Genomic DNA, 72,089 nt, shown 5'->3' on the forward strand with positions numbered 1-72,089 from the left:
CCTTTCACTTTGTCAGAATCTCTTTGGTCACCAATCCATTTCATCCAGATTTTAGTATGAGTTCTTGATTAACTTGATATATGCATTAATATCAGAATTCAGAGTAATCACTCGGGCTCTGCTGCAATTATACCATATTATTTGACATGGGGATGTTCGATTTTTCTTAAGTTTGCCATTGTTCATAATGTTGAAGTTGAGCCTTGCAGTGTAGACCATAATGGCCCTCATGCACGTGCCTGATCTTTGTCAGTTTGTTTCTTATCAGTTTCTTGCCTTAATGTTTTCCTCGTGCAAGGAAAGCATGCCTGCCTGCACTCAGCTTGTGTAATACAAAAGATAAAATGATGTTTAGCTTGCATTTGAGTTTTCATATATTGATTGCAACAAAGTTTGAAGTGTTAATGAATCAATAGCCTTCTTACTAACGCCTGTAATTTAGAACGGTAGTTAATATGACTTTAAGGATAAGAAAAAGATCAATTGAGATTAATTGAAGTGTTTAGGAGTGGTGGAGGGAGAGAAAAGTATTTTAAAATAAAATAATATTTATGTAATTAAATAATATTAAAATAATAATAAAATAATATTATTTTATTAGAAGTCAAATTAGTAGGGTCAAAAGCTGATATGGAAGTAGATTGAGGTAAAGTTAGACGTTTTGGAACCCAAAAGGCAAGTAAAAATTTTAAAATAAAATAATATTAAAATATTACTATTATATTCGTGATTGAAATTAGTTATGAAAGAGAACTATATGGCTAATTTAAGTGAGGGATTTGGTGACATGCGTGTGATGCGTATCTTAAGGCATGCACATCAAATAATGAAACATGGTGGATTATATATTATATCTTATATATAATATTATATTTTATCATCTTAGGGTATATGTTGTAAAACCCGATCCTATAAATACATGTCATGATATACATGCACTGAGTAGCATGTTATTATGCTAGGAAATCACCTAAGAATAGACGAAACTCGGTATCGTACCTAACGGTACACTTGAGTTGATTTAACCTTGAACTAGTTCAAATAGGAATCGTAGGATGAAATTTAATATTTTATAGTCAAGGAATGACTAAAAATGATTGTTCGGAGTTCGAGGGTTTATTAGGGGTAAAATTGAAAATTTTGATGTTCAAAGGTAAAATCGTCATTTTGCCACCTAAGATAATAATTTGATAATGGAGTGAAATTTTTGATAAAGATTAACTATTTGGAGTATAATTTAATGATAGGAAGTGAAAAAGTTTAATTCTGGTGATTTCTGGAGTGTAAGGGCAAAATCGTAATTTTACCATCCGCGGACAAAATTTGAGATTTTGAGAGAATTTAGATCAAATTTGACAAATTGGAGAATGATATGAGTATAAGGGATGAAAAATATGTCTATGGGCAATTTTTCAGTTTTTTGGACAAAAATGTAATTTTTCACTTGTACGGGGGTAAAAGTGTAAATTTTAAAAATTACTCCACCGAGACTTTGGATATGTGGGACAAGTGTATGGTGAAAATTTGGAAACAAATGGATGAAATTTTAAAAATGGGCCAATGGGAAAGTGACACGTGATATTTTTTTAATGATATAATATTATTTTAATGAAAAGTTAGCCCATTTAAACCCCATTTTAAGTGCTGGCTGGCCATAAGGGAGAACAAGAGAGAAAATAGAGAGGAAAGGAAGAAAAAAAGAAAAAATCAAAGAGAAACAAGAAAATTCAAAGGGGAATTTACGTTTTTCGCCAGTTTACGTGTCTAATGGTAAGATTTTTCAACTTTAACTTGAATTCTACCTTTCTTATGCCTTTGTTTTCATTTAGCATGCTTGAGGAGAGAGACCTAAAAGTGACATCAAGGGCTGGACGAAATTCTAGGGGAGAGATTTTGAAATTTTTAGGTTTTGATTTTTAGTTAAATTGGTAGTTTTAGATAGTTAAATGTGTTTAGAAATTAAATTGGGCAAGAAAGCATTAAATTTTCGCAATACCCACCCTTGGCCGAATTTGCAATGAGTTACAATGATTATGATCTGATTTTTATTCTAAGAGAAAAGAAGAGAAAATGATGAAAAATGGTTAAATGTGATAGAAAAACAAAGTAGAAAATTTACCGAGTTAATGTCCCATTTTTGGTCGAATTTTTCAAGGAAGAGAGTGAGCTGATTTTGGTGATTTTAGAGGAATATTGGCTGATAATTAATGGTTAGAAAGGTTGGAGAGAAAATGGGACAATTTAGAGCTAAAATGGAGCGCGTTAGCAATTTATCGGGTAAAGTGTCAAAAATATGTTAATACCGCGTTTAAGCCGTTTTAGGCTATTGCATTTCATACCATGCATTAGTATAGGATTTAAGTCAATTATATAGTGATTTAGCATCAATGTGGTGAATTGGGTAAATTTTACAATGTGTCTAGGAGGAGAGCCTTCCGGTAAAGGCAAGGAAGTCATACCCGACCAACAGTGATCGGGGCACCTAGGAAGCATTTCATCTGTACAAACGGTGAGTAAACCTATTATTATTGTAAATTATCTAGAGTTTATTTTTAAATGCTCTTTATGTATTTTATGAAATGAAAATGAGATTAAAACGGGATTTTTGATGTTTTAGAAATAAATGTGACAAATAAAAATATATTGTGTTTATTATGAAATTGAGTAATTGGAGGCTACCAATGGTCTTGAAAAATATATTTTCTTATGAATGGCTTATGATATATGAGTATATGTGGCTATAGTTTATAATTGCATTGGGAATAGAATGTAAGCTGTCTTTTACTATGCAGGCTGGATAAATAAATAAAAGCCACGTTATACTGTCAAAATTTTATTAAAATTGGTGGGTTTAGTCACTGCAGTGACGGGTTTTCGTGGACTGCCTATTAGAGGGGCACGATAAACCCGGTTACATAATTACTTCAGTTGTAGAAGCGAGGAGGGTAACTCCGGGGGTAGTATTAGAGCTCACTTCACATCGAACCCCCATGTGAATGTGTAACTCGGCCAACGCTAAGGAACGACTTGTTTTCAAAACTAGAATGTGTTTAACACGTAAATATCTTAACAACCTTGGTGGACTCGGTTAGATGCCTCGGCCAAGGTATCCCCGAGGACTAGATTTTGGCTTGAGCCATGTTTTTAGTAAAGGTTATAAGCCTTGAAAACTGTTTTGGTAAATTACAAATGTTTTATGGTTTAAGAAAGAAATTGAAAACCTTATGAAATGGTTTGTGATTTGTTGTTTAAACTTGCCTTCATTTTTCTCGCCTTTAGATATTTATGATAATGTCTGTTTACTCATTGGGATTGCAAAATCTCACCCACCTCATTTCCAAACATTTCAGGCCTGTGGTAGCTTGTAGATACCTTATTTTGTCGAGGATTCCAGTTGACATCTCTATCTCACAGACAGTAGGTTACTATCACCAACACTTGGTGTAGTTGTGGGCCACTTGTCATTGTAATTATTATTGTACATTATAACTTTGTAAATTATAGTATGTATGAATTTATTTTGTTCTCACGCTACAAAAATTATTTATGTATAGTTCTATAAAAAATGTTTTATAAGAAAATGAAATATATTATCAAATATTTTTATTTAGTCTAGTTAGCCAACTTTTCACTCTAAATGGATGATTTAGATTACAAAAATTTATTTGAAATCGACAGTGGATATTTTCTACCATACGTTGTATTTTTATCAGGTTTCAAAATTTTTTGGTAAAAATGACCAAAATACCCCTATGTGGCGAAAATTTTATTTTGATTGTTTTCAATCTAAAATAGTTTATATTTTCTTAAAACTCGATATTTAACAACAACTGCTCAAAGGAAAGGCAAGAAACTGATTCGTTAGCCTTGCGGGGTTTCGATTGGCATTCCGGATAATGAGTGTCAATCGGGATGTCTCGGTAGTTGTCAAAATTTTAAGTTTTCGTAAATCTGAGTATTTTTAGACCATTGTGGACCTGGCCTCAGTGTCAAAGAGTAAAAAGATTGCCCAAAGGATTGGAGAAGAATAAGTTAACTTGCTAAGGGCATTTTCGTAATTTAAGTGGAGTTAGATAAGCTTGAGCTATAAATATCATCTTCCAGCAGCTTCTTCTCACATTTCCAACAGCTTCTTCTTCTTCTTCTTCTTCCTTCTTCCCTCTCATGTTTCTTCTTCTTCCATGGGAGTTCTCTTCAAGCTTCCATAACTCTCTTAAGGTAGCTCCACTTTTTATGCTTTTGTGCACCCTTTCATAGAACCTTTGTGCTCTTTCACTCTCTCACTTTAAAACCCTTGAAAAAAATCTTACTTCCATACTTTCTGTCACTAGCTAGGTGTTTAGAGAGAGAAAGAGAGAGCTTTTATAATAGCTTAGAAAATTATTGGAAAGAATTTCAAGTTTACAAAGCTACCAAGGTTAGTAGTAAATTAGAGTTGGTTTTTAAGTGTTGAGAATGGCTAGTGACTAGACTTGTGAGTGTTTTATAGTTGAGATTAATCATTCATTTTAGAGTGATTAGGATAGTGAAAATAGATAGCTATTTAATGGCAATTGGATGCTAGTTAGGAGATAGCTTTTAGAATTTATAGTTGTATGAATTGAGTTAATTGTGATGCCAATGTGATGATAGGTTCCAACGAAGCCCCACCGCCCCATTTGGACCATTAGAGGAAGTTGGAGTTGAGTAAAGATTTAATGAATACCGGTGAGTGAACTTGCATTTGAAAATTGTTTTGGGAATGTGAATGTATTTGCACAAAACATTTGAATGATTTTATCCAACTTTTCCTTAAAAAATCTACCTAGGGAACAAGCCTTTGGTGAATGTTTCTATCTTGTGAAAGTGTGCCATATAATGGTTCATGTGTTATCACAATATGTTGATATGTATAATATGCATTGGATGTTCTTTTTTTTTATATGATAATGATGACCCAGCTATGTGTGTGTGTGGGTGCACATGAGCTGATGATGACTTAGCTATGTGCGTGTGGGAGTGCACATGAGCTGATGATGACCCAGCTATGTGCGTGTGGGAGTGCACATGAGCTGATGATGACCCAGCTATGTGCGAGTGGGGAGTGCACATGAGCTGATGGTGGTGGGATGGTATACATGATGATGTGTGTATATATATATATAGAAAAATATGTGTGTTATAGAAAGTTCATGAGTCTGGTATATGGTTGTAATACATGTGAATCTTGCATGTTAAACCTTGGGAATTTCCAAGCATGTTCAAGTTGATTTTGTCTTTGCAGCTAAATGGCCTTTCCTTGAGAGAATGAAAATTTGTTGTTGGTGTCTTGTTTCTTTCTGCAACGAAAAACTCTCGGGTTTGGAGGGTTACATTGGCTTGATTCTCGTTGCAGCGAGAATGTATTTTTGCTGCAACGAGAAACTTTCTGTTTTGGCTGCTTGAATCTCGCTGCAGCGAGAAGCTTTCTATCCAGCATGCTACCTTGTTGGTTTTTGCCAGATTTTCCATTTTTTTAACATCATGGTTGAGCATGGACTTCCAACATCAAGGAATTTATTTAATTAAGTTTGAAATGAGAGGGTTTGAGAAACCCTCGGCTAGTTGACAATTTGAGCTACTGCAGCGAGAATGAATTTTCGCTACAGTGAGGACCCGTCGTTTTTCTTGACTTGACTTGCTTGAATACTATTAAAGTTTTCACTCTTCAAATCCTTTGTTGTGCATGGACCTTTTCGTCAAGTGATTAACTCATTAAGGGTTTAATGAGGGGATTTAATAAGAACTAAACTAAATTGCATTGTTTTTGAAAATAAATGCATCATGATTTCTTTAAATTTTCCTTATCGTTTGCTTGGGCTTAGTGGGCTACGTCCATTGGGCCCATGTGTCTGTCATGGCTCGAAAATTGGGTCGTGACTGACTTGGTATCAAAGCCCTAGGTTGTTTAGGTCCTCAGATATCCTTTTGTTGGTCCAACGGAGTATGGGGTCTTTATGTGGAAACTTCGATTGTGAAGTGTGAACCGCGACACATTTTACAACCCAGGGACCGCATAGATTCCCTATCTTAGAAACCATCTTTTTCCTTAGATAGGATTATAATTGCAAATTGTACTTAATAACAGGTGTTTGCTCTTGTCTAAGTAGGAATGCCACCTAAGACAAGAGCTGCCTCAAGACGGATGAGGGAGTAAGATGCTTCTAATGAGATGACAGATAGGCCACAAGCATCCATCGTTAGGGGGCGAGGTAGATGTGGGGGGGCCACTAGGCTGGTGAGGGCTGATGCGCTTGTGAGTAGACGAGAGGAAGGACAGTCTTCAGGTGATGCGGATAGACAACCAACTAGGGGCATCACCATCTACGACTTGGCTGCAGGTCTGCAGGGAGTTAATCGGGTTATAGAGATGATGGCAGCCCGTATGGACGATATATAGAGGATAGTGGAGGGGAGACCTACAGTACAACAATCTCTTAGTTCCCAAAGGCACACCGAACGCCAACATCATGAGGCCAAGAGGGGTCATTTAGAGATTTCTCTTCCTAATTTTCTCAAGCTTAAACCTCCGTCATTTTCAGGGTCTGATGCATCAGAGAAACCCTAGATTTTCTTGGATAAGATGGAGAAAATTTGTAAAGCCTCGAGATGTTCTAGTGTCCAATCAGTCAAGCTGTCACAACCCGGAACCTCCCTCGGGCCCATGACAACCGCCGCGACGTCCCGATTGACACTTATTACCCGGAATGCCAACAAGAAACCCGCAAGGCTTACATATCAGTTTCTTTCCTTTCCTGTGAGCAATCGTTGTTAAACATTCCATTTAAAATAATTACCGGTCGTTTTCGGCTCAAATAAATTCAAAGAATTTTTTTTAAAAGGATTTATAGACAAATATCACTATTCAAAATATTGATTAAAATATAGTATTTTTATATAAAATAATATTTATAGAAACACGTGTAAGAAATCTTTTGTAATGTGTAAGTAAAATAAATTCATACATACAAAAATTTACTAAGTTATAATGTACAATAATGGTTACAATGACAAGTGACCCAAAATACACCCAGTGTTGGTGCTAGAAGCCTACTGTCTGTGTGGTAGAGATGTCAACTGGAATCCTCGACAAAATAGGGTATCTACAAGCTACCACAAACCTGAAATGTTTGGAAAGGAGGTGGGTGAGATTTTGCAATCCCAATGAGTAAACAGACATTATCATAAATATCTAAAGGCGAGTAAAATGGAGGCAAGTTTAAACAACAAATTACGAACCATTTCATAATGTTTTCAATTTATTTCTTAAACCATAAAATATTTGTAATTTACCAAAACAGTTGTTATGACTTATGTCTTTTATTAAAAACAAGGCTCAAGCCAAAACTAATCCTCGGGGATACCTTGGTCGAGACATCTAACCGAGTCCGCCAAGGTTATTATAACATTACATGTGAAACACATTTTTATTTTTAAAACAAGCCGTTCTTTGGCGTTGGTCGAGTTACACATTCACGTGGGGGTTCGACGTGAAGTGAGCTCTAATACTACCCCGGGAGTTACCCTCCTCGCCTCTACTACCGGAGTAACTATATAACCGGGTTTATCGTGCCCCTCTAATAGGCAGTCCATGAAAACCCGTCACTGTAGTGACCAACCCACCAATTTTAATAAAATTTCGATAGTATAATGTGGCTTTTATTTATTTGTCCAGCTTGCATAGTAAAAACAGCTTACATAAATTTCCCAATACACTTACAAAATATAGCCACATATACTCATATCTCATAAGCCATTCATAGGAAAATATATAATTTTCAAAACAGTTAATAGCCTCCAATTACTCAATTTCATAATCAACCCAATATATCTTTATTTGTCACATTTATTTGTAAAACATCAAAAATCCCGTTTTAATCTTGTTTTCATTTCATAAAATACATAAAGAGCATTTAAAAATAAACTCTAGATAATTTACAATAATAATAAGTTTACTCATCATTTGTACAAACTAAAAGCTTTCTAGGTGCCCTGATAACTACTCATCGGGGTATGATTTCCTTGCCATTATCGGAAGGCTCTCCTCCTAGACACATTACAAAAATTTATTGAATTCATCATTGTACCTCATTGCAGATTCAGTCAAGGGTGGGTATTGTGAAAATTTAATGATTTCTTGCCCAATTTAATTTCTAAACACATTTAACTAACTAAAACTATCAATTTAACTAAAAATCAAAACCTAAAAATTTCAATTTCTCTCCCCTAGAATTTCATCCAGCCCTTGATATCACTTTTTGATCTCTCTCCTCAAGCATGCTAAATGGAAATAAAGGCATAGGAAAGGTAGAAATCAAGCTAAAATCGAAAAATCTTACCGTTAGACTCGTAAACGAGCGAAAAACGCGAATTTCCCTTTGAATTTTCTTGTTTCTCTTTGGTTTTTCTTTTTTTCTTCCTTTCCTCTCTATTTCCTCTCTTGTTCTTCCTATGGCCGGCCAGCACTTAAAATGGGGTTTAAATGGGCTGACTTTTCATTAAAATAATATTATTTCATTAAAAAATGCCACGTGTCACTTTCCCATTGGCCCATTTTTAAAATTTCATCCATTTGTTTCCAAATTTTCACCATACACTTGTCCCACATATCCATAGCTTAGATAAAATTCTCAGACTTATCCGAAGTCTCGGTGGAGTAATTTTTAAAATTTACACTTTTGCCCCCGTAAAAGTGAAAAATTACATTTTTGCCCAAAAAATTAAAAAATTGCCCATAGACATATTTTTCATCCCTTATACTCATACCATTCTCCAATTTGTCAAATTTGATCTAAATTCTCTCAAAATCTCAAATTTTATTCGCGGGTGGCAAAATTACGATTTTGCCCGTACACTCCAGAAATCACCAGAATTAAACTTTTTCATTTTCTATCATTAAATTATACTCCAAATAGTTAATCTTGGTCAAAAATTTCACTCCATTATCAAATTATTATCGTAGGTGGCAAAATGACGATTTTACCCCTAAACATCAAAATTTTCAATTTTACCCCTAATGAACCCTTGAACTCCGAACAATCATTTTTAGTCATTCCTGGACTGTAAAATATTAAATTTCATCCTACGATTCCTATTTGAACTAGTTCGAGGTTAAATCAACTCAAGTGTACCGTTAGGTACAATACCGGGTTTCGTCTATTCGTAGGACTTTCCTAGCGTAATAACATGCTACTTAGTGCATTATGTCATGACATGTGTTTATAGGGTCGGGTTTTACACAAGATACCCGCCTTTCGATTAGAGGATGTGGCGCAAGAGTGGTATAATTCCTTATATAGAGGCAGACCAACGGATGCAGCACCATTGACTTGGAGTGAGTTAAGTACAACCTTTTTAGATTGATTTTTATCATTCAGTATACGAAATGCTAGAGCCAGGGAGTTTGAGGCTTTGGTACAGACCTTGAGCATGATGATGTCTGATTATGACATAAAATTCACACAGTTGTCTTGGTATGCGCCTTATTTAGTTTCCACTGAGGAAATGAAGATTCAAAGGTTTATGGATGGGCTAGTGGAGCCATTGTTTAGGGCTATGGCATCCTGAGATTTCAATACCTACTCCACAACAGTGGATTGCACTCAGCGGATTGAGATGAGGACTAGTGAGAGTAGGGCTACAAGGGATAGAGCAAAGAGGCCAAGACAAAGGGCTATCAAGGTCGTAGAGACTTCAATAGTGGTGTTTCGTCTTCTAGCTGTCAGGGCCCACAGAGGAACTCACGATTACCCCAATAAGGGAGTGACTTGACTAGTGCCAGCATTAGATCAGGGCAGAAAACTTTTAGTGGGGGAAAGCAGTAAGACTCTAGGCTGGGAAATCAAGTTATCCGTCGTTGCGATACTTGTGGGGGACGGCATAGGGGAAGATGCCTCCGTGCTATGGGAGCTTGTTTCTTATGTGGTCAACCTGGACATATTAAGAGGAATTGCCCAATGGCTCATCAATCGTAAGGTTCTGCTCGTGGCGCCACCCAGCCAGCTTCTTTCGCTCCTTCAGTAAGTGCCTCATCTGATCGGAAGGTTAGTGAATCAAGAGGGAGAGGTGCTATTACTTCCTCTTAAGGCAGGCTTTTAGGTCTGGACGTCAGAGTTCCGTCGGTAGGGATCAAGCAAGGGTGTTTGCTTTAACACCACTGAAGGCTCAGACATCCAACGCAGTGGTATCAGGTATTCTCTCAGTTTGTAATATGAATGCTCGGGTATTGTTTGATCCTGGTGCTACCCACTCTTTTATTTCTCCATGTTTTGCATCTCGTTTGGGTAAAGATCGTGTTAAGAGAGAAGAACAATTAGTGGTGTCTACTCCTTTAAATGAGGTATTTGTGGCCGAATGGGAATATGAGTCCTGTGTAGTTCGAGTCAAGGACAATGATACTTTGGTGAATTTAGTGGTGTTAGACACCTTAGATTTTGACGTGATCTTGGGGATGGATTGGCTATCACCTTGCCATGCTAGTGTGGACTGTTACCATAAATTGGTTAGATTTGATTTCTCAGATGAGCCACCATTTTGTATTCAGGGGGATAGAAGCAATGCTCCAACCAATTTGATATCGGTCATGTCTACTAGAAGGTTATTACATTAGGGTTGTTCAGGTTACATGTCTACTAGAAGGTATCCCCGAGGACTAGATTTTGGCTTGAGCCATGTTTTTAGTAAAGGTTATAAGCCTTGAAAACTGTTTTGGTAAATTACAAATATTTTATGGTTTAAGAAAGAAATTGAAAACCTTATGAAATGGTTTGTGATTTGTTGTTTAAACTTGCCTTCATTTTTCTCGCCTTTAGATATTTATGATAATGTCTGTTTACTCATTGGGATTGCAAAATCTCACCCACCTCATTTCCAAACATTTCAGGCCTGTGGTAGCTTGTAGATACCTTATTTTGTCGAGGATTCCAGTTGACATCTCTATCTCACAGACAGTAGGTTACTATCACCAACACTTGGTGTAGTTGTGGGCCACTTGTCATTGTAATTATTATTGTACATTATAACTTTGTAAATTATAGTATGTATGAATTTATTTTGTTCTCACGCTACAAAAATTATTTATGTATAGTTCTATAAAAAATGTTTTATAAGAAAATGAAATATATTATCAAATATTTTTATTTAGTCTAGTTAGCCAACTTTTCACTCTAAATGGATGATTTAGATTACAAAAATTTATTTGAAATCGACAGTGGATATTTTCTACCATACGTTGTATTTTTATCAGGTTTCAAAATTTTTTGGTAAAAATGACCAAAATACCCCTATGTGGCGAAAATTTTATTTTGATTGTTTTCAATCTAAAATAGTTTATATTTTCTTAAAACTCGATATTTAACAACAACTGCTCAAAGGAAAGGCAAGAAACTGATTCGTTAGCCTTGCGGGGTTTCGATTGGCATTCCGGATAATGAGTGTCAATTGGGATGTCTCGGTAGTTGTCAAAATTTTAAGTTTTCGTAAATCTGAGTATTTTTAGACCATTGTGGACCTGGCCTCAGTGTCAAAGAGTAAAAAGATTGCCCAAAGGATTGGAGAAGAATAAGTTAACTTGCTAAGGGCATTTTCGTAATTTAAGTGGAGTTAGATAAGCTTGAGCTATAAATATCATCTTCCAGCAGCTTCTTCTCACATTTCCAACAGCTTCTTCTTCTTCTTCTTCTTCCTTCTTCCCTCTCATGTTTCTTCTTCTTCCATGGGAGTTCTCTTCAAGCTTCCATAACTCTCTTAAGGTAGCTCCACTTTTTATGCTTTTGTGCACCCTTTCATAGAACCTTTGTGCTCTTTCACTCTCTCACTTTAAAACCCTTGAAAAAAATCTTACTTCCATACTTTCTGTCACTAGCTAGGTGTTTAGAGAGAGAAAGAGAGAGCTTTTATAATAGCTTAGAAAATTATTGGAAAGAATTTCAAGTTTACAAAGCTACCAAGGTTAGTAGTAAATTAGAGTTGGTTTTTAAGTGTTGAGAATGGCTAGTGACTAGACTTGTGAGTGTTTTATAGTTGAGATTAATCATTCATTTTAGAGTGATTAGGATAGTGAAAATAGATAGCTATTTAATGGCAATTGGATGCTAGTTAGGAGATAGCTTTTAGAATTTATAGTTGTATGAATTGAGTTAATTGTGATGCCAATGTGATGATAGGTTCCAACGAAGCCCCACCGCCCCATTTGGACCATTAGAGGAAGTTGGAGTTGAGTAAAGATTTAATGAATACCGGTGAGTGAACTTGCATTTGAAAATTGTTTTGGGAATGTGAATGTATTTGCACAAAACATTTGAATGATTTTATCCAACTTTTCCTTAAAAAATCTACCTAGGGAACAAGCCTTTGGTGAATGTTTCTATCTTGTGAAAGTGTGCCATATAATGGTTCATGTGTTATCACAATATGTTGATATGTATAATATGCATTGGATGTTCTTTTTTTTTATATGATAATGATGACCCAGCTATGTGTGTGTGTGGGTGCACATGAGCTGATGATGACTTAGCTATGTGCGTGTGGGAGTGCACATGAGCTGATGATGACCCAGCTATGTGCGTGTGGGAGTGCACATGAGCTGATGATGACCCAGCTATGTGCGAGTGGGGAGTGCACATGAGCTGATGGTGGTGGGATGGTATACATGATGATGTGTGTATATATATATATAGAAAAATATGTGTGTTATAGAAAGTTCATGAGTCTGGTATATGGTTGTAATACATGTGAATCTTGCATGTTAAACCTTGGGAATTTCCAAGCATGTTCAAGTTGATTTTGTCTTTGCAGCTAAATGGCCTTTCCTTGAGAGAATGAAAATTTGTTGTTGGTGTCTTGTTTCTTTCTGCAACGAAAAACTCTCGGGTTTGGAGGGTTACATTGGCTTGATTCTCGTTGCAGCGAGAATGTATTTTTGCTGCAACGAGAAACTTTCTGTTTTGGCTGCTTGAATCTCGCTGCAGCGAGAAGCTTTCTATCCAGCATGCTACCTTGTTGGTTTTTGCCAGATTTTCCATTTTTTTAACATCATGGTTGAGCATGGACTTCCAACATCAAGGAATTTATTTAATTAAGTTTGAAATGAGAGGGTTTGAGAAACCCTCGGCTAGTTGACAATTTGAGCTACTGCAGCGAGAATGAATTTTCGCTACAGTGAGGACCCGTAGTTTTTCTTGACTTGACTTGCTTGAATACTATTAAAGTTTTCACTCTTCAAATCCTTTGTTGTGCATGGACCTTTTCGTCAAGTGATTAACTCATTAAGGGTTTAATGAGGGGATTTAATAAGAACTAAACTAAATTGCATTGTTTTTGAAAATAAATGCATCATGATTTCTTTAATTTTCCTTATCGTTTGCTTGGGCTTAGTGGGCTACGTCCATTGGGCCCATGTGTCTGTCATGGCTCGAAAATTGGGTCGTGACTGACTTGGTATCAAAGCCCTAGGTTGTTTAGGTCCTCAGATATCCTTTTGTTGGTCCAACGGAGTATGGGGTCTTTATGTGGAAACTTCGATTGTGAAGTGTGAACCGCGACACATTTTACAACCCAGGGACCGCATAGATTCCCTATCTTAGAAACCATCTTTTTCCTTAGATAGGATTATAATTGCAAATTGTACTTAATAACAGGTGTTTACTCTTGTCTAAGTAGGAATGCCACCTAAGACAAGAGCTGCCTCAAGACGGATGAGGGAGTAAGATGCTTCTAATGAGATGACAGATAGGCCACAAGCATCCATCGTTAGGGGGCGAGGTAGATGTGGGGGGGCCACTAGGCTGGTGAGGGCTGATGCGCTTGTGAGTAGACGAGAGGAAGGACAGTCTTCAGGTGATGCGGATAGACAACCAACTAGGGGCATCACCATCTACGACTTGGCTGCAGGTCTGCAGGGAGTTAATCGGGTTATAGAGATGATGGCAGCCCGTATGGACGATATATAGAGGATAGTGGAGGGGAGACCTACAGTACAACAATCTCTTAGTTCCCAAAGGCACACCGAACGCCAACATCATGAGGCCAAGAGGGGTCATTTAGAGATTTCTCTTCCTAATTTTCTCAAGCTTAAACCTCCGTCATTTTCAGGGTCTGATGCATCAGAGAAACCCTAGATTTTCTTGGATAAGATGGAGAAAATTTGTAAAGCCTCGAGATGTTCTAGTGTCCAATCAGTCAAGCTGTCACAACCCGGAACCTCCCTCGGGCCCATGACAACCGCCGCGACGTCCCGATTGACACTTATTACCCGGAATGCCAACAAGAAACCCGCAAGGCTTACATATCAGTTTCTTTCCTTTCCTGTGAGCAATCGTTGTTAAACATTCCATTTAAAATAATTACCGGTCGTTTTCGGCTCAAATAAATTCAAAGAATTTTTTTTAAAAGGATTTATAGACAAATATCACTATTCAAAATATTGATTAAAATATAGTATTTTTATATAAAATAATATTTATAGAAACACGTGTAAGAAATCTTTTGTAATGTGTAAGTAAAATAAATTCATACATACAAAAATTTACTAAGTTATAATGTACAATAATGGTTACAATGACAAGTGACCCAAAATACACCCAGTGTTGGTACTAGAAGCCTACTGTCTGTGTGGTAGAGATGTCAACTGGAATCCTCGACAAAATAGGGTATCTACAAGCTACCACAAACCTGAAATGTTTGGAAAGGAGGTGGGTGAGATTTTGCAATCCCAATGAGTAAACAGACATTATCATAAATATCTAAAGGCGAGTAAAATGGAGGCAAGTTTAAACAACAAATTACGAACCATTTCATAATGTTTTCAATTTATTTCTTAAACCATAAAATATTTGTAATTTACCAAAACAGTTGTTATGACTTATGTCTTTTATTAAAAACAAGGCTCAAGCCAAAACTAATCCTCGGGGATACCTTGGTCGAGACATCTAACCGAGTCCGCCAAGGTTGTTATAACATTACATGTGAAACACATTTTTATTTTTAAAACAAGCCGTTCTTTGGCGTTGGTCGAGTTACACATTCACGTGGGGGTTCGACGTGAAGTGAGCTCTAATACTACCCCGGGAGTTACCCTCCTCGCCTCTACTACCGGAGTAACTATATAACCGGGTTTATCGTGCCCCTCTAATAGGCAGTCCATGAAAACCCGTCACTGTAGTGACCAACCCACCAATTTTAATAAAATTTCGATAGTATAATGTGGCTTTTATTTATTTGTCCAGCTTGCATAGTAAAAACAGCTTACATAAATTTCCCAATACACTTACCCGTCACTAAGATTGTGCATCGATTACCGACAACTTAATAAGGTAACGGTGAAGAATAAGTACCCCTTTCCCAGAATAGATGATTTATTTGATCAATTACAAGGAGCACAATGTTTCTCTAAGATAGATCTACGATCTGGGTACCATCAGTTGAGGATCCGAAATGAAGATATACCAAAGATGATTTATTTGATCGATTACAAGGAGCACAACTATCCTTTACTTGTTAATTTCCTGGTAGCAATTAAATTCAAAATACTTTTAGTAACATTACAATTCATTCTATCCCACACTTGTTGCCCACATTTAGCTTTGTGCTTTTATATCCCATTCCATCCTCTTTCTTATTTAAACATTAATAATCATAGTAATAACTCAAATCATGCTAAAATCATCATTCTTTCTCAATTAGCCTTTGCATATTCATATGCATATTGACATATTTTTTACTAAAGGAATTCAGATCCTTTACATGCATAATTCTCTATATTACATGTATCGGCAACTTATTATAACATTAAGTGCCCATTTTAACCTTTTCAAGCAACATTCATCAAGTCCATCTTATATTTTCATAGCACTAAACACATATATGGCAGCAACAATCAATCTAATTTCACTCAATTATTTCCAAGCTTACATGGATAATTTGTTTATCTAACTTTCAATGCTTTGTTTCCCAAACTTCCATCCACATTATTCATCCTTATCTCTTTCAAACAACATAGCAAGCAACCTTAACATTTCTAACTAGCTCATGCATTTTTAGATCTTTCCAACAATCATCATTCTTTACAATGTGTCTTTCAAATATTTAATTAACACAACAATAGCCATTTTCTCAAAATCTTCTAACCATACTTAAAGCATTATACATTTTTACCTTTGAGGTTGCTTGAGCTTCGTATGCACTCCAATATTATTCCATGTTTCCATCACCAAGCTACCAACGTTATTCATAAATTATTTTCTTAACAACTTTACCAATCGTGGGCCTTAAAACACAATACCATGCTTACCTTTTCTCTTTCACTTTGAATCCATCATGCATCCAAGAAATTGATGGCCTAAATGTCACTAAATCCTCTCCAATCAAGCTTTTTTTTGCTGCCAAAATACATTTCTTATGGTTACCAACCGATTGTCAAAACATAATCAAACCAAAACCACAATGCTTACCCTTGTTTCTCTTAAAACTTTGGAACCAAGCTTTCCTCTTTCCTCAAGCTCCACAGTTCCTCTCTTGCATGTTGAAGATTCCTTTTTGGCTGATCAAATGCTAAACTTAACTCAATAATGAAAAGCAATGAACCCACGGTTTTTTTGAACCCTCACAAACCCCGAGCCTTCCCCACTTTTTTTCTTTCTTCCTCTATTTTCTTTTCTCCTAGGGTGAAACCTTTCAAGAACCAAGCTCTTTTTCTATTCTCTCACTATGGCTGGTTCTCACAAGCTTTCCAAGGCCAATTCTCACTTCTTTTTTCCCTTTGAAATTTTGCTATTTATTTGGCCACCCACTTAGCCAATCAAATTGCAAGCACACATTTGCCTTTTTGCTCTATTTGGCCACCTTGCCTACCTATAAGATTTCATGCATCCAATTTCCATCTCTTTTAATTGGTTGAATATCTACTTCTATTATCCATCCATTCTATAATCTATATTCATGCATTCTTAATGCATTTCCATTTCATCCACCTTACTTTTCTCTAATGACTTTACATGCATCCTTCCACAATATTTCTCATTTGGCCCCCCATTTAGCCAATAATATTACATGCATATATATTTCCTTTCTTTTAGTCCAAGCCACCAAGTGTCCTCCATGCAAAAATTCTCTATGCTTTCTTTAACTAGTAAAATCACATGCATATTTCATCTTTTGCATTTGTCTCCTTCCTTTTTTATTTGTCACATAGTGGGGGTCTCACATGTTCCCCATTAAGATTACACCTTTATATGCCATCTTTTGCATGTAATAATATTGTCACATGCATATTCCATCCTCCCACATACTATTACATGACTAAATATGTTCATAATCCTATTATGAATTCATTGAGTTTTGACTCAATTTATCTAAGCCAACTTATTAATTTCCTTTTTGATTTATAATCAAAAGAAAAAAATCTCTCAATGATCTTATCATTATGACTTAGTGTTGATTATCATATACGCAAGTTTATACTTAAGGATAAATAATTTAGAACAATTCCAAGATAAAATGAGATGTAATGTAAATATATAAATATATATAAGCTAAGAATCTTATGCTAGCAAAATATAAATCTATATTTCCTAAACAAAAAAAAAAAAATTTAGCCTAAGGCCCAAAACCAAAACATCTCATCTTGGCAATCATGCAATTAAAACATTCAATTTTCTAAAATTATTTATTGTTCCACAATCTAGTCTAGGTCGGCAAGCTTGATCACCATCAATTAAGGTTGTCCCCTACATGATTCTATTCTTCACTGCTCCTTGTCATTAGTTCGTTCAATATGTCATACATATTAAAATCATTAAAAAGAGTAAGGTATCATATACCAAGTAGTGAAAAATAAATTATCATATGATTCCTACCTGATGTGGAAGCTTCCTTTTGTTTATTTTCTCTAATGGATTCAAGATAATCCTTGCAATTGTGCCTTCAATGCCCTAGTTTGCCACAGAAATGGCATTTGTCATTATCCTTGTCCTTCTTCACTCCTCTAGTAGGCTTCATACCTTTCAAAGTTGATGCTTTTTCACCCTTATCTTTCTTAAAATTTTTTTTTATTTTAATTTTTCTTAGAAGAGACAAGATGAATTAGAGGCTTATCCTTCATAATGGTGTTCTCAGCCTGTGTGAGCATATTCAATAAGCCCGAAAGGGTTACCTTAATCTTGTTCATGTTGAAGTGCAACACAAACTGTGAATAGCTCTCTAGTAGTGAAGAAAGTATAAGGTCTATATGCAAATCATGATCCATAACCCAACCCAACTGCTTAAGTCGAGTAATATATCCTATCATCTTAAGCAGATGAGGCCTTATTGGGCTTCCTTCAAACATCTTACATCAGAACAATTCCCTTGAAACGTTGAATCTCTTTATGCGACTTTCCTTATCGAACATTTCTCTAAGGTTTAGGATAATATCCAAGGCATTTATAGCTTCATGTTGCTTTGGAAGATCTAGAGCCATACTAGCCAACATCACACATGTGGCTTGATCAAGATAATCCATATAAACTCTATAGGCCTTATTTTCCTCATTCGTAGCATCATCGCTAGGTTCCTTGGGAACAGGACCATCTAAGGCATAAGCATTTTTCTCTTGTTTCAAGACAATCTTGATATTACGAAACCAGTCTGTAATACCCTGTACTTTGATATGGTGGCTAATAAAATTTATCGGATGCCAATTGAGGTTAATTATAAAGTTTAAAAGTGATAAAAGGTGAAAGGAATACTTTGGAGAAATATATTTCGCGCGTAAAGAAATAACAATAAAATAATAACATTTTTATCAGGGAAGAATTTGCAAAATAAAAAGTGATTTGAAGGTGAATTGAGGCATAATAAGGTATTTTGGGTACTAAGGAGACAAGTGAAAAATTTTGAAATAAAATAATATTAAAATATTAATATTTTATTCGATGCTGAAATTTTTCATGAAGGAGGAGTATATGGTCAATCCAAGTGGGGGAGGAGAAATAAGAAAGAATTTCGAAGAAAAACGACACTCGTGGGACCCACGTGCGTTTATTAGATAATGCACGAGTGGGTAAGTATATATTTAAATATTATGGTGACACCACATTGGAGTACAAACTTTATATTTCGTTTGTACATATGTAAAAGAAGATAATAGAAAGAAATTGGAGTTAAATGAGTGTTGGGAGGACTAAATTAAAAAGGGAAGAAACTTAGAGGGCAAAACAATAATCTTTTATAAAGCTTGGTCAAAGCTTCCAAAAGAAGCTTTGACTCCTTTCTTTTTTTAGCTATAACTGATTCTTATCTTCTCCCAACAAGATATTTTTCTTCTTCTTCTTGAAGCTTCCAATGCCATTTTCATTTCAAGTTCATGAAAATTAAATTTTTACATGTGATTTTCTTTGTTTCTTCTCATTTCCTTTCTTTTCTTACTCCTTTCTTCTCCAAACTTCTTAGGCATCAAACCTGTAGCTTCTAACTCCAATTTCTAACACTTCTACACCCTAGGAGAGAGAAAGAAAAATCTCTCTTTGTTTCCTTTATTTTCTATTTCTACTTCAAGGCTAAAAGGTATATATTTCCAACTTTTGAAAATTTTGAATTTATGGTTATATTTTCAGATTTTATTTCCTAATTTCTTCAAATTATTGTTTTTGAAAATATTAGGTTTTTTGTTGATTTTCATGCCTCCAAGCTCACCACGGTAAAGAATCTTTACATTGGAAAGAGTTGACATGATGGGTTTGAGAATTAGACTAGAAATTTAGGTTAAATGTTAGGTTAAAGGGTAGATTGCTGAATGTAAATTTATTAGAATTATTAGATTTAAATTTATGACTTAATTGAGGTTGTTATAGTTTATTGATAAATATAGGTTTTAATGGTATTTCGGGACTACCTGGATTAGAACCTTGTTGGTGTTAGTTTTGTCAGGTGAGTGAACTTGCATTAAAATGCTTTGGGGTATATGCACATGTGTTTGAATGATTTACTTGAAAAGTTTTAATTGTCTTTTTCTTTAAAATGTATACAGGAACAAGCTCTTGATGAAATTTTTGTGTTGTGAAAATGTGACTGCGATGAGTCCACGTACTCCTTTATTATATTGATATACATATATATGTGTGTTGTGCTTTGATAGGTAATATTGTGTAATAAATATAACCGTGCGTGTGCGAGGAGGGAAAGCACATGCCAGTAACGATGTGGGCGGGAGTGCGTGTGATGATATTGAAGTGTGCGAGTAGGGAGTGCACATAATGATATAGAAATGTGCGAGTAGGGAGTGCACATGATGATATTGCCTTGTGCGTGGGGGGAATGCACATTGGCTGAGTGAGGTGGTGGTATTCGTGTTTATATATGCATATATGCATGTGCAAGAGAAAGTTATGAATATAGTATGTGGTTGTAATGTATGTGGAATCTTGCATGTTGAACCTTGAAATTTTGCTAAGTATTTTCAAATTGAATTGTATTGCAGCAAATGGCCTTTTTTTGTTATGAAAAGAAACTCTTCCTTGGTTGTTCTGATTCTCGCTGGAGCCAGAAACTCTCAACTTTGAGAGGTTGGCCACGGTTTTGTTTCTCACTGCAGCGTGAATCATTCTCGCTGTAGCGAGAAACCTCTTATCAAGCTTGCTACCTTGCTTGGTTTCTGCCATATTTTCTACTTCTTTAACATCACGGTTGATCATGGATTTTCAACATCAAGGGATTAATTAATCAAGTTTGAAATGAGGTGTTTTAACAAGAGCTTAAACTAAATTGCATTGTTTTTTAACTTAAGTGCATCATGATTTCTAAACATTCCTTAACATTGCTTGTTCCTTTCTAATGTTCACTCATTGGGTTTATACTCATGTTTTTAAACTTCATGTTTTAGGTTTTCTGAGTTGAAGGTGACTAGATCTTAGGACGAGGTGCTCCTCCCTATCCACTGCTCTAGTAGGTTTACCGTGACACTAAATGTTGGCAATCGTACCCAGAGTCACTCCGTTGACAATCAAGGTCTAATTATGTGTATATGAATATTGGATGTGAAATACTAAGACTCATTTGTCAAGCTATATATGTATATTATGGTTAATGATGCCACTATGAATACATAATTGGGTTTTCTGAATAGTTTTCAAAGGAATTATATTTGAACATTACAAATTTTGGAGTTTAAAGACATGGATTAATGTACAAGATTATATAAATAGGCTTTCTTGGGCTTAGTGGGCTGAGCCCATTATGCCCTCGTGCCTGTCATGGTCCCAGATTTGGGTTGTGACACAGTCAATGAATTTAGGCCTGTCAACTTATTTGCATCAAGTATGCTTCTAAGTGACAAACTATTCACCATGATGGATTTATATCCTATATAAATCTACATATATGATTATTAGTCATTAATGCAAATTATATATTCATAAAGACAAGGTTTTAGAATCTTATATGATTATTCTCAATATTTTATCAAAACAATAGCCCTCCTTTATTATTTTGAGAAATTTAACCTTTAAACTTTTTATTGAACTAGGACCTTTTTCATCCCACCATGACCTTGAGTGACTCAACAAGCCATAATGAAACTAATTAGGTAGATAACTTAGCTTACCAATTGTATCTTATACAACTCCTAGATCAATTAGGTGACAATTCATTGTTTAAATGTATCATATGCATTTTCTCTAACTATGCCTCTAAATCTATGCGATCATGTGTGACACATTCGAACAACATGGTACTAGTTGAGTAAGACCAACCAACAACTCAAATGTACTTGTGTAAAAGTTTGGCCTTGAGTGACTTAATAAGCCTCCAATTAAAAGAGCATCCTGGTTATTTTGTTATATGGTGGAAGGTAACCATTTAACTCAATATTTTAATGAGGGATTTTATTTATTAATTCATTAATTAAGGTCTCATTGATTTGGCATTGTCGACATGCATAGCATTTATCGCATTTCACATATATCGTATATATATACTAAAAAAAAAAATATCTATCTCATGCCAACTACTAGGATGATTATGGACTTTACTAATTCTAATTTCTTCGAGTCATTAAGGAAATCAGTTGGTCAAATTCCTAAGGGATTTACACAAACATCGTCTTCAAGCTTTGCTTGTAATCTCCTTGAATCTCCATGGCGTTTTTGGATCTCCATCTTCAAATTACAAAATTTTTCTATCTAACCCTAGTTTTACATGTTGATGTAACTAATTACATTTTATAATCAAGAAACGTCAAGTTACATTCAAGGGGAGTTAGGTGAGAAAATAATTTTACAACCTAGAGAAAATAGGGATAAGGTAGAGTGCGCAGACCCTATTTTAAAATAAATACCATGAGAAATAAATTTAACCATCCATGAACTAATCTTCTAAAGTCTAAGTTCATAATTATCCTCATGCTTTATAATCACAATCAAAAGCATAGAAATAAATGCAAACTCGATATCACTTGGTGATCTTATGTGTTATTTGAGAAAAGCATCAATTAATTCACTTAAAGTGCTAGACTCAAATTATTTGGTATTGTTTTATTTCAAATTAGTGTTTAAGAAATTCCCATTTTCAAAACACTTAAGGTAAACATTTTACTCCTTTTGCTTAAATAAAATTCATTGAAATAAAACTTTCCTTTTTAAGACTCTCCATTATAATTCTTTTCATAATTAAAACTCCTTTTAATTTTTGAAATCTCTTTATTTTAGGTAAACTTCCTAAAATATTTCTAAGAGAACATTTTAATTTCTAACATTTAGAACATGGATTAGTTTCCTATATTGCATCTTGTTCAAGTTATCTAAAAGGTGACTTAACAAATTTTGGAAACTTCTAGTCAAACCAAAATTTTAAGGGAAGTTCAATGTTATCATATAACTTTAGGAATTTCTTCTAAAGTAGGAAACTATTTCCTAGGAATTTCACAAATTAAAATACTATCTTTAATTTTAGGAATTTCTTTTAAAGTAGGAAACAATTTCCTATTTTTTATGAATCACTCAAAATTAAAATTCTATCCTTAATTTTAGGAATTGCTTTTAAAGTAGGAAACAATTTCCTATTTTTTTTGAATCACCCAAAATTAAAATAGATGGTATTTAAGTGCTCTTAAAACACTATAAATCATGGGTCAAACTCATGAAAAAGCTGCTGAAAATTTTCAGCAAGTGTGTTTAACAATTAAACACAAAATTCATGAAGAATTAAGCCACCAAAACCGATCATAGCTACCCAAAATTTTCTGCATTGAATCTTTGTTGTTTTGAAACTAGAAAACATGATTTTTATGAACTTTTTTCATACTAAATCAAGTTTAGCTAAAACATGCAGTAATTTAATTTGATAAAGCTAATTTTAACAATTAAAAACTGCTCATAACACTTACCTAATGTTTGTAAAAAAATAATCGACAAATTAGTCCCCAAAACACCTCAAAATTATTCGATTTTAACTTGGCTTCACAAGCCTTTTAATCCATTCTTAATTCTTCAACTAAACATGATTTTAAACCTTTTAAAACATGTTTTAATGAATTAATTACATGCTGTATAGATTTGAATTAAAATAGAAAAACATATTTTAAAGAAAGCCTTTAAAATTGATATATACCAAATCAACACGCAAATCAATTCTATTGATTATCACCAAGAATCAAGCATGCAAATTACATGAAAAACATCAAACAAAGGCTCTGATACCTCTTCTGGGATTCGACCTCATGCTCAAACATGAAAATAATTAAGAAATTAAAAATATAGCTCAGCGAAAAAATAAATTATCATTTAATCAAAGAAACAACCGAATCCTACAAGATCAATATTTGTGTTTTTCATGTAACTTTCAAATTAATTATGAACACCCATAAGTTTAGGAGTTACATACCTTGCTCTAGATATTGAAATCAAGAGCCAATTAAATCAAAATCTTTGCTTCTTCACCTTTAAGATTGTCAAATCTTTAGTCATCCAAGTGTTTGGCCTTTAATAGTAATCAACATAGTGACCGAATATGACCTTCTCAAAGGTAGAATTTTTACTTGTGCTAGCAAGGTTTGTTTCTAAAAAAAAAAGGCCAAAAATTCTTCTTGAATCTTATTTTTGTCAGACAAAGAAAACTATTTTTCTTTTCTTATTTTATGAAACGGTTGAGAAGTAGTTAGAGGCTTAGAGTTTTTGTTTGCTAATATAATATATTTATATAGCCAACCTTAAATACAACAGTTGTATTTAAATTTAATTAAGTCTATGTGAACTTAATTAATTTCTCACTTCATTTTGGTCTATTATAATTAAGTCCAGTTTAATTAATTATCCTTATTTAATCCCAGTCATGTCATTTAATATTTTTGACCCATTAGGCTTTTAACATTTTGGCAATAAATATGAATTCTAATCAAATATCAATTTGATAATTAATTTATATTTATAAATCATGAGTGGCATCTAGCAATACATCATGACCACTCAAATGTTAGAGAGTCAATTAAAGAATTTGACAAAGCCCTTCAATGATAAGCCTCTTAGTGCAATACGGTCCTTTTATTAAATATTTCGAATATGTCATAAAAGCATGACTCAGTGCCTACTTATAACATTTCATGTTAGTTCTCATAATTCATGACTAACCTTATGAATTTAGGAAACTAACTTTCTTCAAATTCATCATGCTTTGGCCAAAGACTTTATACAAGTTAACCAAGAATTGAGAATAATTGAGATACATCCCCTCATATCACTTGAGGTGATGAATCCTTTCTTGACCACTCATTCACCTTTTCATGCTTCATGGCATACCCAAAAACACCTTGTTTAGGCATCTGGTCGCCTCCAAACCTATAATAACCTTCTCTCCTATTGTAACCTACGTTTGAGACTTGCAAGTGAACTTGACAAATTCCGAACAAGCCTTAGTTGAGCTTCTGGATAATTAAAATCAACTGGCAATATTAATACTATTGTTTACTTAAACCAAATAAACAACTGTATTTAAGAAGTAACATCTAGATACCAATAACTAGACTTAATAAACTCCAAAGAAATTTCAACATCACACGTGGTATTCGTTACAAAATCTTAAAGTTTTAGCAAATACATTTTCCATAGACTAATAATTTTTATAAGTCTAACACTTTTACACAGCTTGACCCCTATGTAGCAGAGTGACTCGGAGTGGAAGTCTAAGAGATGCCATTACCTACGTTGTAGCAAGTCTTGATGTGCTAAGCAATATACTTGAGCTGGTTACTTATCTGCAAAAGGAAGATAAGGTGGGTGATGATAATTCTATTTTATAGAATTATTTTATTCTGATTTTGTTATTAAATATTAGCTAAGTCCTTGATTTTCAATTATAATTTTCTTTTTTTTAGTTGTTTTTATAATTAGTTTATTTTTAAGTGAGATATTTTAATTTTATGTTATTCCTTTTAATTTGGTTATTATTTATTAGTTTTTATATTTTTTGTAGGATTAAAAGTGATTGGGCTTAATTTTGGAAAGTAAAGTATTGAAAGACTAAGAATCTGCTTGCATATGCTTCAGTATTTTGGCCATGTCTCAAGATAAAGAACTCAAAATGATGCAATTCTTAGACCATTGAAAAGATAAGAGATAGAGCTACAACTTTCATGCAGATCACTTTGCCCAGTTCTACATTGAAGATAGAGAAAATCGCATCGAAAAATGGCTGGACGTACTGTGCCTGGAATAGAAATTTGTAAAGACTGATAATTGATTTTTGGGCCTCTTATTACACTTTTAAGCCCAATTAAAGCCTAGGTCAACTTAAGGAACTTTAGATTAAGTTTATTAGTATAAATAGGATATGTTTAACAACATTAAAGAAACTTTTGAGAGATTCAAGAAGCTAGAAGTTGAGGCTGAAACTTGGAGATCAAGACGACAATTATTATTTTATTTTCTTCCTTGGCTTTTAATTTTCTTGTTACTTTCAATGGTTGAATTTATTATAATGTTATTTATTTTTGCAATCATGAGTGGCTAATTTTCTTTTTCTTGGATTGCAATTGAACTCACATGTAGTCTAAATTTTTAATTTTTTTCTTACTTATCTTTAATGGGTTTCGAATTGTTTATTCCAATTTGTTCTTAATGCTTTTAATTGCTTGGCCACCAATTAAATTGATCTAGGAACCTAAACAAACTTGGGAAAGGGAGTTTAAAGTAGTCTAAAATTGGGATAGCATATGATCATACTAATTGATTTGCGTATAGGATATGGATATACCTATAGGCCATATGTAGCCAGATTAGAGCCTGAACTTAATGAGTCTATTTTAATTTCAATTCACATAGGAATATAGTGTTTTAGTTAAAATAGATATTTTTATAAGATGAGTCGGAAGACCCTTATAAATAATTGAGGACTCGAAGTTAGCAATTCAACCCATTGAAATAGGTTAAGAAAGAGAGGTAAGATTTAGATGAAGTGTGAGGGATATTGTAATCCTATACTTGTTTGATTTGATTTTTATCTAATTATATTTTTGCTTTGATTTTTCTTTTTATTATAAATTTTGTTTAATTAGTTTTAGTTAATTAATTAATTTTGATTGTTTGGATAAGATTAAATTGTTCTAATTTTTGTACTTAGTAAAGTTTTAGATCAATTCCCTGTGGGATCGATACTCTGCTTGCTAATATACTATCTATTTGATACGTATACTTGTGTAGTAGGATTTTAACTGACAAGTTTTTGGCGCCATTGCTGAGGAATTGTTTCTAGATTTATTACTAATACTAATACCAAGCAATTTAGTCTTACTTCAAATTTTATTTTTCTTGTTTTAATTTTGATAATGTTTTCTTGCAGATATCTTTGGTCATTGTATGCAAAGAAGAGACAACTTGAATCTTGTTCCTTTTGATCCTAAGATAGAAAGAACTTTCAGAAGATGTCGAAGGGAGAATTCGCAAGTTGCAGCTTTAAATTAGACAATGGCCGAGGATAACATTAATAATGGCAATAATGCCATTAATCTGGTTCCTGAAACAAATAGAGCACTACGAGATTATGTTGTTTCTCTGTTGCAAGGTTTGCACCAAAGTATTATGAGATCTTCCATCAATATGAATAATTTTGAAATTAAACTAGCTTACATTCGGATGATCTAGTGTTCGGTCCAGTTCGGTGGGTTACCCAACGATGATTCTAATTCTCATTTGGTAAATTTCCTGGAGATTTGTGATACCTTTAAATACAATGGTGTAATTGACGATGCTATTAGATTGAGACTGTTTCCGTTCTCTATGAGGGATAAAGCAAAAAGCTGGCTTAATTCACTACCTAATGGGTCTATCACTACATGGGAGGACTTATCTCAAAAGTTTCTCGCAAAGTTCTTTTCACCTACAAAGACTACAAAGCTGAGGAACGAAATCACCTCATTCACACAATTTAATGGTGAGTCCTTGTATGAAGCTTGGGGGAGATTTAAAGAACTACTACGAAAATATCCACATCATGGGATTCCTGATTGGTTGCAAGTTCAAACATTCTACAATGGGTTGGCTGGATCAATTAAAACCACAATTGATGTTGCTGTTGGTGGGGCATTGATGAGTAAGAATGCTGCAAATGCTTATAATTTGTTGGAAGAGATGGCTTTAAATAATTATCAATGGCCTTCAAAAAGGTCGAGTTCGAGAAAAGTTATTGGAGCCTATGAAATTGATGCAATTGGCAACTTAGTTGTGCAAATGGTTGCACTGTCTAAGAAGATTGACACATTGGGAGTTCATGTAGTTCAAAATTCATTAGTACTTTATGAGATGTGTGGAGATGGCCATTCATATGATCAATGTCCATGCAATTTTGAATCAGTCCAGTTTTTGGGGAACTTCAATAGACAACAGAATAACCCATACTCCAATACTTATAATCCTGGTTGGAGAAACCACCCCAACTTTTCATGAAACAACAATGCAGGGCCTTTCAACCCTAAACCTATCATGCCTCCTGGTTTTCAACAACAAGTTAGACCACCAGTTCTTGGAAAGAAGTTCCAAGTTGAAGAACTTCTCTTGCAATATATATCACAGAATGATGCTATAATTCAAAGTTTTGGAGCATCCTTAAGAAATCTTGAAACCCAAATGGGACAGCTTGCAAACTTCATGAACAATAGACCCCAATGTGCCTTACCAAGTGATACACAAGTAAATCCCAAAGGTAGGGAACATTGTAATGCAGTTACACTTTGGAGTGGAAAAGAAGTTGGAGGGGTGAATGAAAAATCAATTGAATCTTCAAAGGAGCATGTAGATGATGACAAGGCAATTGTTGAGAAAGAAGTTGAAGTGGAAAAGACAGATAATGGGCAAGCTAAAAATCAAGGGGATTCTCAAGCAACTTATCTTACACCACCATTCCCACAAAGGTTGAAAAAGCAAAAGATTGATAAACAGTTTGAGAAATTCCTCAATGTCTTCAAGAAGGTCCACATAAACATCTCTTTTGCTGAAGCTTTGGAAAACATGCCAAGTTATGTTAAATTCTTAAAAGACATCTTAACTAAGAAGAGGAAACTGGAAGATTTTGAAATAGTGGCACTTACTGAGGAGTGCAGTGTAATAATTCAAAACAAGCTTCCATCAAAACTTAAAGATCCAGGGAGTTTTTCTATACCTTGTACTATTGGTAGATTTAAATTTACTAAAGCTTTATGTGATTTGGGTGCAGGTGTTTCAATCATGCCTTTGTTAATTGCTAAGAATCTAGGACTTAACGAGATACAACCTACCACAGTTTCTTTGCAATTAGCAAATAGAACAATCAGATACGTTGTTGGGATTATTGACGATGTATTGGTTAAAGTTGGGCATCTCTACATTCCGATGGACTTCATTGTGCTTGAGATAGAAGAGGATCTAGAAATTCCTTTAATCTTGGGGCGGCCATTCTTGGCCACTACAAGCGCAATCATTGATGTGAGGGAAGGCAAGATAACTTTCAAACTTGGAGAAGAGGAAGTTGAGTTTAACATTTTCAACGCAAATAAAAATCCTAGCTTTACAAGTTGTTGCTATAGAGTGGAGTTAATTGATGAAGGAAAAGGTGAACCTATTTCTCCACCAACAATTGAGCAAGCACCAATCTTTGAGTTTAAGCCACCACCTCCGCTTGTGAGACCCAAGCAATCAGCAACGGAGCATCCTCCACCATGATTTTATTGTCCTTTTGAGATTGGACAAAAAGTAATGATGCTTTCTAGATCGTACTTCAAGCTTTTTCCATGGAAACGCAAAAAAAGATGGTAGGGTTCTTTCAAAGTAATAAAGGCTTATCCTTGTAGAATAATTGAGATTTATAGTGAGGATACGGGAACAATCATGGTTAATGAGATGAGCCTCAGACCATATTTTAAGGAAGAAGAACTGAAAATGGAGGTGCTTTAGTCAAGCTAGTGACTATAAACGAGCGCTTCTTGGGAGGCAGCCCAAGTTTCTAAACTTTACTTATTTTAGCCTTCCTTTTATTTAATTTTTTTTAGTTTAGTTAGAATTTATTTCTTTTGATTGATTAATTTTTTTTATGTTTCATTTTGCAGATAATTGGTAAAAAAAAAAATCAACGTCGCGACACTCATTTTGAGTGCCACGGCCTTGAGAAGAAGTAAACAAGGCACATGAAACAGAATGTTTCAGCACCATGGTCCTCAAAGGGAGAGCCACATCGCTAGACGAAGCAAAAAAAGTCACTGAAACAGAATGTTTCAGCACCGCGACCCTCAAAGGGAACGTTGTAGTGCTAACAAAGCAAAAATTGGCAGAATGGTTGAGCGCCTCGGCATTGAACCTTGAGAGCCACAGAGCTCAAACCTGAAGCGTAATGCTTCGAGTGAAAAATTTTGCACGTTGTTGCCCTCTGGGTTAGGGCACAACCCTAACCGTTTGAAAACCCTCTCATATTTTTTTTTCTTCTTCATTCATTCTTCTTCTTTTTCAACCACCATCCCCACTCCCATTCTTCCTCCTTCTGCCAATCTCTTGCCTTCTTCTGTTTTCTCTTTTTCACTTTAGCTTTTTGCATTTTCTTTCTACTTGGATTTTGTTTTTATTTTTTTATTTTTCATTTGAAATCCTGCACTCTTAAGGTAAGTACTCCTCCAAACACTTTGTTTTCAATTATTTTGTGTAGAGAAAGGATGAGGTTGGTGTTAATGGAAAATTTTATAATCTTTGCTACTTGAATGATTCCATTGTGCATGTTTGTTAATGGGTTTTTCATACTTCTTCATGATTAATGCTTAGAGTGTCGAAAATTTTGAAGATTAGTGCCAATTTCTTGTTACCCATATAATGGATTCATGGACTTTTTGTTTGCTGCATCTATAATTGATGAATGCTTCGTTGCTGAGAGTAGATGATGGGTGGTGACGATGTGGAGGACATATAGACTGTAGCTTCAGAGTTAGGGGAGTATTCTTATCCTTTTTCTTTTATCACATTGAGGACAATGTTTATTCCAAGTTTGGGGGAGTGGCTTAGAATTTTGTTAGTTAATTTTTTTAGTTAGTTTATTTTAAGATATGTCTTGCATATTTATTTATGTGTTGCATGTTTTATTGTGTTTCAGAAAAAAAAATTGAGATAGTTGTACCTCATTCATGATTGTCCCAATCCTAGGATGATATTCTAATTATCTTTTGATTCTTAGATTTTGGGAAGCAGATAGTTATGATTTAATTTTATGTGATATTCTTGTGTTAGCTTTATTTTAGAATGTGACTTCCAATAATTTGAGCACTATACTCTTTTACGTAGAATTTTTGTGTGATTTAGAGAAATTTTATGTTGATGAAAAAGTATAGTGAAGTCAAGAATTCTAGAATTTGTTTAATTCTCTCTCGAGGCGAAATCTTAGATAACATTTAGGATAGGAAGTGATTTAGGCCATCTTTGGATCGTTTGAGCCTTTTTGAGCCTACCTTGTTATATTTATCCTTAGTCACCCTTTTTGAGCCTAATCTACCTTTTCCTTGTAATTACACAATTATGTTAGCCTTGGCCTTTCTATTTAAATCCAACAATTTGAACCTTTCACCCTCTAAGTATTTTAATTTTTCTAAGGAATGGTTTAAGCTTAAAGATAAATTAAGGGAGAAAAGTGAAAAAAAAAAAGAAAAAAAAAGTGATGGTTGTTAGCAAAATGACCCCTAGTTTATAATTGTAAAAAATAAGTTTGAGGGTTGAAAAAAAAAAGAAAAGAAATAAAATGTGTGGTACAAAGGAAAGTTTATTTCAAGTTTAGGGGTGCTATATAAAAAAAAAGTTTGAGCTCTTTATATGATTTAGATTGATTAAGTGCTTAGGGTTAATTTGAGCCTAAATATATCCTTTATCATACCTTGACCCTAGCCTTACATTACAAGCTTGATAAAGGCCTATTGATCCTTGAATAAGTGTTAATCTACATTAGTGGAGAGAGAGATGAAAAGAAAACTTATGGGATCTTAGTTTTCACTTGAATTGATGCATGAATTTAAGGATTAGCTGTATGTTACCTTAGGTTGGAATTGGAGTTAATTTCTGAGGAAAAATTGAGAAATCATGATTTGGTATTTCTATCTCTCGTTTAAAGATTTTTTATGCTCAGTTTTCTTTTCGTGATTTTCTTTTGCTCGAGGACTAGCAAAATCTTAAGTTTGGGGGTGTGATAATTCTATGTTATAGAATTATTTTATTCTCATTTTGTTATTAAATATTAGCTAAGTCCTCGATTTTCAATTATAATTTTCTTATTTTTAGTTATTTTTTAATTTTTAAGTGAGATATTTTAATTTTATGTTATTCCTTTTAATTTGGTTATTATTTATTAGTTTTTATATTTTTTGTAAGATTAAAAGTGATTGAGCTTAATTTTGAAAAGTAAGGTGTTGAAAGACTCAGAATCTGCTTGCATATGCTTTAGTATTTTGGCCATGTCACGAGTTATAGAACTCAAAATGATCCGATTATTAGACCATTAGAAAGCTAAGAGACAGAGCTACAACTTTCATGAAGAGCACTTTGCCCAGTTCTACATCGAAGATAGAGAAAATTGCATCGGAAAATAACTAGAAGTACTGTGCCGGGAATGGAAATTTGTAAAGACTGATAATTGATTTTTAGGCCTCTTATTACACTTTTAAGCCCAATTAAACCCTAGGTCAACTTAAGGAACTTTAGGTTAAGTTTATTAGCATAAATAGGATATGTTTAACAACATTAGAGAACCAACTTTTGAGAGATTCAAGAAGCTAGAAGTTGAGGCTCAAACTTGGATATCAAGACGGTAATTATTATTTTATTTTCTTCCTTGGCTTTTAATTTTCTTGTTACTTTCAATGGTTGAATTTATTATAATGTTATTTGTTTTTGCAATCATGAGTGGCTAGTTTTCTTTTTCTTGTATTGCAATTGAACTCACATGTAGTCTAAATTTTTAATTTTTTCTTACTTATCTTTAATGGGTTTCAAATTGTTTATTCCAATTTGTTCTTAATGCTTTTAATTGCTTGGCCACTAATTAAATTGATCTAGGAACCTTAACAAACTTGGGAAAGGGAGTGTAGAGTAGACTAAAATTGAGATAGCATATGATCATATTAATTGATTTGCGTATAGGATAGAGATATACTTATAGGCCATATAAGTCAGATTAGAGCCTGAACTTAATGAGTCTGTTTTAATTTCAATTCACATAGGAATATAGTGTTTTGGTTAAAATAGATATTTTTATAAGATGAGTCGGGAGACTCTTATAAATAATTGAGGACTCTAGGTTAGCAATTCAACCCATTGAAATAGGTTAAGAAAGAGAGGTAAGATTTAGATGAAGTGTGAGGGATATTGTAATCCTAGACTTGTTTGATTTGATTTTTACCCAATTACATTTTTGCTTGGATTTTTCTTTTTATTATAAATTTTGTTTAATTAATTTTAGCTAATTAATTAATTTTGATTGTTTGGATAATATTAAATTGTTCTAATTTTAGTACTTAGTGAAGTTTTAGATGAATTCCCTATGGGATCGATACTCTGCTTGCTAATATACTATTTATTTGATACGTATACTTGCGTAGTAGGATTTTAACTGACAAGTTTTTGGCGTCGTTTTCGGGGAATTGTTTCTAGAGTTATTACTAATACTAATACCAAGCAATTTAGTCTTACTTCAAATTTTAGATTGTGTTTTCTTGCAGATATCTTTGGTCATTGTATGCAAAGAAGAGACAACTTGAATCTTGTTCCTTTTGATCCTAAGATAGAAAGAACTTTCAGAAGATGTCGAAGGGAGATTTCGCAAGTTGCAGCTTTAAATCAGACAATGGCTGAGGATAACATTAATAATGGCAATAATGCCATTAATCTGGTTTCTGAAGCAAATAGAGCACTGTTAGATTATGCTGTTCCTCTGTTGCAAGGTTTGCACCAAATCATTATGAGGGGTTTTTAGTAAGAAATTAAATCAATTGCATTGTTTTTGAAACAAGTGCATCATGATTTCCAAGTTCTCTTTATCGATTGCTTGTTCCCTTCTTATGTTCACTCACTGAGTTTTATACTCACGTTTTTAAACTTCATGTTTTCAGATTTAGAGGCAGTTGGGACCTAGATTGAGTTGTCCACGTATGCTTGGCTTTTTGGTAGGTACTATGGCATCTCAGTACTTGTACCTTCACCCACGGTCACTCCGCTGACGGTCAAGAGTCTGTTACCGGTGAACGTGTATATGTAATGTAATCCGCTAGGATCCATGTTATAAGTCAAATATGTATATTTGATTATTGATGCCACTATGAGTTGGCAAACGGGTGACATTATTTTGACATAATAAAATTATAAGTATTGGGTCACTATAAAATATTACTGAAATATTTCTAGTAAAGAATTACAATATGTGGTTTTAGAAATGATGGTTGGGAATGATGATCGAGGTTGCATAAAAAGGCTTGCTTGGGCATAGTGGGCTATGCCCATTGGGCCCATGCATCGGTTATGGCTCAAGATTTGGGCTGTGACAATAATATATAAACCCCTTTAAATTGTATTATTAGTTCAACGATCATTGACCTTTTTGTGAGAAATTAATTGACCTGGTTCATGAGAATTTACTACCAGGCAAACTGGAATCCTTCCACTTAACTATGTTACCTAGTATTTTCCTAGTTAACATGGTTAAGGAGCACCTTCATTAGGTCCACGAAGTTTATTAACATAGTTATCAAAGGCAAGTTAATAGTAAATTCATATTGAGTGTAACAACCATTGTTTCATTCTTTTAAGCTCTTTACTTAGTGAGCCTCTATGGGAGGTCTCACCCTATAATCCACTTAAAAGGCTTTATCTTTTTAGAGACCCAATTCTTCATGATCTAGATTCATGTCCGCTTGTAGGGAGTGACATGTTTCACATGCCAAAGGGCCAACAATGGAGACCTTAGACTCTAAGATTCCTAGCATCCTTTCCCACTCAATTTTTTATACTTAGGGTTTTGATTGACTTTTTGTCGAATTTTTCAGATGCATATTTAGAATATCCTAAGTCAAATTATGGGCTTGGTTATGTTTCCAACTAAACATTTTTAGTATATAACTAAATCCATATTATTATCTTGTCTAGATGCGATTTATTTTCCTATATTCATTATGTATCTCATAGCATAAAAATCTTTTTAAACTAAATACATAATGTATGCATGGCATTCCTTAAGAGAGGTTGGCACCTTAATTCTAGATGACATGATTTCAAACACACAAATAATATCTTTTATTATTCATACAGATACATAATCATAAGACATGTTAATATCCATCCTAGAAAAATTATAAAAAATTACAACTTGTAATTCTCTTCAATCTTGCTTGCTTCCGTTGCTTGGATCACATCCATTTGGTACTCTTTTGAATTTTATAACTATTTAAAAATCTCCAATTTCAATTTTAATTTTAACCCAATTTGAGAAAATAATTTTATTTGTCCAATTAATTAATCTCAGTAATTAATACCAAAATAAAATAATTTTCAATCCAAGGCCAAAATAAATTAATTTTTCAAAAATTGAAAAAATAAATTTTCAAAAATTTTCAAAAATATTTTTGTGAAAAAAAATTATTTATTATTAAAAAAATTGGAGGGGGCTCACCCCAACCTATGAGTTGTCGCCCAATGGCCTAAGGGTGGGTCGCACACCCGTAGCAACCTGCATGGGATATTCCATGCCAGTAGAACACAAGTGTTGTGTGCTATTGAACAACATACGGTAAGGGGCTGCAAGGGGCTATGCTACCCAACAGCATGCCTAAACCTTTTTTTTAATTAAGAAAATGTTTTAATAGCTGAAAAATATTCTTCATAAAACCACAATTGAATGTAAGAAAAACTCTTTTCCTTCAAAAACATTGATATAAGAAAACTTCTTTTTCTTAAAAAATATATTTAGAGTCATAAAAAATAAAGAGAGCAAATATTACCTAGTTTTCCTTGTTTGTTTTGGCTTTCATAGTCTTTCTCCTTGGATGCACCAAATACATCAAGAGATATTAAAATTACATGGCTTTTCCTAGTTACAAAAATCTAAGGAAAAATCAAACAAAATCAAGAAGGAAACATGACAATGACAGGGCACCATTCCTATTACATAGCCAAAAGAAAAATGTTATAAGTAAAATTTTGTAGGACAATTAATGTGGCAAAAACCTTTAATCATACATCGTAACTTACAACCATACATTGATTACATTAAGATAGTTAAATATGTGCAAAGGTGCCTACAATGCATAATAGATATAAGAAACAAAACTTGCAATAATCCTTGCTTTGATATCAATTGTTGGAGTTGGATCTAAGTGGATTGATGTGTTTGTGTAAAGCATAGATTTCAAAAAATTTCTTTTATAAAGGAAGTAAACAATCCAATTATAGAAATAAAAAAAAACATCATTTTTATTGTAAGTAACATAATCATATCCTAAAAAATAAGAATCTATTAAAGTAAGATAAACGTACCTTTTATTTCGAGATTCTTATTTACAGATCCCACCACACCAATGATTGATTTCTCAACGAAATAAGCTTACCACTTATTCTTCAAGAATGCTTTCAACTTGAACTTTGAGTGGATAAGGTGTGGAATGCTAAACTATAAGATGGCAACCGATTTTGTCTCTTTTTTCTTCCTAAAAATTAATGGCTATTTTTCTTTCAAGAAATCAGCCAAAAATGGAAGACAAGAAGAGAGGTGCAATAAAGTTAGGAGGAGGAGAGAAGTGATGACTAAAACTTTTTCAAGAAAGATACAAACCTTTCTTTTTATTCAATCTCTTCTCTTTTTATTAAAACTTTTGCCTCAAAGGTCTAATTAAAATAAAAAAACTTTGAATCATTCTTGACCATCCATTTAGAGTTATGGAAGCATCAAACTTGCTCCATAATTATCAAAATTAAAATAAAAGAATAAATTATTTAATTATTTAATTATCAGTTAGAGCTCTTGATAAAATAAAACTCATTGTTGAATAATAACTCTTGTTTTATTATTATCCATCCTTATTTAAAAAGAATTAATAATAAAAAAAGAGTGCTAGTCAAACATGGTGTCTTTTTTTTATCAACATGGATGTCAAGATTCATTTTGCAAGAATCTTCTTAGCATAATCTTAATTTAAGACAACTCTTGTTTTTAATTAAGACAAAACATGTTATCTTGTCTAAATTGAGACAAACAAGTTTTCTTTTCTAGATTAAGACAAAACATATTTTTCTTGCCTTAAATTAAGACAAGCATGTTTTCTTGTCTAAATTAAGACAAAACATGTTTTCCTGTCTAAATTAAGACAAAACGTGTAAAAGCTGCCATTTTTACACATAATTTAATTAATCAAATAAAACATGCATTCTAACTCAAACAAGTTGAATTCTATTAAACTAAGTGGGAAATATATTTGGAAATAGATATTTCAAGCTCCAATAAACTTATAATTATTCTTAATCTCATTAAGATAATTCAATCTTATCAACCATGAAATCACTCTACCATAGACTCATGGTTGCACTCTTGGATTAACTATAATCACACGAAATGATTCAATTCTTGATATTAATTATTAGTTGTCCAATTACAAACCTTATATTGTGAACCCTCATAACCATCAATGACAAAAGGTGAAATTACTGTTTTACCTTTTATGTCAATTTTTTTCCCTAGTCATAGATTTCATCCAATTAGTGATTCAATACTCTAGATCTAATTTTTGAGTATCAAGATGTGATGAGTAGCTAATTCATCAATCCATTGAGTCTAGATTAATCGCCAATATTCCTAAAATCGCTAAAAGTGATGTTAATGCTATGAACTCCACTATGTGGATATATGTTTTCGGATGTTCACCTCAATTAGAATCCCAACATACGGAGTCTAGATCAATGCTTTATGATGATCATGCTCATGGTCTATCAAAGATTATAAGGAGATTAAACACGAGTCCACTATCCATTATGATTTTGGTTTTACTATAAGCAAATGCATAAGTGGGAGATCAAGATTTCAGTAACGATTAAACTTAAATTTGATTCTCACATGATTCCAGTTCATGTTATAGTGTCATTACTTGAGGTAACCATTTCAATGATTTGAAACTCATCATTCCTTTCAAGTGAATCACATTCGTTTCAATGGAAGTAATGTGGACATTGTAGCCTTAACATAATAAAGTGACCAGCTTTATTATATGTTGTGAACAATTTCTAGATTCAATTAAAATACATGTCTCCTATGTATGACTCTTTATACAAATGTATTTTAATATCTCAATAAAATGTACTTTCATTATAAATATATTAAATGAAATTAAACATGAGAATATACTTGCTTTCCACGACACCATTTTTTTAAATTCTTAAGAATTTACTATAAGCACCAAGACATTGTCAAGCTTGTTGGATATTTAGTGACTAGGCAAGCTTTATTGATGACTCTAAAAGCACATTAGGTTATGTATTCTCATTAGGTAATGGTGTCTTTAGTTGGAATTTTAGGAACAGGATGTTATGGCTCAATCTTTAGTTGAAGCTGGGTATATAGCAACTGCAACAATTACTAATCAAGCCATATGGTTAAGGTAGGTTTTGCTTAATCTCAAGCATCCTCAACTCACACCTATTAAGATTTATGTTGATAATAAATCCACCATAGAAATCACAAAGAATCTTTTATATTATGGTAGAATTAAGCATATTAATGTAAAGTTTCATGTTATCAAAGGTGTTGAGAAAACTGGTGAAATTCATGTGGAATATTGCTATTCTGATCACCAATCAATTGATATATTACCTAAGGCCTTCGCAAGAAAATGTTTGAAGAGTTAAGAATAAAGCTAGAGTCTTCAAAATAAGTCTCAAGGAAGAATGTTGAAGTTGAGACTTGTAGTGAAGACCATGGAAACCCTCATGCACATGCCTAATCTTTGTCATTTTGGTTGTTATCAGTTTCTTGCCTCAATGTTTTTATCAGAGCATGCAGCCAATGCATGCAAGAAAAATGTCTACCTTTTACACTTAGCTTATGTAATACAGAAGAGAAAATTTTATATAGCTTATGTTATAGTTTCATATATTAATTGTAACAAAGTTTGAAGTGTTCATGAATCAGCATGTTGAAGTTGGAATCAATTTTGAGGTTTCAATTGGCACCAAGCGGAATTCAAATTAAAAGAAGAAGACTTATGGCTTACTATATGTGACTTGACAACAAGCCACTTTATTTTATGTTTTGTTCCTTAGTATAGGACTCATGTTACTTTGCAATTAGCTAAATAAGGTACTAAACAACAAACAGAAGACGTTATGTGCCTCATTTCCTTTTTTTTTTGTTTTTATTATTCAGTTGTATTAAATCCTGAAACAATAGCAAAGAAATATCTTTTTCTCTTTACTAGTTCTTCATCTCTCACTACTTGTTTTCTTTGTATTTTTTATATCAAGTTTTTCTTTGTTAAAAACTTTACATGGTATCTATAACGACCCTCTTCTCGATTGTTACCGGAGTATGAGACTTGTGGGAGAACTCGCCAAATCCCAAACAAGTCTTAGTTAAGATTCTTGTTAACTAAATCGGACACTTTAATACGTATATTAAAAGAATAGAATTTCCTTATAACGTTCTGCCTTCTAACGACTATTAAAATTTTGCCGGCTTTTATAAAATATGATCATTTACTTAAACTGAATAATTAGCTTTAATTAAAATCAGCAATTAGATATCGATATCCAAAGCTAACAAATTTCAAAATGCATTCAAACATCACACTTAGAATCTGATACACGGCATCAAGGTTGTTCGGTGATACAATTCTGATAAACTATTTTTTTATATAATCGACCATCCTACACAAACATGACCTTCATGCATCGAAGTGACTCGAAGTGGAAGTCCAAGAGATGCCATTAGCTACGTCGTAACAAGTCAAAATGTACTAAGGCGATACACGTTAGCTGATCATTTATTTGCAAAAAGGGGAATATAAGGGGTTGAGTCTCACAAACTCAATGATCATCTGCTCCATGAGCAGGACGTAGATGGGAAACAAGCCAGAGATAGAAAATTTGAGTATTAAAAACATATGAATATATAAACAATTTAAATTCAAATGGAACACTTGTGCTTTACATATATACCAAAGAATTGTAATGCAAAATAACCATTTCAAGTAATATATTAAAATTCATGCAGTTAAAAGATTTCTACTGTCGAAATCATTTAATGCCCTTTACTCAAAATCAAACTAACATAAGCACACACGTTCCTGTAAAATCAAGCCATGTCAATGCTTATACACAAGCATCCACCACATATTCCCACATCCATGGCAGTCTTGACGATGTCGGTCGACATCGGAGAAATCATGTGGTCGCAACCATGTATATCAACTTGTAGCCTAACCATGTATAACAACCCGTGGCCTTGCCACGTATAATCACAGATCGTGGCCTAGCCAAGTTTAATAGCCCGTCAATGACCTAAAAGTTCTCTAGCTAGTGCTCCTAGCCCCGCTCTGATTCGCTCCGCTGTTTAGTGTCATATCAGCACGAAATTTACTAGATGTTGAAAAAAAAAATGTTGTCAACTCATAAATGTGAATTGTTATTATTTTGAATGGAGTAGATAATAGTTTAATGTTATATATTCGCTTACATACGTGATTATATGTATTTAATGAATCTAGCAAAAGTTTTGAATGAGGCTTGTTCGGGACTTAGTGAAAATTCTGTGAAAGTCTCGGACGTCGATAATGACCAAGGAAAGGGTCGTTACAATATTGGTATCAGAGCCCTAGGTTTAGAAAAGTCCTAATATTTCTTGTGTTGTCAGCGGAGTGTCAGGGGTAGTGTAGAGTCTTATCCATAGTTCATGACTGCAGCATGGATTATGGATAGTAGGCTACACGAACTCCCTAATCTTAGTAAGCCACCTTTATTAAAATTTTTAATAGTTATTTGAGGGGTGTTTGTTATTGTCTAGGTACTGAGATGCAGCTTAGGACGTGAGCCACCTCAAGAGGAATTAGAGGGTTTAATGCCTCAAATGACGCTACGGAGGGACCACGTGCATCTTTCTCTAGAAGCAGTGGGAGAGGTGGACTTAGAGGTCAATCATCAAGCCTCAAAGCAATCAAAGTTTTAGTGAGAGGAGAGCTGGTACCAGTTTTGGGGATACGGGAAGTGATTATCTTGAGGTACCCACTGCTACCTTGGAGGAGATAGCGGCTGGATTGCAATGGTTAAACCAAGAGTTTATAGAGTTTAGGGGACAGGGAGTGTACCAACCAAATGATACAATGGGTTCTAGTTTTAAAGATTTGGATTATCAACCTTATGATGAAATAGATCGGGGGAATGTCATGGTGACACTAGGTGATTTTTTGAAATTGAAACCTCCCTCCTTTTCAAGTGCTAAATCAACAGAGGACCCACAAGTATTTTTAGATAAGATGGACAAAATCTATACTGCATTGGGTTGTTCTAGTCGCAGGGCAGTTGAGTTGATAGGCTTTAGATTGACAAAGGTAGCACAAATATGGTTCGCTACACTCAAGCGCTGTAGACCACTTGGTTTTGCTCCACTTACTTGGGAAGAATTCACACAAGCTTTCATGGACAGATTTCTACCTGAAAGCGTGAGAGATGCTAAGGCACAGGAGTTTGAAACTTTAATGCGGGCGCTTGAGATGATAGTGTCAGATTATGATGTCCAGTTTACTCAGTTGTTGAGGTATGCCCTGTATCTGGTTTAGACTGAAAGGGAGAGGATTAAGAGGTTCATTAAGGGGTTACATAGGCCAATATACAAAATTCTAGTCTCTCAGAGATTTACATCCTATCTTGAGGTAGTTGATGCCGCTAGAAAAATCAAGGCAGGACATACAGAGGTTGGAGTGGAAAGAGAGAGGAGTAAAAGAAATCGAGGTGAAGGATCTTCTAGATACAGAGACCCTAGTAGGGGTAAATATGTTAATATAGCTGCCAACAAGGTCGAAGGAATGGTAACTTACTTAGAGGGTCAACATTCTCTAGTCCATCGAGTTAAAGAAGAAATTTTCAGTTTCGTAGTCCCCCATGTAGTAGTGATTTTAGTGGGATTAATTACAGACGAGCTATGAGCAGTGGGATGACTAATACAAATCCTAGACAAAGTGGTCAGTGGGGTCATTTTTACACTTTTTATGGTCAGATTCATACAGGGTCATGTAACCAGATGACGGCATTCTGCTATGAGTGTGGGGGAATTGGTCATGTGAAGAGGGATTGTCCTACCTATAGACATAACTAGTAGATGGCTCGTGGCTCAATACGACTCAATTTTACTACCGTACTAACTAGAAATGTAAAAAAGGATAAAGGAAAAAGGGTAGCTTTCTCGTCACAAGGTAGATCGGCAAAGCCAACTCAACAAGGGGCTTTTGGAGGGGGACAAGCTAGAGTGTTTGCTTTGACACCACAGGATGCTCATGTCTCGAATGCAGTGGTAACATGTAATCTTTTCATTTGTGGTTACGAAGCATCAGTTTTATTTGACCTAGGATCCACCCATTCTTTTGTGTCTTCAAATTTCATGCCTAAATTAGGCAAACACTATGAATATATGGGTGAACCTTTAGCAGTAACCACCCCGTTGGAAGAATCATATGTTGCGGAGTATGTGTTTCGTTCTTGTGGGGTCCAGATTAAAGATAGGGAAATTGGGGTGGATTTAATGTTAATGACAACCCTGGGATTTGACGTGATACTGGGAATGGATTGGCTGGCATCTTGCTACGCTAATGTAGATTGTTATCGTAAGTTGGTGAAGTTTAAATTTCCTGGAGAGCCATCATTTGTTATTTATGGTCACAGTAGCCATTTGGTTGATAGCATGATGGCTACAATTACTAAAGAAGTATAGAGTGAAGAAAGAAATTTAGCAACTACACTTGTAGTAAATGAATTTGAAGATGTGTTTCCAAAAGAACTGCCCGGATTACCTCCCTAAAGGGAAATCGAATTTTGTATCGATTTGATTCTAGAAACGTAACCAATATTGATGCTTCTATACCGAATGCTCTCGGTAGAGTTAAAGGAGTTAAGGGAACAACTACAAGATTTAATTAACAAGGGCTTTATTCGCCCGAGTGTGTCACCTTGGGGAGCGCTAGTGCTGTTCGTAAAGAAGAAAAATGGTAGTCTTAAGCTATGTATAGATTATCGGCAGCTTAATAAAGTTACGATTAAAAAAATAAATATCCACTTCCAAGAATGGATGATTTGTTTGATCAGCTGCAAGGGGCTCAATGCTTTTTGAAGATTGATTTAAGGTCTGGATATCATCAATTAAGGATAAGGGAAGAGGATATACCCAAAACCGCATTCCGTACAAGGTATGGATATTATGAATTTTTGGTGATGTCTTTTGGATTGACGAATGCCCATGCTGCTTTCATGGATTTGATGAATAGGGTGTTCCGAGCATACCTAGATAGATTTGTGGTCGTCTTTATTGATGACATTCTAATATACTCAAAAAGTTAGGAAGAGCATCAAAGACCTTCAGGATTATCACAACCGTTACCGATACCTGAATGGAAATGGGAACATATCGGAATGGACTTCGTGGCAGGCTTACCTCGAGTCAAAGGAGGATATGATTCCATATGGGTAATTGTAGATCGGTTGACTAAGTCTGCATATTTTTCCCTGATCAAGACAAAGTTTGGAACGACACAATACGCTCAAATTTATATTAATGAAATTGTTAGACTTCATGGCGTATCGGTGACCATTGTGTCCGACATGGGACCACAATTTACTAGTATATTTTGGAGGAGGTTGCAAGATGAATTAGGGACCCGACTGAACTTTAGTACAACATATCAGCCTCAGATAGACGGTTAGTCTGAGTGCACTATCCAAATATTGGAAGATATGTTAAGAGCAATCGTGTTGAATTTTGGAGTTTTTTGGAACTTATACCTACCTTTGGCAGAATTGGCATACAATAATAGTTACCAGGCAAGTATCAAGATGGCACTGTTTGAGGCACTATATGGGTGGAAGTGTAGGTCACCCATTGGGTGGTTGGAAGTTAGAGAATGGAAATTATTGAGGACGAAGATGGTACAAGCAGCAGTGGAAGGAGTACAAATAATTCGAGAACGAATGTTGGCCGCTCAAAGTAGACCAAAGTCGTATGCCGACAACAGACGCAGGCCCCTTGAGTTCAAAGTAGGTGATCATGTGTTTCTAAAAGTGTCACCATTTAAAAGAGTACAAAGATTTGGCAAGAAAGGCAAACTCAGTCCTCGATATATGAGCTCATTTGACATACTAAAACGCGTAGGAACTGTTGCTTATCGATTAGCATTACCATCGGACTTTGAAGGGGTTAATTCAGTGTTTCATTTATCCATGATTAGAAAATATATTCAAAACCCTTTACATGTGATACAACATGATACAATACTGCTGGAAGATGGGTTGAAGTACCAAGAATACGCTTTGCTCTAAGGACATCGCCTTAGTGAAAGTAGTATGGCAAAACCACTCGGTAGAGGAGGCAACTTGGGAACCAGAAGAGGAAATGCGAGTAGAATATCCATATTTGTTTCAAAGTTAAATGTACTATTAAGTGTCTCTATGTTGATGTAATTCGAGGACGAATTTATTTTAAGTGGGGGAGACTGTGATGCCCCACTCATAAAAAAAGAAAGAAGAAAAGAGAAGAAAAAAAAAAGAGGGCCGGCCAAAAAAGAAAGGGAGAAAGGAGAGAGAAGAAAAAAAGTCAACCTGCCAAAAAAGAAAAAAAAAAGAGAAAGAGAAGAAAAAAGAGAAAAGGAAAGAAAAGGAAGAGAGTGGGCTGCTCGAGGGAGAGAAAGGAGAGAAAAAAAAGAAAGAGAAAGAGAAAAAGAAAGAAAAGAGAAAAGAGAAGTAAGAGAGTGGGCAGCCCGAGGGAGAGAAAGGAGAGAGGAAAAAGAAAGAGAGAGGGAGCACGACGACTTGGGAGAAGAAACAGAGGGAAGAGAGAAGAGAAAGAAAAAGAAGAAAGAGGAGAGAATGAGCAGCGACGATGAGAAGAAAGAAAAGGAAGAAAAAAGAGAAAGAAAAAAAAAAGGAAAGAAGAAGTAACGACAGAGGAGAAGAAGAAGAGGGAAGAAAAAAGAAAAAGAAGAAAAAGAAGAAAGAAAAAAGAAACGCCGACAACATGGAAAAAAATAAAATAAGATAGCTAAGTACACGCAAGAAATAGTAACGAACTAGCGTCCCGCTATTGTGAGGTGAGTGGGTGCTAAATTTCAAAATTATGTCCCTATAATATAATATATATTTGTCATATTTAATAGTTGATCAAATTTTGGACAGCATGAGTTGGTAGAAAGCCTTAGGTTGTTCGTGCTTGTGATAAGGATTTTAAATCCACTTTTCTTTAAAATATATATAAATATATATCTACATGTTTTTAAATATGGGGAAACAAACCTTTGACTGGCTTTTACTTCAAAATCATACCTTGCAAGTTTGTGATATGTTTAGGCCAATGGCCTTTGTTTGATTCATAGAAGTTGTTGATAATTACTTATTTCAATTAGCATGCTGATTTGGTAAATATACTATGTTTTGAGATAAAATATGCACAACATTGATTTGTGGTTATATTGTTTACAAACTATGATGTTTTGCTAATGCATTAAATTGCAATGATTTTATTTTAACGTGATTGAGATACTCTAGGTAAAACCTGTTACCACACCAGGTCAAGTGTGGTCTTTGTGCACAAAGTTGTAATTGTCGATTAATGATATGTGATTTTAAAAGGGGGACTTGAAGCCTCGATTTATATTTGGTGGCGCGGGTAGTTCCCACGAGTAGGTAAAAGGGGACTTGAAGCCCCGATTTATATTTGGTGGCGTGGGTAGTTCCCATGAGTAGGTAAAGGGGGACTTGAAGCCCCGATTTATATTTGGTGGCGTGGGTAGTTCCCACGAGTATGTAAAAAGTGGGACTTGAAGCCCCGATTCATTTGGTGGCGTGGCCAGTTCCCACGAGTAGGTAAAAAGAGGGACCTAAAGCCCCGATTCATCTGGTGGCATGGGCAGTTCCCACGAGTAGGTGATGATGTCTAAGAGAGTAAACCTAAGGGCTATAGTAAACCTCCCCGAGGATAATGCTCACTTGTAGATTTTTATTCACTATACATGGCATTAATATTTGAAAATTTTTATTTTTCACTTGCCATTGAATTAAATGTTGACTGGATGTTGGGGTTGAAAGATTTTCTAGCATCCCAAATATAACTGTTTTCATACATGTTTACTTGGGAATTATTATTTTTAAGAATTGCAAGGTATAAAACAAAATCTCTCATTTTTATGGAATGTATTTTCTACTCTTACTCTTGAGTTTATAAACATTCCACCTTTATGTTGTTTCCCCTCTTCGCCTGCTCATGGGGTCGATGATTATCACTGAGTCTATGAGACTCACACTCCTCTTAATTTCCCTTTTTGCAGAGAGAGATCAGTCTAACGTATAACTATCGGTGCATACAGACCACCGTAGACGTAGAGTAGGTAAAAACATCTCCTAGCCCGATTTTGAGTCGTTCCACTGTTTAGTGTCATATCAAAATGAAATTTACTAGATGTTGAAAAAACAAATGTTGTCAACTCATAAACATGAATTGTTATTATTTTGAATGGAGTAGATAGTAGCTTAATGTTATATATTCGCTTACGTACGTGATTATATGTATTTAATGAATCTAGCAAAAGTTTTAAATGAGCCTTGTTCGAGATTTAGCGAAAATTCTTTGAAAGTCTCAAACGTCAGTAGCGACCAAGGAAGGGGTCGTTACAGTGTGCATCCCCCCACATCGTGCACAAGGGCAATATCACCATCCATCTTCCTCACCACTGTCATCACCAGTAGGTGCACACTCACCCCTCACATGCGCGGTTGCATTTTTGTCACATAATGTACCATTTATGACATAGTATATATATATATATATATATATATATATATATATATATCAATATTATACTGAAAACACATGGATTGATCACACTATCCATTTCATAACATAAAAACATTTCATAAGGACTTGTTTCCGTGAGAGTTTTTGAAGAGAAACCAATAAAACATTTTAGGGGATTCAATCAAACATAAATGTGTACATCCCAAAATATTTCAATGCAAGTTCACTCACCTTACGATAGTGGAATATTACATCGCTATTGGTTCGGATGTGTATCTAGCTATTCTTACTTGTCGACTGCTTGTTATTTCCCCTGACACACCACCACAATACTCTAACTTTACCTTTGCACTTCCTAGAAACCATACAAATGCAATACCTTTAGTGTACATCATTCCCACTTCTATTTTTCCTTTAATTATGAATCCTTATTCAACTAATTTACATCTTGACACATTTTTACCAAAGTTGCCTTTATCACTTACTTGTGTAATTCTTTAGATTATAGATACCGGTAACTTATTTATAACTCCAACACGTATATTAATCTTGTCTAAGGATATTTATCAAGTTTAACCATCATTTCCACAACAATTACCTAACATATGGCAACAACTACAAATTTACTTCCGTCAAACACTTTCTAAGTTTACATGTAACATTATTCTCATTTACATGTTGCCACCAAGCATAACATAAATATCCATTCATATGCACCAGCATCCATAACCTTTTAAGCTTTTCCTAACAACACATATATCCACACAATTCATTTCTTTTCCAAACTTCCAATTAATATAATTGCCTTCAAACCATACCCATGACACCACAATAACGCTACATATTGTACACAATCATTCTCACCATAGTAAACCAATCATAAGCTTCAAGTTATAGCATGAAGCTTACCACTTGGTTTTGGCTTGGATTTCACCCAACAAAATTCATAATTCCCTCACACCCATGGCCACCATAACTGCCACAAAATGATTCACTCATTATTTTTCCAAGGATTTAACCAACCATGAACTTAAAACACAAAATTCTTACCTTAGCTTGCTTGAATTGCAAAATCAAGCTTTTTCTTCCTTTCTCTCTTTTTCTTTCTTCTTCTCCTAGGGTTTAGATGTGCTAGAAATTGGGGTTAGAAGTTTTAACTTTGGTGCATAAGAAGTTGGGAGAAGGAAGAAACAAGAAAAGAAAGGAAATGAAAAGAAAACAAGGAATGAAAATGAAAGAAAATTAACTTTCCATGGGGAGAACGAAAAGATGGCGTTGGAAGCTTTAAGAAGGAAGAAGAAATATCTTGTTGAGAGGATAAGGACGGTTTTAGGCTGATAAAGATGAGAGTCAAAGCTTCCATTGGAAGCTTTGACCAAATTTTGTGTAAAATTATCGTTTTGCCCTCCAAGTTTCTTCTTTTTTTAATTTAGTCTTCCCAACACTCATTTAAATCTAATTTCCTTCTATTATATTTTTCTACACATGTACAAACAAATTATAAAGTTTGTACTCCAACACAGCGTCTTCATAATATTTAAAATATTTATTTACCCACGCTATCTTTACTTAATAAAGACACACGGCCCCATTAACGTAATTTTTCTCCAAAATTTTTCTCATTCTTCTTCTCCCCCACTTAGATTGACCATATACTCCTTCATGGAAAATTTTGATATTGAATAAAATACTAATATTTTAATATTATTTTATTAATAAAATATTATTTTATTCAAAAAATTTCCTCTTGTCTCCTTGGTACCCAAAATACTTTATTATCCCTCAATTGACTTCTGAATCACTTCTTATCTCAAAAATTCTTCTTCGATAAAAATATTATTGTTTTATTATTATTTTCTCGCGTAAGAAATATTTTATCCCAAACTATTTCTTTCGTCTTCCATCATATTTAAACATTATAATTAACCTCAATTGGCATCCAATAAGCTTGATTAGTCACCATATCAAAGTACGAGGTATTACATAAATGAATGATGGTAAAATAAATGAAGAAGATAGAAATATTGATAATTTTCATGGTAGGGGTAAAATGGTCATTTTGCATCTTGAGTCTAAATTTTTACATTTTCATGAATCCGAGTATTTTTAGACTATTATGGAATTTGTTTCAGTGTCAAAAGAGTAAAAAGATTGCACAAAGGATGGGAGGAAGACAAAGCCACCATGTTAAGGGCATTTTGGTAAATTCAATGAAAATTTGAATTAACTTGAAGCATAAATATCTAAGTTCCAGCAACTTCCAACAGCTTCTCCTTCTTCATCATAGCCCTTCTCTTCATTTCACGTTTTCTTCATTTTCTATGGGAGGAAACCTTGAATCCTCCATAACTTCTCATAGAAAGCTTAAAATTTCATGTTTTGCCCACTTTTTTCATAAGGTTTTTCATGCTCTTCCACCTCTACACCTCAAGAACCCTCAAAGGCCCTTCCTTAATACTTTCTCTCAATAGCTGGACGTTCTAGAGAAAGAGAGAGAGAGATTCTCTATAATAATTTGAAAGTTCTTAAAAAGGATTTCAACTACAAAAGCCCCAAGGTGAGTAATAAGTTAAGATTAATTTTTTTAAGATGTTGATAATGGCTAACAATGGGATTTGTGAGTGTTTTATTGTTGAGGTTGTTTATTCATTTTTAGGGTGACTAGAGTAGTGAAATAAATAGCCACTTAATGGTGATTGGAAGCTAGTTAGGAATAACTATACGAATTTGAGTTAGGAAATAGCTTTTGGAATTATATTAATGCCAATTTGGGTGATTGAGATGCTATTGGGTGTGATAGGTCCCAACGAGATTCCACATCTGCATGCGTAGCATTGGTTGAAGTTAGAGTTGATCCAAGCATCAACAAAGACCGATGAGTGAACTTGCATTTCAAAATGTTTTGGGAACTGCCTACATGTTTAAATAAATCATTTGAAAGTTTCATTTGTTTTTGCTTTAAAAATATACTTGGGGAACATACCCTTGATGAAATGTTTCTATCTTGTGAAATGTACAATATGAATAGTTCATGCGTTATCACATTACATTGATATGTATATTATGCATTGGATGTTTCTTTTGTGTGACAATGATGACCCAACTATGTAAGTGTGGGAGTGCACATGAGCTGATGATGACCCAACTATGTGCGGTGTGAGAATGCACATGAGCTGATGATGACCTAGCTATGTGCGGTGTGTGAGTACACATGAGTTGATGATGACCTCGCTATGTACGAGTAAGGAGTGCACATGATGATGATATTGCATTGTGCGTGTAGGGAGTGCACGTGAGCTGAGTGTGGCGGGATGGTATGCATGATGATGTATGTATATATATATATATGTTATAGAGAGTTTGTGAAAATATTTTTGATTGTATTGTATGTTGGCATTGTTAATTGCTCCCAAATTGCTTTTCATTTCAGTAAGAAAATGGCTTGTTGATGTGACAAGACCCTTTCAACTAAATTACTCTATTTCTCGCTGCAGCGAGATTCATTTTAGCTGTAACGAGAAACTCCCGGGTAGGCAGCCCTAATCCATGCTCTAAATTTTGCTGCAACGACAATGGATTCTCGCTACAGTGAGAAACTCTCGGGTGGTTCTAAAATTTTAGTGCAGTGTTTTCAATTTGATAAAGATTTTGACCATCTTTCGATTAGAAATGGCAAAGTAGTAAAAATCAAAGTTGTAGCCCAACCTCTTAGCTTTCTAATGACCTAAAAATCATGTCAATTGGACTTCTGTAGTGTGAGATATGCTTGAATAACCAAAACATATGCAAACTGAGAAAGCCTTTTAACTGCAACAAGAATACCCTCTATTTGCTTGCCTTGCTTGGTCATTGCTAAAATTTTCATTCTATTCAAGTTCATGGTTTATCATGGATTTTGTAACATTAAGGGATTAAACATTCAAAGTTTGAAATGAGAGGTTTTAACCAAAAATTAGATTAAATTGCATGGTTTTATAGTAAGTACATCATGTTTTCTAAAACATTCCTTATCGTTGCTTGTTCCCTTCTTATGTCCACTCACTGAGTTTATACTCATGTTTTCAGATTCAGGGGTGGTTGGGACATAGATTGAGGTGTCCATGTAGATCCATCTTTTTGTAGGTATCTTGGCATTTAGTAGCCATATTCCTCATTTAAAGTCACTCCATTGACGGTCAAGGTCTTTGAATATACTTAATGTGAATTGTTAAGATACATTTGACAAACCATCTATGTATATTTTGAATTATGATGCCAATGTGAGCATTCACTTGGGTTCTATAAATTGCCTTTGAAGGAATTGACATTTGAACACTATTAAGTATAGATGTTAAAGAAATATGAAAGATAGATGGACTAGTGGGCTTGCTTTGGCCTAGTGGGCTGTGCCTATTGGGTGCTTGCACCGATCATAGCCCAGGAATTAGGTTGTGACAAATGGTATCAGAGCTCTAGGTTTATTCGAGTCCTAGGAACTCTTGTGTCAGTCAGCGGAGTTATCGAAGTTAATGTAGAGTCTTGTTTATGGCTTTTGACTGCAGCACAAGTCATAGACAGGAGGCTATATAAACTCCTATTCTTAGTAACCTACCCTTTTGCTAACATCATATAAAAGGTCATAAGTTGTGTCGTCATCCGGGTTTGAGAAGTCACTAGAGACACAAGCTGTTATTGGAAGATTTTAAGTAAACATTCCTAATAAAAGGTTAGTGTGATGGTATATCCCTCCGATTAAGGATGGAGGAAAGTAGAGTTGGATTAATAGGTCTGAAAGAACTTGTTCATTTGGTGGAGTTAAAGGTTGAGCCTAAGATTGCCAATAGAAAAAATTTGATGTCTATGACTTGTTTTTGGGGTCAATATGAAAGAGCACATGAGATAATGGTAATAAGGGGCGTACTTTGACTAGAATGACTAGTGGTTGTTGTAAATGAGGTGTGGTCATCAAGAAAAAGGCTAGTAAACCAAACTGCTTTAAAGATGAGCTTAAATTTTGCTATGTTTAGTGTGAAGCCAAAGGATTAAAGGATTAGTTGTGGATTTGGTAACTTGAAGTTAAATGATTTAGAAGCATTGATTTTAGTCTAACTGTCATATGGAGTTCTATGTTTGAGCTTAGTATACAAGTTTCTTTAAAGATCAATTTATAAATTTATATGGTTCAGTATACAACCTATGATGTAAATGATTAGTCTTGAATTTGAGTTCTCCAAAGGTAAGAGATTTAGAAAATGTTGACTATTGGATAAGCTCGAAGAGGGAGCTTTTGCATCCTAAGTTTACGAATTTGGAATCTTATGGTTGCCAAGGTGAGATGCAACAATTAAGTGAATTGTCCACCTTACCAATGTTAACGGTTAAGGATTGATGAGTAAAGTTAAACTTGCAACGCGAGGTAATGTACACTTTGATATTTATGTACCTAAGAGTTATTTAGAGATCATTGCTTAATCAAATTTGCACTAAATGACATGGTAACAGTATGTGAATGTTAGTAGTGAAACGTGTCCAAAGGGTGATTTTGACATACCATCAAATGTGGGATAGAAATGTTGAGATTAATGTTCTGATCGCGAACTTGTGATTGAAAGCGAGTTTTGCAAATTATGGGTTTCATGATCATGAAATATATAGAGGTTATCAATATGTAGGTGTCACAGGGGTTTTCTCTTGACCCGTGTGGCCTAGCCTTTGCTTGCTAAAGGGGGTTAGAAAGGCTAGCAGCCTTCTCAAGTTAGTGAATTAGGATCGATTTTAGCAAGCACAAGAGAGTTGAGAGAACAAAGAGAGAGCTTTTATTGATAAAAATTCCAATACAAGAGTCATTAGTTCCAAATGTGGGGGCTCAAGGGGTTTATATAACCTAGGACCCCTTGGAGTCGTTACAAAGCAGTTCCCAATGACTAGGGGCTATTTTGAACTCTGTTGGGCCCCTTTGACGCACTCTTGGCACTATTACGAATGATAGGCGACGGCTGCCCCGTAGGTTTCGGGCTGGCCAATGTTTCCCGCGCTTCTGGCGAATTTCCTAGGCAGTTCGCGCTCACCCGCTGCGTGCCATTTTCCTACATGCCTGCGCACCTCGTCTGCTTACTGGCCCGGGCACACTACTTGTCTACTAGCCTGTGCGCCCAATCTGATAGCTGGCCTGCGCGCTCACTCGCCCATGGGTGACGATGTCTCAAGTCCTTTGGTGCCAAATTTGGGGTTCCAGCGTCATTGCTCAACCATCTTCGAGTTGGCTCACCCACTCTCGAGCCTTAAGCCCTTGCAATCGGGCTGTCCCACCCTCTTCCACAAAAAGGTGTGACACTCTCCCCCAACTATTCTGGCAACGCCCTCGTTGCTTGCTGGTTGTGGAACTGCTTCACCAGGTCCTCGAATTGCCACAGTGCTTGGGCCGACTCCCAGCTAGTCTCAGTTGCTGGCAGTCTCCTCCACTAGACCAAGTATTGATGCTGCGGCTGGTGGTGTTTCCTCTTTAGAATCCTCTCGGCTAAAATCTGATCGACCTCTCACTTATACGAGGCCTTCTGCCCCACGGCATGCTTAGGTCGCCTGGGTCAGCATGGTACGGTTTGAGCATGCTTACATGGAAGATCGAGTGCACCTTATGCTCGGGTGGCATCTCTACCTTGTACATCGCATGGCCCACTTTATTCTCGATGCGTAAGGGCCCTTCATACCTTCGGACCAACCCTTTGTGTAGCTTCGGGTGACGGAGAACCAAGTGAAGCTTCACCAACATCAAGTCCCCCACGTTAAAGCTCAAGTCCCGCTAGTGCCTATCCGCCCACTTTTTATATTTCTGGGTGGCACGCTCAAGGTTCTCCTTAGCCAAGTCCCGTTGCGTGTGCCAATCTTGGGCATATCGGAAGGTTGCTGGTGTTGGTCCCGTATAGCTACTAACTAAGGCCCCCGGGGTCATTGGTTGTTGCCCCATCACTAGCTTAAATGGGCTTTTCTTGGTCTGCTCCCCCTGCTGCAAGTTGTAGCTGAACTGTGCAACGTCCAACAGCTTTGCCCAATTCGACTGAGTGTTGCGAACAAAGTGCCGTAGGTAGATTTCCAACAAGTGGTTTACTGGCTCTGTCTGCCCATCCGTCTGTGGGTAGAAGCTGGTCGAGAAGCGAAGCTTGGACCCCAGCAGCTTGAATAGCTCGGTCCAGAACTTGCCCGTGAAGCGCCCATCCCTATAGCTCACTAGGCTCTCCAGTAAGCCCCACAGCTTGACCACATGCGCCATAAATGCCTGGGCTGCCTCCTCAGCTGGGCACTCTCGTGTGACTGACACAAAGGTCCCATACTTGCTAAACCTATCCACCACAACCATTATAGCACCAACTCGTTAGTTGTAGGCAGGTTTGTGATAAAATCTAAGGATATGGAGTACCACGGTCGGTCGGCAGCTCTAGTGGCTCGAGCAAGTCGGCTAGCTACTGTTGCTCACCCTTGTCCTACTGGCAGACGAAGCATGTCCGCACATAGGCCTCAACATCCTCAGACAGCTTGGGCTAATAGTAGCATGCCGTGATCAGTGCCTTTGTTTGCTCGACTCTTGGGTGTCCTGGCCCACAAGGAGTCGTGGTGCTCCCGCATGATCTCCTTGCATAGCCCCTCGATCTTTGAGACATAGACTCAGGTTCCATTGGCCATGAGCAGGTCCCCATCCATCCAAAATCGTCGCGTCTTGCCCTCTTTGGAGCACTCAATGATGGCTGCCAGTTCTACCTTGCGGCTTAGCGCATCAGCAACTCGATTGTTGGCACCCGGCTTGTACTCTATGGTGAAGTCAAATCCTCCAAGTACACCTACCAGCTCGTCTGCTTGGGGGTCAGCTTCTTTTGGGTTTGGAAGAAGCTGTTGGCTATGTTGTTCGTCGTAACCACGAACTGCGCCCCAAGCAAGTAGTGCTGCCACAATCTCAAGCAGTGCACTACCTCCGTCATCTCTTTCTCTTAAGCCATATAGCGCCACTCAGTGTCATTGAGCTTCCGGCTCTCGTACACCATTAGGTGGCCTTGTTGCATGAGGACCTCGCCTATGGCATAGTTCGACGCATCGGTGTACACCTTATACGACACACTTGGGTTTGGCAGGCGCAGCACAGGCTCTTCGATCATGGCTTGCTTCAACTGCTGAAACGTCCACTCACACTCGGGACCCCATCGCCATGTGCGGTTTTTACGTAGCAAATCGGTCAAGGGTGTTGCAATGCTAGAGTAGCCCCGCACAAACTTGTAGTAGTAGTTCGCATGCCCTAAGAAACTCCATAGCTCGGTCACCTTAGTGGGTTGCTCCCACTCATTGATAGCTCGAACCTTTGCCGCGTCCATCCTAATTCGGCCTTCCCCAATGATATGGCCAAGGAATGGGATCTCTGACTGGGCAAAGCAGCACTTCTCCCATTTGACATACAGCTAGTGCTGCCTTAGGTGCTCAAACACAGCTCTCAAGTGCCCCACATGTTCCGCCATGGTCTTGCTATAAATGACAATGTCGTCAAGGTATACGACCACAAACTTGTCAAAGAGCGATGATAATACCTTGTTCATGAGCATGCAAAACGTCGCGGGGGCATTGGTTAGGACGAAGGGCATGACTAGGAACTCGAAGCTACCGTAGCGCGTCATGCAAGCAGTCTTCTCTTGGTCCTCCTCGGTAATCCTCACTTGGTAGTACTCAAATCGCAGGTTAAGTTTGGAGAAAACCCGAGCCTCGCCTAGCTAGTCGAACAGCTCGAAGATGTTGGGGATCGGATAATAATTTTGGATGGTCAGCTTGTTGAGTGCTCGGTAGTCGATGCATAGCCATAACGTCCCATGGTGCTTCCGCTAGAAGAGAACAGGAGCACCATAGGGTGCCTTTCTCGGTCGGATGAAGCCTGCCTTTATCAACTTCGTAAGCTGTTGGCATAATTCAGCTAGCTCTGGGGGTGCCATTCGGTAAGGTGCCATCGCGGGTGGCTGCTCGCTCGGCACAAGCTCGATCTTGTGGTCCACCTCTCGCTCGGGTGGTAGGGAGCTTGGTAGCTTGGCTGACATGACATTAGAGTACTAGTCCAGCACGCTAGCTACCTCGCTCGGCACGGGTGCCGCCTTACTTAGCTCGCCTTCATTCAAGGACAGCGTGGCTACAAAGGTCTCCTCACCCCTGCGCACACCATCTATTAGCTGTATAGCGCTCAACGTCTTAGTCGCAAGTTACTACCTGAGCCTCATCGACACCACACATTGACCTCGAGGGTCAAGAATCACAATGCAGTTCCAGAATGGGACAACCATGCCATTTATTCAGTCAAGGAAATCTACCCTGATCACGAAGTTATAATCATCCAAAAGAATGACCTCAATAATTTCCTTACCGATCCACTCATCTAGCTGCACATCCATGTTGCTTGTGGTGCCAATGGTGGGGATCTCCTTGTTGTTGACAGTCTTGATGCGCATTGCCCCTACCTTGGTGTCCAGCCCTAGCATCTTTGCTGTCTCGGCAGAGGCAAACAGATCGCTTGCTCCCGTGTCAACCAGCGGGTTCAACTTCTTGCCCGCCATCATTATGTCTGTAAACATTAGGCCCTTGCTATGGCTCGACTTGTGCTGTTTCAGTGTCGACAGCATCATGGTGCTCAATCTCAAGGAATCTCGCTGTTGCTGCACCTCATTTTCCCCCTCTTGGGTGATGGCAGACAACTTGGCCCTCTTGGGGCAATCTCGGACCAAGTGTGGCCCGTCACATAGAAAACATGTCAAGGGCCTCTTACTTTTGTTCTCCGCACGACTGCCTTGGTTAGTACCCAACATGCTGCCTTGCCCACTAGTAGTGCCCCTGGGCAGTGGCTTGGCATTGGCCTTCACCTTGACCTTGCTTTTTCCCGCATCCTTCTCTGCATTCTTCTTGCAAAACTCGATCAAGGACTTTGCCGCGACCATCGTAACAGTGATGTCTTGGACCCTGCGACGTTGAAGCTCTTATCTTGCCCATGGTCTCAATCCATCGAGGAAGCAGAACAAGGCCTCTTACTCACCTAGGTTGCGGATTTGCAGCATGAGTTCGGTGAACTCCTTCACGTACTCTCGAACTCCCCTTTGCTGCGTTAGGCACCTCAGTTTTTCGCCCACCTCATCTTGCGTGTACTCGGGATATAATTGTGCTTTTAGCTCGTGCACAAAGTCAGCACACGTCGAGATGACAGTGCCACCATGCCTCTCTTCACACCTCTTGTGCCACCACAAACATGCCAAGTCAATAAGATACATCGAGGTAGTGTTAATTTTCTTACCATCATCAGCAATGTTGGTGGCCTGGAAGTATTGCTCCATCCCCCACACGAAGTTGTCGATGTCTTGGGCACTCTGCTAGCCCTTGAACTCCTTCGGTTTGGGGACGTCCACCTTGCTAGTCAGCTGCATGGCCAGCATTCTTCCACCAAGGAGTGCTTTGCATGCTTCGAGCTCGCGCTTTAGCTAGCTCATCTTACTTTGCAGCTGCTTAGCCTTAGACTCTCGCCTAGCATCACACTGGGTTAGTGCCTCGAGGGTATAGTTAAGCACAGCCTACAACTCCTTTTGTAGCTCAGCCATTTGCTCTTCGTACCCATCCGTCCGAGCCTTACCCGCCTCACAACGGTCAGCCATCTCTGCCACAAGCTCCTCTTGGTGGGTTAGCCTAGACTCTAATGCGGCGAGAAGGTCCCACTCCAAACCTCATGTTTACCATTGTCGCTCTGATATCAAGTGTCACGGGGGTTTTCTCTTGACCCATGCAGCCTAGCCTTTGCCTTGCTAAAAAGAGTTAGAAAGGCTAGCAGCCTTATCAAGTTAGTGAATTAGGATCGATTTTGGCAAGCACAAAAAGTTGAGAGAACAAAGAGAGAGCTTTTATTAATAGAAATTCCAATACAAGAGTCATTAGTTCCAAATGTGGGAGCTCAAGGAGTTTATATAGCCTAGGACCCCTTAGAGCTGTTACAAAGCAGTTCCCAATGGCTAGGGGCTGTTTTGGACCCTGTTGGGCCTTTTTGAAGTGCTCCTAGCATTATTGCCAACGGCAGGCAATGGCTGCCTCGCAGGTCTTGAGCTGGCCAGTGCTTCCTGCACTTCTGGCAGACTGCTTGGGCAGTTCGCGCGCACCAGTTGCGCGTCAGTCTGCCAGCTTTACTGCGTGACATTTTCCTATGCGCTTGAGCACCCCGTCTGCGTACTGGCCCGTCGCGCACACTGCCTATCTGCTTGCCGGAGCGCCTAGTCTGATAGCTGGCCTGCGGGCTCACTCGCCCATGGGTGACGATGTCTCAAGCCCATTGGTGCCAAATTTGGGGTTCTAGCCTCATTGCTCACCCATCTTCGAGCTGGCCCGCCCACTCTCGAGCCTCAAGCCCTTGCCATCGGGCTGTCCCGCTCTTCTCCATAAAAGGGGCATGACTTAGGCATATACTTGGAGTTGTACATCTTGTGATTCCCATGCATCATATGGAAAGAGATATCCCATAGAAGGATGTAGCCTAATTGGTGGTTACATGACCATCAGCTTAGCATAAGATTGAAAATGCCCTAACATGTATGAGGGGTGTGTTGTGAAAGGTTGAAAGTTATTAAGATGAGTGATGGGAGGAAATCAGAGGGACTATAGGTGACACTTTGAATGGTCAACGTGATTAAGTCAAGGATTGTAAACTTAAGCATGGAGGGAATTATAAAATGATGCCATAATATTATAAAATGATAATCTGACACAAAGATAGCTCATTGGAGGCAAATTATGGAACTTGGGAAAGATGAATTCTTGATTTAATAAAGATTATGAATGTAGAATGTGGAAAACGATGAACTATTTTTATGGCCATTTGTATTGAAAGTCAATAATTATTTGAGTTACTAGACAAGAAAAACAATTAATTATGGATGGTAAGAATTGTGGGATGCCATAAATATTGAATAATTATATGTGTAATGATATGTATGTTGTGAATTCATTACACCATATGGAAAGGATATCCTAAGGTGGGACTTAGTGATTAATGATAAGAGTTACAGGATAATATGAGTTAAAGTAATCAACTTGGCCTAGAGCATATGATAAGCAAAATGAAGATATACATGCTGATGGAAACTATGGTATATGCTTAAGAGAAAGCCATGCGGTTGAGAATTATTAGTGTAGTAGCCTCAAAGGTAGAAAAATCAGTTTGATAAGGTAAATTCCAGCAGCTGCAATGTCGCAGTGCTGACTACGTAACGCTGTCACGTTAAGACCCTCTCATGGCTGGAAAACACGAGCAAATGGTGAGTGGCATGAAGATAAAACTTGCAAGTTGAACTACGACCATTGATCTTAATGTTGAGCTTTGTTATTTGAAGTTTCAAGTGTGTTGGAAAAGTGGTTATACGAGTAAATTGAAAAGTTTCCTTATTGCCTGATATGTTGGCATGTTAGTAAAAGTGGAATTAAAGAGTTCTTGAGATGGCTATATTGACGTAAATTACCACATGGAGTATTAAGAAAAAAAATATAATAATAATAATAGATGTTGACTAAAGTTAAATCCCAAGAAGTGAAGGAGACAAAAGATTAAGCCTTGTTAAAGGCTGATGAGGAAGTGAGTGAAAGGTTAGATAAATGTATGAGACATAGACACGAGACGTCAATACCAAATAATGAAATTGTGAATCAAAGATTTCAAGGGTGGCATAGCAAATGAGTTAACATAAGGTATTACAATGAGGATTTACAAATCTTGTCTTGACTCAGTTGAATGAAGGGGATTAGTAACAACACAAGGCCGATTATGTGGCATGCTAGAAGCCCCTGAAGATAAATTGAATTATGAATAGTTGAGCATGCATCTAAATATTTTGGAGGATAAGTGCATGCCTTTATTGAAATGACATGCTCGGGATGTTAAAAGAGCAAATAAGTGACTAAGTGTTTCAGGAATGCATAAGCACCCTTGCAAAGAAATCACCAATCATATGCTGTCGGTATAATACGTGTGATTTTGAAACTTATTGAGGAGCCTAACGGCTAAACCACGGGTTTGGTGATCATATGTGGTGAGACATAGGTTTAAGATGAGTATCTGCAAGGAAATACTTAAAAGGAATCTTGTTATGAATCTTGTGAAAACAAGCATTAAGTTATGGAGTTACAAAAAAGAAGCCGTAAGCTGAGAGTGGTACTCACAGTCACTTTGAAAAGTGCTTGAGAATAACCTTGTTTCTAGTCTTGTAATTTCAGGTACAAATTGTGAATTGACTAAGGGATAATGATGTTATATCAGTATAAGAGAATAATACAAAGAATGGTTGAAGGTAATCTTGATAATGAAGTCGAATAATGAAAACCTCTTAATGTATTAGGAGAATTGGAATTCGAAACGCATTAGCTATGCATGAAAGATAATTGAGAAATAAAGATGACTTTTAGGGATTGTGGTATTGCATAAGATGCAATGATCAAGTAAAGATGAATCTTTAAAAGTTCAATGAGGTTATAAAGCATATACGCATACTGGATTGCAAGATAATGAAAATGATATTTAGTAAGTGAAATGTGACTAATGACATTGTGGTGCAAGGATATATAGTACAATGAAACTTAAGTGTGTAATTAGAAATGACAAGAAGGGAGTATAAGCATGCAAATGATGTGAAGTTATGCGTATGCATGATGAAAATTCATATGGATTACATAAGAGATAACTTATGGTAAGACGCAAGTTGAATGGTAATTTAAACATCTAAAAAAGGGTAATCTGAAATTGATTATACTCCACTGTTTATAGATTAAATATGAGAATTATTATAACGAATCTTGGTTATGGAGGAGAACAAATAAAGGGAAACTTAGTCTGAAGGCACTTGAACACAAAGATCCCTACACATAATGAAGAATATTGACATTTAAAAGTGCGTGTACATACGAATGTGCGAAATTAATGATGTGGCCAACTAAAATGAAGAACTATTTTTAGAGATTTGAGATTTGAACTCGATATATTCGATGACTTGTATGGATAATACAATGATAAGAAATCCCATCAAAAGTGGAACCATATTGATATAAGAGATTTTGGAGAAATATACGAGGAAATGATATCAAGGAAATGTAATCTATGGCGTGGTTAAGCCATATAAGATAGATTAGTATGAGTACGAAGATTTAAGTTGCATAAATACGAACTAAACATGAAAAGTGAGGGAATGTTAGAAATATGTGTAGGAATGAATAGGGTGTGTTTATGATGCCATAAGTTATATAATGGTGTATGGGGATAAGGTGAATGAATGATGAGAGGTTTGGCAAAAATCGAGATAAAGGTATGTTTAAGGTTAGTAATGGAATTAAAGGCATACTTGGGATCTTAATGATAAGAAAGAATAATTGAGGACGGTACCGTGGTTTGGACTCAAAGATGATAATAGATATAAGATACGTACCCTGATCTTGTAAAGTGTTCTAGTCAAATTAAAGGTAAAGGAATAAAATCATTGAGGGAGATAAATAACCCGACGTTGAGGAAAATTCGAGGACAAATTTTATTTGACTAGGGGAGACTGTAATACCCAATACTTTGATATGGTGACTAATAAAGCATATTGGACGCCAATTGAGGTTAATTATAATGTTTAAAAGTGATGAAAAATGAAAGGAATAGTTTGGGATAAATTATTCCGCATGTGAGGAAATAATAATAAAATAATAATATTTTTATCGAGAAAGAATTTGTGAGATAAAAAAAGTGATTCAGAAGTGAATTGAGGCATAATAAGGTATTTTGGGCACCAAGGAGACAAGAGGAGTGTGAGACCTCGACCTCTATATACCCGTAACTAGTAGTAAACGCGATAACACGGACCGGGGGCAATTTCGTCATTTCTCATGGTGAGCTCCAAGAAGTAGCTCTCAAATGTTATTAAGGTCTAAATAGACCTAAGGAATAAATGAATGATGGTAAAATAAATGAAGAAGATAGAAATATTGATAATTTTCACGGTAGGGGTAAAATGGTGATTTTGCATCGCGAGTCTAAATTTTTATGTTTTCGTGAATCTGAGTATTTCTAGACTATTATGGACTTTGTTTCAGTGTCAAAAGAATAAAAAGGTTGCACAAAGGATGGGAGGAAGACAAAGCCACCATGTTAAGGGTATTTTGGTAAATTCAGTGAAAATTTGGATCAACTTGAAGCATAAATATCTAAGTTCTAGCAACTTCCAACAGCTTCTCCTTCTTCATCCCAGCCCTTCTCTTTATTTCACGTTTTCTTCATTTTTTATGGGAGGAAACCTTGAATCCTCCATAACTTCTCATAGAAAGCTCAAAATTTCATGTTTTGCCCACTTTTTCATAGGGTTTTTCATGCTCTTCCACCTCTACACCTTAAGAACCCTCAAAGGCCCTTCCTTAATACTTTCTCTCATTAGCTGGATGTTCTTGGAAAAGAGAGAGAGAGATTCTCTATAATAATTCGAAAGTTCTTGAAAATGATTTCAACTACAAAAGCCCTAAGGTGAGTAATAAGTTAAGATTAATTTTTTTAAGATGTTGATAATGGCTAACAATGGGATTTGTGTGTGTTTTATTGTTGAGGTTGTTTATTCATTTTAAGGGTGACTAGAGTAGTGAAATAAATAGCCACTTAATGGTGATTGGAAGCTAGTTAGGAATAACTAGCTGAACTTGAGTTAGGAAATAGCTTTCGGAATTATATTAATGCCAATTTGGGTGATTGAGATGCTATTAGGTGTGATAGATTCCAACGAGATTCCACATCTCCATACGGAGCATTGGTTGAAGTTAAAGTTGATCAAAGCATCAACAAAGATTGGTGAGTGAACTTGCATTTTAAAATGTTTTGAGAAGTGCCTACATGTTTAAATAAATCATTTGAAAGTTTCATTTGTTTTTACTTTAAAAATATACTTGGGGAACAAGCTCTTGATGAAATGTTTCTATCTTGTGAAATTTGCAATATGAATAGTTCATGCGTTATCACATTATATTGATATGTATATTATGCATTGGATGTTCCTTTTGTGTGATAATGATGACCCAGCTATGTGCGTGTGGGAGTGCACATGAGCTAATGATGACCCAGCTATGTGCTGTGTGGGAGTGCACATGAGCTGATGATGACCCGGCTATGTGTGAGTAGGGAGTGCACATGACTATGATATTGCATTGTGCGTGTAGGGAGTGCACATGAGCTGAGTGTGGCAGGATGGTATGCATGATGATGTACGTATATATATATATATATATGTTATAGAAAGTTTATGAAAATATTTGTGATTGTGTTGTATGTTGGCATTTTTAATTGCTCCCAAATTGTTTTTAATTTCAGCAAGAAAATGGCTTTTTGATGTGACAAGACCCCTTCAACTAAATTACTCTATTTTTCGCTGTAGTGAGAAACTCTCAGGTGGTTCCAAAATTCTAGTGCAGTATTTTCAATTTGATAAAGATTTTGACCATCTTTTGGTCAGAACTGGGCAAACTAGTAAACATTAAACTTGTAGCCCAGCCTCTTAACTTTAATGACCTAAAAATCATGTCAATTGGACTTTTGTAGTGGGAGATATGCTTGAAAAAATGAACTATATGCAAACTAAGAATGCTTTTTCACTACAGCGAGAAAACCCTCTATTTGCTTGTCTTGCTTGGTCATTGCTGAAATTTTCATTCTATTCAACTTCATGGTTTATCATGGATCTTGTAACATTAAGGGATTAAACATTCAAAGATTGAAATGAGGGGTTTTAACAAAAAATTAGACTAAATTGCATGGTTTTATCGTAAGTGCATCATGTTTTCTAAAACATTCCTTATCGTTGCTTGTTCCCTTCTTATGTTCATTCACTGAGTTTATACTCACGTTTTCAACTTCATGTTTTCAGATTTCGGGGTGGTTGGGATGTAGATTGAGGTGTATACGTACGTCCATCTTTTGCTAGGTATCCCAGCATTCAGTAGCCATATTCCCCATCCAGAGTCACTCCACGGACGGTCAAGGTCTTTGTATATGCTTAATGTGAATTATTAAGATACATTTGACAAATTATCTATGTATGTTTTGAATTATGATGCCAATGTGAGCATTCACTTGGGTTCTATGAATTGCTTTTGAAGGAATTGACATTTGAACACTATTAAGTATAGATGTTAAAGAAATATGAAAGATTGATGGACTAATATACAAGTGCATATCGAAAGGCTTACTTGGGCCTAGTGGGCTGTGCCGATTGGGTCCTTGCACCAGTCATAGCTTGGGAATTGGGCTGTGACATCCTTCCAACTAAGATGGAGGAAAGTGGAGCTGGACTAATAAGTCCTTAATAAGTTATTCATTTGGTGGAGTAAATAATTTGAGCACATGATTTTCAATAAGAAGAAACTAGAGGACATTGGATCATTATTGAGGTTAATATAAGGGAGAACATACAATAATGGTAATAAGGGGTGCACTTTGACTGGAATAAGTAGTGACTGATGTGATTCACTTGAGGTTTATAACTTTAAGTATTGAGGGAGGTGTAAACCAATACTCATGTGCACAGAGGTAAGTGCACTGTGTTAATTAAGCTTGCCATGCCCATATATAAATGGTGATGGGCTTTTGAAATATTTTATATGCGAATATGTGTTGAATATGTGTATAACAGCTTTGATGGAGTTGGTTTTGATTTCAATTAAGTGACAGTGAGATCCCAAGGTTTAATTTGAACTATTATGGTTTATAGTTATAAGTGCATGAATTAGTCCAAGGGTGAAAATCAATGATTATTATAATTGATGGTGGTCATGAAGTGAAAGGCTAGTAAACAATCTACTCTAAGGATGAGCTTGAATGTTGCTATGCTTAGCATAAAGCCAAAGGATTAAAGGACTAGTGGTGGATTGGTAGTTTGAAGTTAAATGACTTCAGAATGCTGATTCTAGTCTAAATACCCTATGGAGTTCTAAATTTAAGCTTGATATACAAATTGCTTTAAAGGACCAAATTAAGAGTCTAATTGGATTAGTATGCAAACTATGATGTAAAAAATTTGTTTGAAATTGATTTCCCTAAAGGTAAGGGATTTAAAAAATGTTGATTTTTGGATAAGCTTTGAGAAGGAGCTTATGCATCTTAAGTTTAAGAAATTTTGGTTTTATGACCGCAAAGGCGAGGTACAACAATTAAGTGAATTGTCCACTTTATCACTGTCATTGGTTAAAGATTGATGAGTAAAGTAAGATCACAATGCGAGGTAATGTACACTTTGATATTTATGTACTTAAGAGTTATTTGGAGACAATTGCTTAACCAAGTTTGCATTAAATGCTATGGTAAATGTATATGATTGTTAGTAGTGAAATATGCCCAAAGGATGATCTTGGCATACCACAAAGGGTGAAATGTGGAATAGATATGTCAAAATTAATGTTTTGTATGTACACGTGTGATAAAAAAAAAGGGCAAGTTGGCAAATTGTGGTTTTCATGATCATTAAAGATATAAAGGTTAACAATATGTAGACATACACTTGGAGTTGTAATTTATGTCTTTAGAGAATTTAAGATATGGTTAATTCCATGTGATTCGAATTGGTTGTGTGGCAGTTAAATTAATGATTTGCTCGAGTGTTCAAAACTTGTCATGTATTGTTGAGTAGGATTAGCATTGGTAAAAGTATGTAAATCTTTAATTATTTCTTGTGGAGTATGAATGATGGCAAATGGAGGCACATAGTGCCATGATACTATATGATACTAATTGACATAATATACACTATAGGAAATAATTATGATAATGGGGGAAGAATAAATTCTAGAATTTCGAAGTAATAATGTGAGCATAAGTAGAGTGATCAAGATAGACAAAATTCGTGAAAATTTTAAGATGAAGTGGTTAAACTATTTGAGTTATAAGACAAGAAAGATAATTAATTTTGAATACCAAAGAATTGTGGAATATTAGATATGGGAAATAAATATGCGTGGTAGTATGTAATTGAGAATTCATCCTACAATATGGGAAGGATGTCATTAAATGAGACTTATTTGGTTGATAATAAGTGTTAAGAAATAACTTGAGTTTAAAGGTATTGGCTCGGCCTAGAGTATGTGATAAGTAAAGGAATAAAAATGGTTATGGAAATTGTGGTAAGAGCTAAAGGAAAGCCATGTGGTTGAGAAGAATTTAAGTAGTAACTTTAAAGGTAGGAGAACTTCCTTGTGGAAGAAATTTTTGGCAGTTGCACCGTCGCAACACTAACTATCATGCGCCATGGCGCTAGGAACATATCGTGTATTAGACGCATGAGCAAGGTGTGGAAAGTATGAAGATAAATTTACAAGTTGAATTTGGGTCATTGACCTTGATATTGAGCATTGTTATGCAGAGATTTAAATGATTTGGAGAATGTTACATGAATTGAAAAGTTACTTTGTTGCCCTATATATAGTGGCATGTAAGTAAAAGGGAAGATGGAAAGTCTTTGAGATAAGCTACGATGCAAAGAATTGAGAGGAATACTAAGTTGATTAAAGATGAATTTTAGGAAATAAAGGGATGCCAATACCAAGTGAGGAAATTGTGAATGAAGGATTATAAGGTTGGCATAACAAATAAGCTAATTTAGACTATCGTTAAAGGAGGATTTGCAATCTTATTTTTATATGGTTGAAAGAAAAGAGATTAGTAAGAAGACAAGGTTAATTATGTGGTGTACTAGAAACCTAAGAACATAAATAGAGGTATGAATGGATGAGGACACATCCAAATATCTCGGAGGATAAGTGCATGCTTTTTGATTGAATGTGCTTGAAGGATTAATGAACACATAAGTAACTAAGTGTTTGGAAATGTATAGAATTTTGAAAAGAATACATCAAACTACAAGTGCCAAGAAAGATGGTTGATAGTACTTTGGAATGTTTTACATGCATGATGAGGTAATGTGGTATTTGGAATTGTCAAGGAGTCTAATGGCTAAATCATGGGTTACGTGGTCACGTGATGTGAGTTTGAAAATGGATATTGGTAGTGATATTGAGAGGCACTTAAGTAAAAATCTTATTTCAAGTTTTGTAATTACCAGCATTGACTATGTAGATGCTAAAAGGAAAATAATGGCATATTGGTGCAAAAGAATAGTATAAGATGATTGAAGGTAATCCTGATAATGAAGCTGGTTAATGAGAATGCTCTAATGTGGAAATTGGAATTCAAAAATGCAAGAAGTGCACACGACTCCCATGAATCTAAATCTTAAGTGACTAACTAATATTGAAATGAATAAGGACATATATTATGGAAGTATAAAAGGTAAATGAGAAACGAAGATGACTCTTAGGAATTGTGATGTTCCATAAAAGACAATGATGAATTAAAGAAAACCTTTGAAAGATCAATAAGATCGTAAAGCATATGTGGATACCAGATTGTAATTGGATGGAAATGATATTTAACGATTGAAATGTGGTTAATGACATTGTGATACAAGGACGCGTGGTATAATGAAACTTATGTATATGGTTTGAAATGATAAGAGAAAAGCTTAGGTTTGTAAGTACATAAAGTTGTGCATCGGCATAATGTGAGTTCATATGGACTATATGAGGGATAAAGTATGGTAGAATGTAAGTTGAATGATAACTTAAATGTCCAAAGAGTAATTTGAGAATTGATTATAGTTTGATGTTCATGGACTAACTATATTTATTGAAATGAAATGGAAGGATAAATTAGAAATGTCGAAATTGAGGAAAGTAAAAAGGGGTTCTTACACGTGGTAATAGATGTTGACATTTAATGGATGTATATATGTATATGTGGAGTTCCTCATATCATTGGTGGGAATAAAGAATTATTCTTAGCAATTTGAGATTTGAACATAATATGCTTGATGAGTTGCATAAGTGGTATAATGATAAGATATACCATTAGAAATTGAGTTATGTGGATATAAGGAGAATTCCAGAGTAATAGTCAAAAATGGAAAAACATGATCGAGATGTAGGAGTAAAGGAAGTGTTATTTCATGGTTATGCTAAACTTTCTATGTGGCAATAGAGCCACAGATGGAGAATAAACAGTGATAGTATTATAATGTGAGTATTTGAAGGAATTTAGTAAGAAAGATAAAATCTAATTTTGTCAAGGATGGTCAAAAAGTTCTCACTTATAATGATGATTATATATTTTAAGAAATGAAAGACTAGAATTAATGAAAAAAATTTGATGGTGAATGGATGAAGTACAATTAAAGATAAAGATTTACAAGTGAGTTGCCTTCCGTACGATTTGGACTGCATTGAATTAAGGATGATGTAGAAGCGTGAATCTTGGAATGTGCAATGTAACGGAAAAACTAAGAAGATTTGAAGTGCCTAGAACCAAAATAAACATGAAGTATTTGGGAATAATTGAAGGCTTTAACCTCCCCCTAACGTCGAGAATATGTACAGAAATGAATATGGCATGTTTATAATGCTGTAAGCTAGATAATAGTGTATGGGGATAAGATGAATGAATGAATGTCGAGAAGTTTGACAAGGAATGAAGTAATAAGATGGTGATTAGGTATACATAAGTAAGTATAATATGTGATCGAAATTGGTATGATTGAGATGGAATTATGGTTCAAAGTTAATGATGGAGATAAAGGCATACTCAGCTTCTTAATAATAAGAGATAATATTATGAAGGGTACTGCTGATTTGATTCTAAAAGATGACAATAGACATAAGTGAAGTGTTCTAGTCTAACTGAAGGTAAATGAGGTGAATAAATCAAAATTCCTTATAAAGGAATAAGTGGAATAAGATCATAGAGTGAGATTAATAACCCGACACTGACGTGAATTCGAGTACTAATTCTATTTAAATGGGAGAGACTGTAACACCCCGTACCCCCATATAGTAGTCAACATAACCATATCAATAAGAAGAAGGGCTAATTAACGTGGATTTAAGTGTCAAAGGGCGATGACGGGTGAAAAGAATATTCTAAAGTAAAATATTTTGCATGTGAAAAAATAACAATTAAATAATAATATTTTTATTGAGGATGAATTAGTGAGATAAAAAGTGATTTAGAAGTGAATCAAGCCATAATAAGACATTTTGGATTCTAAGGAAACAAGTGAAAAATCATGGAATAAAATAATATTAAAATATTAATATTTTATTTGATGTCGAAATTAGTCATGATAGAGGAGTATATGGTCAATCTAAGTGGGGGAGAAGAAGAACAAGGGAATTTCAGAGAAAAACGACGTTAGCGAGGCCTGTGTGTCTTTATTAAATAAAGCTAGCGCGGGTAAGTATATCTTTAAATATTGTGGTGATACCGCGTTGAAGTGCACACTTTGCATTTTATTTGTACAAGTGTAAAGGAAGAAAATAGAAGAAATTGGAATTAAAAGATTGTTGGGAGGACTAAATTAAAAAAGGGAGAAATGTGGAGGCCTAAATGGTAATTTTTCCATTAACTTTGTCAAAGCTTCCAAAAGAAGTTTCGACTCTTTTCTTCTTTTTCCATGGCTGATCCTTATCTTCCCAAAAGGCATTTTCTTCTTCATCCTCTCCCTCCCAATGCCATTTTCTTCTCTTCACCATGAAAATCCAATTTTTCCATTTTCTTTTCCTTTCCTTTCTTTTCTTACTTCTTCCTTCTCCTACCTCTTTGTCCACCAAACCCACAACTTTCATCCCCATTTTTTAGCACAACCAAACCCTAAGAGAGAGAAAGAAAAAATCTCTCTTTCTTCTTTTCATTTTCTATTTCTACTCTACCTTTATCAACACTTGAACTTTTTACTTTAGATCTTCATTTTTAAAGCCAATAGGTATATATTTTCAACTCTTGAATTTTAGAATTTATGGGTTTGTATTTTCAAACTTTATTTTTTAATTTTCTTCAAAATTTCTTTCCTTGAAATTATTAGGTTTGGTTGATCTCTATGCCTTCAAGCACCAAGGTAACGAAACTTTAAATTTGAGTAGTTAGTTTAATGGGTTTGTGAATTATACTAGAATTCTAGGTTAAATGTTAGGTTAGAGTGTAGATTATCTAGTGTATATTTATTAGAATTATCAAATTCAAATTTATGACATATTTGAGGTTATCATGGTTTATTTGTAAATATAGGTTCTAATGGTACCTCAAGACTTACTTGGATTAGGATCTTGTGGGTGTTAGTTTTGTAAGGTGGTATGTAGTATCCCGTACTTTGATATGGTGGCTAATAAATCTTACGAATGCCAATTGAGGTTAATTATCGAGTTAAAAAGGTGATTCGAAAGTGAACCTGTGAAACCTCGACCTCCATAGACACGTAACTAGGAGTAGACACGATAATGCAAACTAGGGGTAATTTCATCATTTCTCATGGTGGGCTCCTAGAAGTGGGTTTTTCTAGTATTATTAAGGCCTGAGTAGGCCTAAGGAATAAATGAATGATGTTAATGATGGTGAAATAAATGAAGGAAACAAAAATAATGATAATTTCCATGGTAGGGGAAAAATGGCCATTTTACATCTCGGGTCTAAATTTTTTTTTTATGTTTTTGTGAACCCGAGTTATTCTAAGACTATTATGGACTTTGTCTCAATGTCAAAAGAGTAAAAAGATTGCACAAAAGATAGGAACAAGACAAAGTCACCTTGTTGAGGACATTTTGGTAAATTACATGAAACTTTAATAAACTTAAAGCATAAATATCTAATTTCTAGAAGCTTCTTCTAGCTTCCAACAACTTCTTCTTCCTCACCCATCCAATACCATTTTCATTCCACCTCTATGGAAAATTAAATTTTTCATGTGATTTTTCCTTATTTTCTTTTCATTTCTTTTCTTTTCCTAATCCTTCCTTCTCCTAACTTCTTGGGCATTGAACATGCAGCTTCTTACCCCAATTTCTAGCACATCAAAACCCTAGGAGAGAGAAAGAAAAGTCTCTATTTGTTTCTTTTATTTTCTATTTCTACTTCACTTTCAACAACACTTGGATTTTTAGCTTAAAATCTTCATTTTTAAGGTTGAAAGGTATATATTTCCAAGTTTTGGAATTTTTGAATTTATGGTTATATTTTTAGATTTATTTCCTAATTTCTTCAAATTATTTTTCTTAGAAAGATTAGGTTATTTTGTTGATCTTCATGCCTCCAAGCACATCTAGGTAATGAAATTTTAAATTGGAGTAGTTGGTCAAATGGGCTTGTGAATTAGACTAGAAACTTAGGTTAAATGTTAGGTTAGAGGGTAGATTGCCTAATGTTAATTCATTAGAATTATTAGATTTAATTTATGACTTAATTAAGGTTGTTATGGTTTATTGATAAATATAGGTTTTAATGGTATTTCGGGACAACCTAGATTAGGACCTTGTTGGTACTAGTTTTGTCAAGTGAGTGAACTTGCATTAAAATGTTTTGGGATAAATGTATATGTGTTTAATTGAATCGCCCGAAATGTTTTGTTGGACTTTTCTTTAAAATATGCTTGAGAACAAGCCCTTGATGAAATGTCTTTATGTGGTAAAATATGTGATATAATGAAACCATATGTTCCTATATTATGTGGATATGTATGTTATACTCTAAGTGATAATGTTATATAATAACTATAACCATGCATGTGCGATGTGGGAATGCACGTGACGGTGCCAGTGATGTGCGGTGTGGGAGTGCACATGCCGAATATGATGTGGGCGAGAATGCGTATGATGATATTGAAATGTGCGAGTAGGGAGTGCACATGATGATATTGAAATGTGTGTGTAGGGAGTGTACATGAACTGAGTGAAGCAGCAGGGGTGTACATGTATTTGTATATATATGCTATACACAAGTTATGAAAATAAAAATTGTGATTGCACTATATGCTATTGAATGCCTTTCCACTGCAGCGAGAAACCCTCTGTTTTGCTTGTCTTGTTTGGATATTTGCTCTAGTTTTCACTTTTTTCAATTCCATCATGGATTATAAATCCTTTAGCTTAAGGGATTAAATAATCAAGGGTTGAAATAAGGGGATTAAACAAGAAATTAAAGTAAATCACATTGTTTTTAAAATAAGTGCATCATGTTTTCTAAACTTTCTGTACTGCTTGCTTGTTCCCTTCCTATGTTCATTCACTAGGTTTATACTCACTCTTTTTAACTTCATGTTTTAGGTTTTCTCAATTGAAAGGTGATTGGATCCTAGGTCGAGGTGCTCCTTCTTATCTATTTTTTGATTGGTTTGCCATGATACTAACTGTTAGCCCCCATGCCCAGAGTCACTTTACTGACGTTCAGAGTCTTTGAATGTGTACATGTAAACTGGATGTGATTTGCTAAGAATCATTTGGCAAACTTTTTATGTATATTATGATTGATGAATACCATAATGAGTATATACTTGGATTTTATGAATCGATTTCGATGAAGTTATTATTTGAACATTATGATTTATGGAACTTAAAAGGGAATATGGATGATAAAGAGGCTGACATACAGGTTCATACTGGAAGGCTTGCTTGGGCTTAGTGGGTTATGCCCATTGGGCCCATGTGCCGGTCATGGCCCAGAAATTGGGCTGTGACAAAGTTGGTATCAAAGCTCTAGG

At 35.6% G+C, this 72,089-nt stretch overlaps 1 protein-coding gene and 1 non-coding gene across 2 annotated transcripts; one reads left to right on the forward strand and one right to left on the reverse strand.

Annotated features, from left to right (window-relative positions):
- Positions 1-27,368: 27,368 nt before the first annotated feature.
- Positions 27,369-27,475, reverse strand: LOC148763141 (small nucleolar RNA R71). The gene has a single exon (XR_016026107.1). It is a non-coding gene; the product is annotated as a small nucleolar RNA R71 (small nucleolar RNA).
- A 481-nt stretch (positions 27,476-27,956) lies between these two features.
- On the forward strand, positions 27,957-29,171 carry LOC108661568 (uncharacterized). The gene has a single exon (XM_018119001.1). The coding sequence runs from the start codon at positions 27,957-27,959 to the stop codon at positions 29,169-29,171; it is 1,215 nt and encodes a 404-aa protein (XP_017974490.1).
- Positions 29,172-72,089: the final 42,918 nt, after the last annotated feature.

This window comes from Theobroma cacao, chromosome 4 (genome assembly GCF_053813885.1).
Source record: "Theobroma cacao isolate CCN51 chromosome 4, ASM5381388v1, whole genome shotgun sequence".
NCBI lineage: Eukaryota > Viridiplantae > Streptophyta > Magnoliopsida > Malvales > Malvaceae > Theobroma > Theobroma cacao.

Coding starts and splice junctions, on each gene's coding strand:
- LOC108661568 (XM_018119001.1), top strand. CDS start 27,957: ATGCCTCCTGGTTTTCAACAACAAGTTAGACCACCAGTTCTTGGAAAG.